The 60,948-nt window shown below is 35.2% G+C and overlaps 1 protein-coding gene across 1 annotated transcript; it reads left to right on the top strand.

Moving 5' to 3' along the window:
* Window positions 1-25,505: 25,505 nt before the first annotated feature.
* On the top strand, window positions 25,506-53,584 carry AGGF1 (angiogenic factor with G-patch and FHA domains 1). The gene is made up of 15 exons (XM_039874882.1): window positions 25,506-25,620; window positions 25,805-26,078; window positions 27,891-27,993; window positions 31,961-32,163; window positions 32,972-33,136; window positions 35,529-35,717; window positions 38,716-39,046; window positions 39,880-39,991; window positions 40,827-40,878; window positions 44,453-44,554; window positions 45,444-45,609; window positions 46,792-46,874; window positions 49,629-49,756; window positions 51,211-51,310; window positions 52,526-53,584. The coding sequence occupies exons 2-15, from the start codon at window positions 25,875-25,877 to the stop codon at window positions 52,724-52,726; spliced, it is 2,139 nt and encodes a 712-aa protein (XP_039730816.1). The 5' UTR covers window positions 25,506-25,620; window positions 25,805-25,874; the 3' UTR covers window positions 52,727-53,584.
* The last annotated feature ends 7,364 nt before the right edge of the window (window positions 53,585-60,948 follow it).

The following is a 60,948-nucleotide window of genomic DNA, read 5'->3' on the forward strand; positions in this document are numbered from 1 at the left end:
ATGGTCTGAGGTAAGGAGGCAAGCATTTTACTGTGGAAGTTAGAACGACTTGCTTTTATTCCTAAGGGACATTTTGCAAACTACTTAGCCTTTCTGCTCTAAAATGGGTGGGACTGTTTTCTTCTAACCTTGACATTCCAAGATCATTCATTTGTGACATATTTTATTTCAAAGCTTGTTATTGCGTAATAGTGTAAATTCTTTGAGAGGGTGGCCACTCCAGAGAACTGTCCATGACTTATTTTTTTGGAGATCCACGACTTGGTCTTCATTCCAAAAGGAAGGGGCAGCTTTCTGGAAACAGAATGGTAGATGAGATCTCTGGGAGAGAGTTAAAGCATGTGTCTTCAGTGGCACCTCTATTAATTGAGTAAAATGTTATATAAAAATTTGGGCAAATTTGACTTCCTAAGAAAGGTAGTATCCATAGTGATTGAAGTAATTGACTCTGGAGCCAGAACTTTTTGAACTTCAGCTCTACCACTTACTTGACCAAGACACTGATAAGTGTTTGTTGCTTGTTTTTAATTTGAAAAATTGAGGTAATAAAGGCACATCCTTTAAATAAAGATTTTTTAAGTTTAAATGTTAAATATATTTAAAGCCCAAGAAACATGTCCTGCACATACCAGCTGTTATTTTTATTCTTCTTTGTTTCTTTTTTTATTATTTCTTACTTGTTAGCAAATTTGCCACTCCAAGCCTTCTATACTCTTAGTAGGGCATCTGCTCTGTGCTCTGATAGTTTGTACTGATTCGATTGTCCTGTTTCATCCCGGGACATTTGTAAGGAAGCTAGCGTTAGTTAGGGTTGTTGTCTGTGACTGAGAAGCAGAGTAAGGTTACTGGGAACATTTGAGGGTGGATCATGTTAGGCCTTATCAGGTTCTCATGTGCCTCTCCTCACAGCTGACCCTTATCTGTAGGCTCTGCACTACTCCAGGATTAATTCTGGCCTTGGACAGGAGGAATTTGAACAGCTCTTGTCCAACATTCTGGTCATAAAGAAGTCACCACGCAAATAGTCTGTCTTGACTCTTTACTCTGAACCCTCCATAATCTTCCTAGCTTTTGGTTATCTCACCTTAGCTCCTGCCTGACCCTACTCTATCCTCCACACCTAATCCTACATTTTCCTAAATACTGATTAGGTTACTTTGGCTCTATTACTAATCACTGAATTTCCAAATTCTTCTTGCCTTCATGCCTGAAAGTCTGAGCACTCTTGCTCATAGGTTTTAGGTCGCCATGTTCCTCCCACTCTCTGGATGCCTTTCTGCCTCCTATAAGCCTGCCCCTTCTAGCCTATTGTCTATGGAATACATTGGTCTGCTTATGACATTGGACTTTCTCTCAGTATCTAAAACAGTATGTCTTCTTCACCCCAACTTATTCTTGGTACTGTTGCTTTATTTAAGAGGATAGGGCAGAAAGCTGTGTGTTCACCAAAAGCCATTTCTTCTACCTCCTGAGAATGTAGTGAGACTACATGTTTCAACCTTTTTTACAGTTAGCTTTGATCATGTGACTGAATTTTGATTGAAGGAATGTGGCTAGAAATGATATCCAACCCTCATGTAATTTTCCATGCCTTCTCTTTCTTCCCTTATCTACCGGAAAGATATTGAGGTTCTAACAGAGGACTTCTAGGCCATACAAGAAGACAGAACCATAGGCTACAAGGAGCCTAGATCTCTGAATGAATACAAAGAAGGCTGCCCTTTGATTAGGAATTAAACTTTGTGTGAATAAGAAGTAATCTTTTGTTAAGCTACTGAGATGATGATGATGATATAAGTTAACATCATCCATACAATGGGTCTATCTAAATCAAATTCTCAGCTATTGTTTAATTTCCCTGACTGGTTTTGCGGCAACTATCCACAGAGGTCCAATCTGATTGTTTTCCAGAGAAAAATACCCCTAATGCATGTCTTTGATCTCGTGAACACCAGGTTTTGACTGATATCATTGTTCCTTTAAGAATCTTCTAAGAATAGCGATTCTTAGATTGGACTCCTTTGAAAATCTGACAAACTGTAGATCATCTCCCCACCCCCAAAAGCCCATATATACAAGAATGCCCTAAATTTTCTGAGAATTCACAAATTCCTAAAACTCACCCAAGATTTCAGGATAAGAATCCCTGCTTTAGGAGTAAATAATGAATAAAAGTAAGTTTTATACTAGTCTTCTCAAACTGGGCTGCTTTCCCTTCAGTGTTAATTTAAAACATTCACTGGTTAATTTGGCTGCAAAATAAGTCCATAATAGCAACTCAATGTTTATGCTTTTATATTTTACTATTTAATTTTGACTTTAACTATGTGTTTTCTTTTTTCTGACCTGCTATATAGTTTTTCCTCAGGGAGGAAATACATTTGACACAGGACAAATTGGGTGGGCAAAGATTCTTCCAGATCTCTCCCAACTTTGAAATTTTCTTTTTTGCTATTTTAATAGGGAGGCAAAATTGCCAGAGTTGGCCTGCAAAGTAGAAACTGCATGAAAGTAAAATAAAGATTTGATGGACAGGACTTACTTGGAGGCAGTTTGTTTATGTGCTTAACAAGACCTGATAAAGAGTTATGTATAGGAGCTTAGATCAGAGTAATCACATGAAATTATATCTGAATACACTCTTATCTGTGCAGTGAGTATTGCAGAAAAGAGAAGCACCTATGTATGTTCAAATAAGCAGATTCAATGGTCTCAGTTTTAATGGATCATTTGTAATGATTACCATCCATTTTTTTCTCTTTGCATCGAAAAGTTTTTTCTTCTTGTGTTAAGACAAACTTTACACAGAGAGAAGAAGCAGAGACATGAGAGAAGAAATATGGGTAATAGAAAGAAGGCTTCATTAGAAACATTATGAAAATCAACGTCTCCAAATTAGACTCTGGGAACTTTAGTATACCCAGTCCCTGTGCAGCTGAAAAATTGAAAATGAGAAGTGTTTTGCTGCTTTAAGACCATGTCACTACTAACACATACAGCTGGATGAGTTAGAACTATGATCTTTGTAACTAGATACTTTGGCAGATATTGAGGTTTACTAGTAAGAAGATGGGCTTCTCCCCTCCAGGTTTCTAAAGTATAAAAAAATGTGTTCTGTGCTGTTAATGTTTCAGATGTAATCAAGCCATCCAAATGCATAAGCAAAATAGATGGCTACCTAAGTGGTATGATTTGAGGAATAGCAAAGAACCCACCTGACTGAAAACACCAAAATTTGTATATAATCCTTTTCTTTTTGTTCTTTAAGATGTATTATTAGTTAAGTAAGTAATTCATGGGTACTTTATTGTTTTAAAAGATTCAAACCATACAGAGGTAACTCATTAATGAAGCAACTCATAAACTAGTCATTAATTTGACCATGTAAGGGATTGCTACTCATTATAAGGTGACATAGAATTGGCAGGTAAGTTTTGAGTAAGGGAGAGTGTGGTGGGTGAAATTAAGAGTATGAGATGCTGAGAAGACAGACTCAGATGAATGTCTCATTAAGGCTAATGGAAAAACTAGCAAGGAACTGATGAACTCACTAACTGGCTGAAAGTTTGTAGAGGTAAGCAAAAACAAAGCTTTCCAAGGAGTTGGGGGTATTGTTAAAGACAAATTTTGTGCATTTCCTTTGTCTTGCCTAGGACCAGCTTTGAATGCAATCTTGCTTGCGCAGTGTAGATGAGACCAATAATACAGCTTTAGAAACAAAATCTAGTTCTGTGAGTACAAGCATCGCAATGGAGGGAGAGGAAGCCAGACTTTGGAACAAGAAGTGGGGTGAGTTCTGATTCAACCATTAACTACCTATGTGTCCTTGAGCAGGTTGCCACACTTCTCTGAGCATCAGCTTCCTCATATGTAAAATATAAACAAGAGCACCTACCTCTTTAGTGCACTAACTTTTGCGAAGTGCCAAGCACCATTCTAAGCACATGACAGATGATATAAATATGAGTGTCCCTTTCCTGGAAAAGTTGTTTACCAGTCCAGGCTTTGGTAATACAATTTTATCTCAAATGCTATACAGAAGTGTGTAATTTAAAGAAAATAAGACATGGCTCTTCGATAAGAATTTATTTGGTAAAGAGAAAATAGTGATTGTTTTTGTAACATAAAATTGTTATATTTTTTTTTCTTAGAATAGCCTCAATGCTATAGTATTTACTCATCAGTTTATTAAAATGGGGCAGTCCATTTGCAGGATTTGTAAAATGGTAGCTCCATATTGCCATCTGCTCAGTGAAAGACAATCTTCCACTTATGTCTGGGCTTAGTAACAGGAGCCTCTACAGTTCTTCCTTCTCCTGGCCTTCCTAGTGAGAAACATAGATTGAGCGCCCCTTAAGGGACACTGAAATGCCAACCCCAGGGTAAAGGTAGGAAAGGGGTATGGCTGGTATAACTTTCTGTTTGGCTACAGGTTTAAAAACGAAACAAATAAACCTAAAAACTTATCTCTGAGATGTATTGACATTAAGAAAATGTTTGGTTTTATTCTTAATTTAGGTGGTGATAAAAGCTAATATTTATTGAATACTTAATATGTTCCTTAACTGTTCTACAGACTTCTCATGAGTTGAACATTTAAACCTATCTCCATTTTATAGATGGAGAAACTGAAACAGAGAGAAATAAAAGTAAGTTGCTTCAAATTACACGAAAAACAGTAGAACCAGGAATCAGATTCCAGTGTTCTGAGCTTGCCCACTTTATTACTGCACTGCCCTGCTGGAGATTGTTACTAGAATAAAGTGTAAAGCACTGCTTTCACAGAGGGTTTATGCCACCATAGCAGTGACCTTGAAAGCTTTCTAGTCCTTATTCCTTTATCAAAACACTCTATTTAAAGTGATTTTAAGGCATTTGTCTGAGGATATTTTAACAAAGCAATCCCAAATCCAACTTTCAGAATGGCAAAATGCAATGGTTAATTTTATGTGTCAGCTTGTTCAGGTCACAGTACTGAGATATTTGGTCAAACAGTTGTCAGGAAGTAGCTCTGAAGGTATTTTCTAGATAAGATTAACAATAATAGACTGAGTAAAGCAGATTATGCTCCATAATGTGGGTGGGCCACACTCAATCAGTTGAAGGTCTTAAGAGAAAAAGACAGAGGTCCCTGAGGAAGAGGAAACATCCTAGTACCACCTTTTTTTTTTCTAGAAAACTCTGACTAACACATTAACTATTACTAACTTTTTTTTTTTTCTGAAACTCTTTCCCCTATATTCAGCCATAATAAGCTGTAACTAAGCCGTTGCCAAAACCCTTTTAACCATTGAAGGATCTGAGGTGATTATGTCTTTTCTTTCTCCACATAGACCTGTGTGACCTCCTAGTCACAATCATACTGATTTTCATATACGGGAGCACAAAAAGGCAAAGGAATGGACACAGACAGATTAATTAGCACCTTCCCATATCACCTCTGTCCATTTACCTGAGAACCAGGTGTTGCAGAAGGTAAGAGCCAAAATAAACCCCAGTTCTTCTCCAAAGAAACTATCTCTAAAAGAAAGTCTAAAATAAAAAATGACTGTGAGATGTCATTGTCCCATTTGTAGGAGGAACTGTAGAAATAACAGCCAGCAATCACACAGAATCTTAAGATTGTTCTTCATAAACTCCAAGCAATATTCTATTTATAACCCATGCTAATTAAATGTAATCACTTAACATTCATGATTAACAAAGGTCTTCTTGCTATTGTCAAATCTCAAGTGAAAGGCTTTCAGTTTTCTTCATTTCTTTTCAACAAAACCAATTTGGATGTCTCTTTCAAAGCAATATCTTTAATTGGAAAGTACTCATGTGTGAATGAATAACATGTTTCCTCAGGCCATTGATAAAATGTGCTGTTATCTAGGATTGCAGAAATATTTGGAATTTAACTGTGTAAAAAGACAAGAGCAGGACATCATGGGGGAGGGGGAATTCAGAAGATTCATTTTTTAAAAAATGTAGTAAGAAATGAAGGAAAGATCCAGTAAAATATAAAGCTCAATGGATAGGTTCAACAGGAAAATAGACACACCGAGAAAATCAATTCCGAAAGAAGTGAGGCAGTATGGAGGATAGAATAAAACGCACCGACATGCATATGAGAGGGCCACTGGATAGTAGTCTTTTGTTTCTCCTCCTAAAAGATGAATATTTACAGATTTTTAAAATAGTTCTCTTGAAAATTACTGTCTCAAAAATGGTATCCATAAAGATGCTGTAAAAACTGATCATTTCTGTTAATTAAATGAATGTAAGTTAAAAAAAAATTAGTAATTTGGGATAACCCCTCTTCTATGGATCGAATGTTTGTGTCCCCCCACAAATTCATATATCAAAATCCTAATTTCCAATGTGATGGTACTTTGAAGTGGGGCCTTCAGGAGGTGATTCGGATTAGTGTCCCCATAAAGAGGCCCACGAGAGCTCCCATAACCCTTCTGCCATGTGAGGTTACAGAGAAAAGACAGCCATCTAGGAAGTGGGACCTCACCAGACATTGAATCTGCCAGCACCATAATCTTGGACTTCTCAGCCTATAGAACTGTGAGAAAAAAATGTTTTTTGTTTATAAGTCACCCAGTTTTTTGGCATTTTGGTACAGTGGCCCGAAGAGACTAAAACATTCTCTCAGGCCAGATCTACCTGCTAATTCCCTTATAGTCATTTTGTTGTTGTTGTTCTTAAATAATCTGGAAAAGCACCTCGATTCCTCATTTTACTCTTTGTATGTAGATTTTAATTTAATTGATTCTCAAATTTTTGGACCAACGCATTCTTTTAGTCCTAGAATTAACCTCATTTTTATATAATAATAAATATAAGATTTCTTCAGTGTTAATGATATACTAAACATTGTAAAATGGTTCACATATTTTATATCACTAAATCTTACAACAATCAAAATAAATAACTGGTATGATTATTCTCATTTTGCGAATTAAGGAACTGAAGAAGAAAGAGGTTAAGACACTTACCCAAGGTCATACAGCTACTCATCCATAATGGAAAACAATTCACATTCCTTTGTCAAGATTAGTTTATGGCAACAATGAGCCATCTCATTTGTAATTATCGATCATTCTTTTATACCACCTATTTTACAGTCCTGTCTCTCTTCTTCCATTACAATCCATCCAGTTCCATCCTCTCTCTCTCCAAATAAAAAAAGTCCAAAGCCTGAGAAAAAATACCTAGATAACTCAATGGGTTTGCTTTTATTCTTTGCTTCTTAATGGAAGTATTTGGGTCATTTCCTTAATTTTTCATTTTATTATAATTGTAAGACCTGGCTTGCGGTATTTCATATATCTGCGAGGAATGAAGGAAAATCCTTTAAACTTGGTGTTTTGGCTAGCAAAACATTTTCGTATGTTCCTTAGGTCAAGGTTTAGACGAGAAATTTATTGCTGTGACAAGTAAGGAGCAACTGTGTGGCCCTGTGACCTGGCTAGAAGAGACAAATCTTGCTTTTTGAGCTTTTGTTTGGCAAAGTTTCCAAGCAGTGTTTCTAGAACAAAAGCCACCTCTGTTTGGTCCTTGAACATGGTGCCTGATTCAGACTGGAGTCTCTGAGCTGACTAGATGAGCTAGTTTAGGTTTCTTAAACTAGACCGGGCACAAGAAAAGCCTGGAGACTGAATAAATACCTAGCACAGCCTGGAAACATTTTCTTATAATAAACTTAGACTAAATTGCCAAGCCTTCCTCTTATTGCAGAAAACAATGACCACTTTCCGCTTTCCACTTATCAGGCCACCAAGGCTAAGGAAAAAAAGTGGTGCTTCAGAAGAGAAACCCCTTATCAGCCGCTGCTGGTGGTGGTATTATTTAAAACAAAGTCCATATTTGGCACTGTTTCTTAAACTTTAATGTGAATCTCCCGGGAATCTTGGTAAAGGTCAGATTCTGATTCTGGGGTGGAAATTGAGATTCTGCATTTCTAAGAGTTCCTCAGCAATGCTGATGCTACTGGTCCATGAACACGAAGGTATATAGACCTGTATGGAGGAAGGAGATTACTTTTAAATGTAGAAAGCCAATGGTTGGTTTCTTTGTGTTTGCTTTTCTCGAAGGCTTGTGCTAAATAATAAAATCTACTGCACTTTCTTCCCACCTTGCTGCTTGTGTTTGGAGAAACACAATGCAAGGAGCAAGCTGTAACTTGTGAACAGCAGACACATTAATAAAAGACAATTCCAGAGGGAGAACCCAAGACCGGCCCGTTGCCATGACGCCAGGTTAATGATACTGTGCTCGAAGAGTGATGCTCCCTGGAGTAGGTATCAAGTGACACCATCTTAATTACCCATAGAAAAAACTGCCCTATTTCCAGCAAACAATTATTTCCTGATCGATACTCCTGTCTTGTTAAGTACACTTTCTGGCCATTTATAACCAAATATCTGATATACCTTCCCTGAGGAGAACCACATTCTCAGTTATCACTACTTATCAGCTGCCTCAACACATACCACACACAAAAGTCTTCTACATTTAGCTATCCTAAATGTTTTAAACTTCTCATTATTTGTTATGCTTCAGTGAACTATAGATGGAGAAATGAAAAGGGCACATGATTTTCCTTCTAGCAATTTGTTTTATGCTTGTGGATAAGAGCTTGACTTGTGGGAAGGGAGTGGGGTTGTCTCAAGACCTCTCTGAGGAGACAAAGAAGGACCCAGCAATTCTACTTCTGAGTATTTATCTGAAGAAACTCAAAATATTAACTCGAAAAGACATATGTATCTCTTTATTCATTGAAGCATAATTTACAATAGTCAAGGTATGGAAGCAACTTAAGTGTCCATCAATAGATGAATGGATAAAAAAGAAGTGGCACATATATACAATGAAATATTAATCAGTCATAAAAAAGGATGAAATCTTGCCATCTGCAACAACATGGATGGATCTAGAGGGTACTATGCTGAGTGAAATAAGTCAGACAGAGAAAGACAAATACCACATGACTTCACTTATATGTAGAATCTAAAAAGCAAAATAAATGAACAAACAAAACAGAAATAAACTCATAGATACAGAGAATTTTGTATGGTTGCCGGATGGGAGGGAGTTGGGGGAATGAGTGAAAAAGAGGAAGGGATTAAGAAGTGCAAGTTGGTAGTTACATAATAGTTATGTGAATGTAAAAAATAGCATAGAGAATACAGTCAATAATATTGTAATACCTATGTATGGCATCATATGGGTACTAGATTTAGCAGAGTGATCACTTTGTAAGTTGTGTAAATGTCTAATCACTATATCATATACCTGAAAATAACATAATATTGTATGTCAACTGTAATTGAAAAAAATTATTAAAAAACAAAAACAACCACCACAACAGAAAAAGACCATTCTGAGGTATTTTCTTAACCTCAGTTGCCTGCCATTCTCCACTCCTCACAGGCCCTGCTCACTTCACTTTTGGTTGTAGCCTAGAGAACTCATAGATTGCTGTCCATCTGACACTCGATGAAATCTGGGTTAGGAGAACAGTGCAGCTCTCACTTCCCCTCTCGATTCTCTCTTTTACTTCCCTCCATAATACCACCACAATGAGCTGAAATTTTTCTCACGAGTGCAATGAGTTGAGTAGTATCTCCTCAGAACCTGCTCAGAATGGGACCTTATTTGGAAACAGAATCTTTGCAGATGTAGTTTGTTAAGATGAGGTCACACTTGGTTAGGATGAGGCCTAAATCCAATTATTGGTGTCCTCATAAGAGAAAAAGGCACACAGATACTAAGAGAAGACACGCAGAGAAGGTCTTGTGACAATGGAGGCAGAGATTGGAGTGATGCAGTTACAAGCCGAGGAATGCCAAAGACTGCTGGCAACCACCAGGAGGTAGGAAAAGACAAGGACAAATTCTGCCATAGAGCCTCCTCTTCCACTACCAGCTGCCTGACTACCCAATATTATTGACAATCCTTAAGGGTTCTTCTAAGAAGTAGAGTATTTTTATTTAGCTAAAACATCATCTTGCTTGGGAGATTAACACACTGGTTACCTAGTTCCTTGCTATTCATAGTGGTATTCTGGACCAGCAGACCCTCAGGCCCAAACCCAGACCTAGCGAATCAGATTCTGTATTGAAGTCGAATTTCCGGGTGAGTCATAGGCACATTAAAGTTTGAGAAAGACAAATCTACAGAGAATTGTCCACCAGGATGCAAGTTCCCTGGAGGCAGGGACTTTATCTTGTCACTGCTATGCTATCACAGGAAAGATTTGCAGTAATCTACTGAATGATGGATTTGGTTCTCAAAAGCAGTTAAATACGTTATATAATATGAGTCATATAAAATGGGTCAACAGGGCTTTCTATGGGTGCCACGGAGATAGGCAGAATCATGTTGCGGTTATATTTTGTTTAACATAGCATGATTTTTATATTTGCTGTGTTAGTATGACTTAGGTTGCTTGGCATATGCTATGCTCTATTAGATATAGTGATTTATTACTACTATTTGTATTTCTTTTAATACTTCACAAAGGACTTTCATGTGTCTTACTTCATTTAATCTTTACAGTATGCAAGGACTCAACTCTGTGAACATAGGTATCTTTACTTAATACACAGGCGAACTCAAAATTGAAAGATTTATAGAAAGATTGATAGTGAGTTAATAGCAAACAAGAATGTGCACGCAGAACACCCAAGTCTAGACCACTGGCCAACTATCTACCACTGAAGCCTCATACTTAGAACTTAGGATTGTATAATGCTAATGATGTTCAAATTTCTGCAGATGAACATGACAAAAAATATAACATTATGATTAATAAAAAATTTTCATTTAAAGGCATTGCTCTTAGTTTTATATACTAACACTTTTGTTTTTGAGTTACTAATTAATGTCTGCTGTAAACCCTCCAAATGAATATTGACAATATAGACCTGTAAAGATTTCATAAAAGAAAATTTAAAGTAAAATCATACTGGGTATTCATCAGAGAGCTAATACAAAATTGTCTGCCTTTTACAGTTCTATATCCTTGTGAGTTTGAAAGAGAACACGTTCTATTTTATGGAAATGTCACTATTTTTCTATCAGAAAATAAACCTTCATTTCTTTTTGATGACACCCAGAATAATCTCTGATCATGTAATTTACTTCTCAGTTCACCAGAAGATATTTGTAGCAAAGTGAACCTCAGAGATGTATTTTTAGGATGTTATGACGTTAGACGAGAAGTAGATAACAGGCATTTGGTAGGAATTCACGACAATGTGATACTCTTTTATAAATGATTCCTTCCTCATGTATTTTTATATATGAATGTCATTAGATGCATTCAACTATCTTGTTCAATGGACTTTATTGTTTAAATCCAAGAATGAGAACTATTTCTTGGTTGTCTTAATGTCCCTCAGAATTTTGTACACTGCCTTGCATTAGCTATGAGTTTCATAAATATTTGTTTAATTGAATTACTCAACTGTATTGTGAGACCCCATGTTTATATTCTCTAGATGAAGACTCTCCCCTAAAACCTAAAGTAATAATGATGAACACTCAACTCAAGATTCTTTTTTTTTTTTTTTTTTTAACACTGGAAGTTTTATTTTATTTTATTTTTTTTATTTTTTATTTTTAACATTTTATTTTTTTAATTTTCCCCCTCCCTTCTCCCCTCTCCCATCTGGTTCAATCAAGATTCTTAAAACAATCTTTAAATAAATTAAAATGGGGGTCTTGTTAAACTGTATTACCTTCTACAAAGTCCGCCCTTAGAGTGAACACCTTGCAAGGCATCCCAGCACCATTTTCTCTCTGGAGCTTTCCTTATCCGTCCATTCTTGGTCAAAGTAGAAAGAATAAATTTGAACCTGGTAAGTGAATCATGTACCACAGATCTGGAAGTGCGTTATTCAAGATACGAGTGACAAATGTAAGCAAAGTTTTACCTGAAGAGACCTGGAGAAAAAATAAAACAATATCTATATACTGAGAACCTGTATCAGGTACTGTCCTGAATTCTTTATAAATAGCAAACTTCACTATTACTGCCTTCTATTTACAGATAAGAACATACGGGGAAACTGAAACAAAGAACTATTGAGTAACTCTCCCAAACTAGTTAGTGGCAAGGCTGGGACTTGAACTCAGGCTCTCTGGCTCCAGAGGAATTACTTCCTATGGACATCTGCATTGGTAAGGCTCCGTGTTCAATCTGGGAACGTTTTTACTCTTAGGACCAAGTGGCCTAGGAATACGGATTTTTTAAAAAATGGTCTACATTATCCTAAGTCTACGTTAAAACGCAAAACACCAATTCACCACAGCAGATGGAGGCTGAGATTCCTCTTGGTTTCTTCTGCTGAAGCGATTGCATATCAGCTGCCTCCCCACAGAGACATTACATTATCGCCCTGTCCTATCTTCTGCCTTGTGTCTTTGTCTTTCTGCTGCTAAACAGAGCTGACCATAATAGAATGTGCAGAGAATAAATAACCCTCTAGACTTCCCAGCTGAAGAGTAGTGGTCAGTGGTGCAATGAAAAGAAAACAGTCAATGGCAACTGCTGCTGAGAGACACTGGCTAATTTTAACAATTGTGGAACCTTCTGCTACAGTGATGCTCTTAACTGCTCCTGTTTTGTCAAATACTGCAATGTTGTGCTTGGAATCTGTGATCTTGCTGGTCAGACCAGCAAACCGGAGACTGGCTTCTTAAGCACAGCTGAACTTGAAAGAAAACTGCTAGGGACTGATTATTTCACAGTACGTATAATGAATAGAGAGTATAAAGTTATTCTGTAAATTATTGTCCTTCATTTTCCTGAATATACTGTCTTCCAGGCATCTGGACTGTCTTCTGCCCCTCAGTCTCCGAGGTGGTGGCTGAGCTGATTCACTGCAGCCATCACCCCATGTAAGTTTGACTCCCTGTGGGGCTTCATCATCATCTCCATGCTGCCTTCCTAGTCAAGCTGGGAGCCTGTCTAGCTTTGCCAGGGAGAGATCTTCTCAAAGTGCTCTCCAATAGTGGTGCCTACCTAATCTTAAGATCTAGAAATTAAGCACCCAAAAACTTTTTTACTTGCCCCTACCCACACCCTAGGGCAGACAGGGAGGTTGGGCATGGGAAAGTTCTCTTCCTTTTAACAACTAAGGAGCGATGCAACTACTCAAGGGCCTACAGGATATAACTCAATGGAGGAAATTATAACACTTTCCTTCCATGCGTCTCTCTTTGGATCTGTCTGCTATTACCCAGGGCAATAAGCGGCACCATATTCCTTTTATCTCTACTTACATTCATCATCTTGTGTCTCATTCCTTAGGACCCTCCTTCCGTGAGATAACAGTGGGTTGTGGGTCTTAGGTGGATCACCTGTGAATTTATAATGAGAGTGGGTGTCAGCAAAACAGCCAAAAGATCTGTACTTTATTATTCTGATTATTGTTGAGTAAGATTCTGAGAGGTAGACCACCCCGCAGTGGATCAGAGGTGCCAAGCGCATTCCCGAAGAAGCTATTTATTAAGCAGTCTGAAAGAATCTTGTAAGAGATTCTTGTAAGAGCTGTAAGGACAGCCTGGACGTTTGTTTTTGAGGAAAAGAAACATCTGATAAATTCAGGGAATAAGGGAAGTTTGTCTCTCTAACATCATGCATTTGGAAATAGAAATCATTTAAGCCAGTTTCCCAGTCGTCCCTAAAGGTAGAGTCTGAGGCTTCCGCATAGAATATTTTGATTCAGTAAGTCTGAAGTGGGACCAGGGAGTACACATTTTTTTCACAAGCTTCGCACCTCCCTTCCTTTCCTCTGCTCCATGTGATTGTTACCATCAGAGAAGTGGAGAAAACGTTGATTTAAACCAGTGGTTCTCTATAGCTTGCCTCAGAATGAGCTGGAGGGCTTCTTAAGCAACCCCCCCACCAGAATTTCTGATTTGGTAGGTCCATGTGGGGCCTGAGAATTTGCATTTCTATCAAGTTCCCAGGTGGTGTTGATGGTGCTGGTACAGGGACCCCACTTTGAGGATGAGTTGGACTGTTTTGGAAGAGGGGATTCAGGAATTGTACTGTATTCCAAAGATGCAGTTGGCTTGCCACAGCTTTCTTCCCCGAAGACTTTGAACCAAGCCAGGCCTGCTTATAGGTTTCTAGAGCCAGGGCAGGAGTAGGATCATAGCTGCGGTGGCAGCCTGAGCATTTTCTGCCTGTGTATTTCCTTTGTTCTGCTGACCTCTTTAGAGGTCACTCTTTGCCTACCTGTTACCAACCTCATCATACTTATGTCGCTCACAGCTGTTTGCTGTTCTCAGCAGCATCTCATTTGTAATACGAGAAAGATAGTTTAATAATAGCTTTTAATGAGTCCTGGCTTGCTGAAACCACTGTGGCATTCTAAAACCGCTGTGGCATTGATAAATCCATCTTGAAATCACAGCAGCAAATACATTTTAAAATTCTAAATGTCTAAAAACTCCCGTTACATTCGAGAATCTTTTAAACATTGGTTGCTGAGGGAAGAGGACCTCTTTAGCTAAGGTGGGAAAGAAGTTTTTTCACATATGCTCCTTTTTACTCTTTGAATTTTGAACTTGAATGTAAGCTTAAGAAAATAAACTCATCTCAAAAAACGACAAAAACAAAAAAACTCCCTCTAACGTTGCACCATAGCACTGACTGGCATAGACAACATGAATCCAGCTTTTTGTTTTTCTTTGGATTTTTCATTTATTTTAAAGTATGGAATACATTTATATTGTTCAAAAAATTTTTTTAATATATAAAAACATACAGTAAAAAAGTGTCCCTCCCACTCTTATCTCTCTTTTGACTGAATTCCTATCCTCCATCCTCATGGCTAACCACTCATTACTTTCTAGTATATCATTATAGGATTTTTTATGGAAATATAAATATGCTTTCAGTTTTTTCCTTTTTACATTTAATAATATGTCATAGGGCTCTTTCCATATCAGCATTAGATAACTTCCTAAATATTTTTGTAACTGCAAAGCATTCCATTTTGATGAGTGTTTTATATGTTATTTAGGTATAACAGTGGACATTTAGGTTGTTTCTAAACTTTTGTAGTTATCTGTTCCATTTTGAAACATTTTTAAAATGTTGTATTAAGTTGTGTCAGTCTAATTCATTTTCTGTCAAACGTCATGAAGTTTTTATGTGCCAGCCGTCTTTCTGGGTGTTTTATGTGTATTTAAAACACATATGAATAGTTGCAAAAATTACAGTGTTGGTTCTCCCAGAAATGGACTCTTAAACCAGTCACTCAGGAATCAGCTGATCAGTACTACTTAGGCAGTCAGCCATCCCTCAGGGAAAGTAAACTTGCAATAACCAATACACTTTTTTGGGCGGGGCGGGGGGGAGGCTGGCGTAATGTCATTGTTCCTGCTCCCTTCCGCTTATAAAAGTCTTTCATTTTATACAGCCCCTCAGAACTCCTTTATATCTGTTAGATCGGAGCTGCCTGATTCATAAATCATTGAATAAAGCCAATAAATCTTTAAAATTTACTCAGTTGAATTTTTTTAAGCAGTGCTTTAAGTGGTCTCTATAAAATTGATGAATAGGACAGATTAAAGTGGAGGAGAAACTCCTCCAAGAAGTTATTTATCCAGTTATTTGTCTCTCAAGTAAGGGTATCAGACCCTAGATGAAAACCATGGGAATGGAAAAGGTAAGAAAGGGCTTAGAAAAAAATTTGGTACCTTATGTGGCAAAAGAGATTTTGCAGATTTAATTAAGGTTAAGGACCTTGACGTAGGAGAGTATTCTGGGTTCTTCAGGTGAGCCCAGAGTAATCAATGAGATGCTTAAAAACAGATGCTTTCCTGGTTGTGGAGAGAGGAAGATGTAGCTATGGAAGAAAGGTCAGAAAGATGCAATATTACTGGCTTTGAAGATAAAGGAAAGGAGCTACAAGCAAAGGAATGTGGAAAGTCCCTAGAAGCTGGAAAAGGCTAGTAAACAGATTGTACCCTTGAGTCTCCAGAAAGGAACACAGCCTGTCGACACCTTGATTTTAGTCCAATGAGACCCATGTTGGATTTCTAACCTGCAGAATTGTAAGATAGTACATTTGTGTCGTTTTAAGCCATTAAGTTTGTGTTAATTTGTTATAGCAGCAATAGAAAACTAATATATGGAGTAAATCACTGCATACATTATAAAATATTTCTATTTTTCAAACAGTCCTCCCACCTCTATATAAGTCAGGTTCAGTAGTGGCTCCAGATATGTTACCAGGCTAGCCCACTGCCTAAAATGCCTTCCCCACTCCTTTTCATTTATTTAAATATTCTCTGTCATTCGAGTCCAGCTGGAGACCTATTTCTTTCGGATTATTCTAATCCCTTTTAAAGTATTGTCTGCACTTAATCAGTACTTTCCCATCTTGTTTATCAATTGTTTAAAGTCTCTATGTCTTGCTTCTATAATTAGATTTGGGGCTCTTGGAGAAGGGACCATATTGTTTTGTGTTTTTCCGATAATGAGAAAACTGCATATACTAACTTTTAAGTGTGCTGCAGTTTAACTTTCAAGCACTATAGTAAACGAGTTTATTTACATATTTTCAGGCGATATTGGAACCTAGAAACGTTCTATGAGTAACGGGAATCACAATTTTATCTGAAGACTATATATGTTGAAGGGAAGTCAATACTGCATGGGCTCCAGATTGAAATCATACTCTCACTTGCTGAATGACCTAAGCCAGGTTACTTAACCTCTTCAAGCCTCAGTTTCCTCGTGAGCAAAATGGGGATAATTATAGTATTGGCCTTAAAGGGTTTTTATTTTAATCTTTTTAAAAAAATAATTGAATCACAAGAATTTGCAAGAATAGTATAGTGAGGTCGCATGACTGCATCACCTAGCTTACCTCAATGGTGACACCTTATGTAACTATAGCATATTATCAAAATCGGAATATTGATTAGCACCATATAATTAGTTTACAGTTCTTAGTCAAATTTCACCTATTGTTGCATGCATTCATTTTTTTTTTGGGGGGAGGAGGGGCTTTGCATATAATTCTATGACATTTTATCACATGTACAAATTTTATAACCACTACTACAGTGAAGATACAAATATGTGGGTTATATACATATTTAAAGTGTTATATATATATTTAAAGGGTTATATACATATTTAAAGGGTTATATATATATTTAAGCATTTAAAGTGCTTAGCACAGGAGATAGCATACAGAATAAACTAATTGTTATCTATGATTATTAGTTAGGTGAAATCAGATGATCTTGCTTATTCAATGCTTTCTAATTTCATGAGGTACTTGGTTGGTTGACATAAATGGTATTTTGGAAGCTAGAAGCAAGGCACTTTGTATTAATGATGTTTAAAATTTTTTCTATATTTTATGATGCTTTGACATCTTGGAACCTTGCAGACCTAGAGAGGGGCTGTTCCTTCCAGAGTTGGCTAATTCCTAGAAATAGTAAACAACTTGCCTGTGAGAATGCCTTTGATATGCAAACCATACCCCCATTTGCCTCCTTTCCCCAAGCTCTTGAAGTAATTTTCCATACATGCCCTGACTTGAATGCCCTGGCTATACATCCCTACTTTTCTTTTAAATCCCCACTTATTCTTATGCTAAGAGTTGAGTCCAATCTCTCTCTTCTGTTGCAATAGTCTTGATAGCTACACCTATCAAAATGATCCTGAATAAAGTTTTCTTCACTGCGTTAACAAGTGTCAAATCACTTTTTATTTAACAAAACCCAGACCCAGTCTATTCTAGATAGCAATTAATGTGTGCTTCCCAAAATTAAGGGAGCCTTGACAGGGCCTTTCTCCCTTGGTTGCTTGCGGTAGAGTGGTGAGGGGACCAAATGAAATGGTACATCAATTTCTCTCAATATTATTTCTGCTGTTTCTTAGATGAAGAGCAAAGAGAAGAAATCCATTCTTAGATGCAGTAAAATTGGTACATGGAAAAACTTCATTAAAGAGTTAAAGTAATATGACCACAATATGCCAGTAATCATTCCATTCATTCAATAAAGTTAACTTAAATAGGGCTTCTAGGTTGGGGGCATACTTTTCAGATAAATGACTGCTTCCAGACCCCTGTGCTTTTCTGCTGGCAGCACTTATCACACTACGTCCCCATCACCTTTCGTCTGAGTTTGGGCTCCTCAGGGACAGGGACAAGGTGAGGGTGGGGAGTTGGCTAATCAGAACCTCTAGACAGTATTTTGGCTCCTTGGGTATATACCTACCAGAAGTTAGTTCTTGGGCAGGAACCTTTTGGAAACATTAATGCTTTGTTGCCACCTTCTGGTCAAAATGTGTTTTGTGTTACACATTTCTGCCATTTGATTTCAGCAAAAAGGATTTGCTAGTTTAAGTCTCTTATCAGATCAGCAATCCCACTTCCCAAGTGGCAGCAAATGTGGACAGCATTTTATAACTCTTGAGAAATTTTCCAAGGATGTGCATACATATTTATATATGTCTATTTACATGACACATACAAATGAATAATCTGAAAATGTTAGCGTATAAAAGGCAAATAATTATAACTTATATTTCTACATGGCTTTTTTAGTTTATAAAGTGCTTTCACATTTGGTCATTCTATTGACTTGAGAGGCAAATAGGGATGATTAATAGAATAATTTTTATAGCAATCCCATAATGAAGACAGGAAATTATTAATTAACCCTTAAATTTTCTTATAGATATTTCATCCTATTAATCTTTTTAACCTTTCTAGAATTATTACATATATACTTTTTCATTAACAATTTCTATTTTGCACTTATAAATTTTTATAAAAGTGACATACAGATTTCGTGAAAACATCTACTGCGTGTAGAAAAAAACTTTAATAATAAGTCAACTAACAATTATATATGCATTAATGCCCTGTGAATGACTTTCCATTTATGGCTCAAGACAATGATGATGGTGATGATGGTAATGACGCTAACATGTGGAGGGCAGATGGCATATGGTTAAGAGCACTGCCTCTGGAAGCAGGTTGCTGAATTTGAAGCCCAGCTCTCTTACTGGCTATGTTATCTTAAGCAAGTTATTTAATCTCTGAGCTTCAATTTCCTCATCTGTAAAATGGGGATGATGATGATAGTAATAGTACCTATCACCTAAGATTGCAAGGAGAATTAAAGGAGTTAATATCTGCACAGTGTTTAAAATAGTGCCTAGCACATAAATTATTTTCATAATGTAATAAGGATGATGCCTGGTACACAGCAAGCACTATGCAAGCTTTTATTAAATAAAATAACAATAATAACCATTATCACTACAAACTTACCATGTGCCAGGTTCTAAATTTAGCATTTGACACACATTATTGCTGTTTATCTTCCCACCATCCTATGTGAAGGGTACTATTATTTAATTTCCATTTTATAGATGAAGAAACTGAGACACAGAGTGCTTAAGGAACTTGCCCAAAGTCACACAGCTAGTACAGCAGGTCCTTGAATAATGTCCTTTCATTCAATGTTGTTTTAACGTTGATGAAGGAAAAAAAATCAATTCCTAGCCAGTTTTAACATTCTCTTCACATCTTTGGGTTTTCTCCAGGGACTTCAGTTTCTTCCCACATCCCAAAGGTGTGCACATGAAGTGAACTGGTGTCTCAATTGTCCCAGTCTGGGGGTGTGAGGGAGCCCTGCAGTGGAAGGGCATCCTGTCCTGGGCAGCTTCCCACCTCGTGCCCTGAGCTGCAAGGAGAGGCTCTGCCTATCTGTTACCCTGAACTGGGATAAGCAGTTTGGAAAATCATTATCTTACTTGTTTATATTAATATTTCTTAAATGTAAGTATAGCTCACCTTTATTTCAATGTTTAATTTTAGAAGTGTTTTGGGTCTTTATTCAGAAGTTTGATCATGTTTTTGTGACCAGAAATGTGCCATAGGAATGTAACTCTTGTTTATATCAATTAGCCTAGGGTAATTATGAATGACATTAATTGACATTAATGACATTAATGTCATTAATTGAGGACTTACTGTATGCAGCAGCACTGAGATTTAGTTAACCCATCTCTATCTAAATTTGTTATTTTACTATACATATCTCAGTTTCATTTAAACCATTTCACTAATTTATCAAGTTAATTCTATACTATTTGATGTGCTCCGGAACCTTAATAAGGTATATAAATGTTCAACTTTGTCTTTCTCTTCTAGGTTTTGGGCACATATTCAGATAAACCTTAATTCGTTTATAATTATTTTATATAGATACATTTAATTAAATATTCATTCATCACAATCTCACAGTAAATCTTCAGGACAAAGTGAGGTGAGAAGTAGATATATTGAAATAAACAATAGGATCATGTCCAGCCAGGCCCTTCCTTGAAACAACAAGAAGGTAAATATGTATTCTTGGTATTCTAATGTTTCCTTTGGTTAATTTTAATTTACTAATATTCCTAGGTAGTTTTAATTATTACAAGAGAACTGTCAATAACTGTTGCTCTATTTTGGAGAGAAAATGTGAGAGAGGGAAGGAGAAGCCTTCTCTAGCATCAAGATGGATTCATTCAGCAACCCTCACTCCAAATACAGATATGAGGTGTTCCCCACACCCACTCCACTGGCGGGGGCGGGGGTCCTATGAACTCCTATAGGTTCATAGGAGTACTGTATGCTTTGGGCAACAAAATGGAAGAGAGAGGATGGTCTGCACGTTGTCCTAGGCAATCAGTAGGGGAGGGTCCTGGAGGAATGAAGTCCTCACGGACCCCAAGGGAGGGCAGTTGTCAGAGTGCCATGGCGCAGGTAGTAGAGACATTCCCCTGAATGAAAGGATAAGCTAAAGGTGATGACTCCGTTTCCAAGCAGTTCTTGGGCCCTGTATAAACAGCCCTCTTGGTGGTTCTTTCTCAGATCTACCTGCCCAGCTTTTCTAGTGCAATGTATGCTCTCTCTTCTTGAACATTTTCTAGCTCCCAATCCAGCCCCCACCTCTCTGCTTCCTTTTTCCTCCATCTTCTTGTTTCCTTCTGGCCTTAGATAAAACCTGTCTTTAGCTTCTTGCCTTCCCTAGGGATATTTCTTTCCCTTTGCAAACACAGTGGTCCTGTTCCGTCAGGATAGACTGCCCACCCCAGATGGGGAGCATGGGAAAATTTATAATAACATAATAATTTTTTAATCATTATACAATCATAAACTAAAGGTGCAAAATGTAAATATTCAGTTGAGGGTAGAGAAGAGGGACCTGCATAGTTTCTTTTGGCTTCCTTCCTTTACCGTCACTCTGGTGTTTTAGTGTTATACCCACCTATTCTTTCTTTGGGCCTCTAGGGGGCAAAAACAGGTAATGGCCAATTGATCAAAAGTAATACGGCACAATAAATCAGAACTATTGAAATGGTATGGCTCCCCAGATATTCTTGGATGACATCAAACAGCAGGACCAGATCAGAGAGAGTTGGCTACCCATTGCATCCAGCATAAATTACGATAGGTGAATATTCATTAAATATAGAATTGATGATACTCTAAAAGAAATTTGATGTAAATCAAGTTTTATTTATTTGTCAATATTCCTCTGTTATGTAATACGGTAATATATGAGGTACTTAGACTCCAGCTTGCTGAATCTCACAGACTCCTGGAATGGTTCCAGATCAGGTTGAGTATCCATTAGTTATTGCTACATACGAAATACTCCCAAACAAAGTGGCTTCCAACAAACATCATTATTTCTCTCTATCCTGGGGTGAGGTGCAGGGGCTGGCTGATCTTCACCGGGCATTGCTGTCTGAGGGTTTCCTGGGGCCTCCGCTCTAGGTTGGCTTATCTGGAATATCTTGCCTGGAACAGGTAACATGTGTTCCATGGAACATGTGTTCCATGTGTCAGTTATCCTCCTGAGACAAGCAGACATGCTTGAGTATGTCTTTCTCATGGAAATAGAAGGCATCCAAGAAAGCAAGCATAAATACTAAAGTCTTTTGAGACCTAAGCTAAGAACTGGTCCACTATTCTGGCAATTATTTCACTTAACTGGCGAAAGCAAATCACATGGTCAAACTCAAATTCAAAGGTGGAGGGGAGATTCTGCCCCTTTAGTGAAGGGAACCACAAAGTCACATGACAAAGGATGTGGATACAGGATGGATAAAGGACTGGGGCCATTAATGTGATTTCTACAGCATCTAATAGATATAATGATCAAAGGACTAAACATTAGATTACTACGTTTACTATAATTAGATTACTAAACATTAGATTACTATGTTTACTAAAATTACTATGTTATTATAAATTTTCCCATGCCATAGGATTTAGTCGATTCATTGCCTGGAAGAAAACAGCTCTATTATTGAAAGAAATTATATATACATATATATGTATATGTATGTGTATGTATATATATGTATATATACATATGTCATATGTATGTGTGTATATATGTGTGTGTATGTGTGTGTATATATATATATATATGTATATATATAGAGAGAGAAAGAGAGAGAGAGAGACTGAGAGAGAGAGAGAGAGAGAGAGAGAGAGAGATACTCTTACAACCGAAATCATAAAATCAAGAGAGAAGAAAAGAAAAAAACAAGAACACAAAGAAAGGGCAAAGAGGAGCAAAGACAGCAGTGGCAGTGATGGTAAAGATGAGAAGACATTAGCAGGACCTGAAGACCTGAAGCATACATGTACAGTAACGAGAATATACTGATGATGTCACAGAAATTCTTTTTTTCTTTTAAGTGTACAATTCAACAGTACGTCTTATATATATTCACCTCCCAAAGTTACATTTCCTTCTGTCACCGAATATCTGCCCCCTTCTACCCTTATCTACCTTCCCCTTCACTCACTTCCCTCTGATAACCATTAATCCACAGTCTGTTTTATATCCCACATATGAGTGAAATGGTTTCCAACTCCTGTCAGCTTAAGAAATTATCTTTCTAATTTGAACCATTGTTTTTAAACAGTGAGATGTCACATAAAAGTCTCAATTTCCGGCTTTTCTTGAAAAATCAGAAGCTCTCCAACACTGGGTCCACCTTCCACAAGGCTCCACAGTTCTCCAGTACTCAGTAGTGGCTGCTCACTGCTCTGTCCATTCATTTACTTTATCTCTTTAGTCCTTGGGGCCATTTGTGTTTACTTTACATGCAAATAATTCTACTAGTTTCTGTTTCCTTAGTTTCAGATAGGCTTCTGGAATGCTCATTACTTATAAATTTCACATCTGTAATGGATGCATTGTAGGCACTTCAAACTAAACATTACAACAAAATCACAAATAAAACATCTCACCCTCCCCAATCCACATACTCTTCTCCTCCAGTAGTCTTTACTTCCTTTGTCCGAGCTAGAAACTTATCCATCACTTCAGTGACTTTCTCTGTCAAATATATTAGAAACTATTACTTCATTCACAATAAAACTATGGAGTGCCTAGGAAATAATCTTAGAAAGAATGCTCAAGACCTTTATCAGAGGAAATATTAAAGCTCTAGTAAAGTATTAAATAGAATGGTTAATGGAGCAAAAAAAAGAATGTATGTGGATCTGATATCTCAACATAGTAAAGCTTTATGTTAATTCTTCCTAAATTTTTTTTTTTTTTTTTAGGCGAGGCAGTCCTTGACCTCACAGATTGCAAGGACCTTGTCAGCTTACAATCCCTTATTTTTTATTTTTTTTGCCTACAGCACCTGGTCTTCCTAGGTGGTCTCCCATTCAAGTACTAACCAGGCCCGTCCCTGCTTAGATGGGATCAGGCTTGTTCAGGGTAGCATGGCTGTAGACACAAAGCAATCTTAATAAGAATTTCATTGGATTTTTGGAGGAACTCAATAAACTCATTCTAACATTTATATGGAAAAATAGAGGTTCATGAATGTCAATTTTGAAAAATAAGAGCAGAGTGGGAACTTGCTCTGCTAGATATTAAGACATACTACAAAACCAAAGTGATGAAAATAGGATGGTTCTGCATAGGAACAGACTAATATACAAACAGAACAGAATAGAGCACTCAGAAATAGACTGACATGTATACACATATGGGAACTTGACAGATGATAAAGATGGTACTTCAAAGCAATGTAAAGAGAAGGTCTCAAGAAAACAAGGTCATTATGTGGAAAAATACATCTGAATCTCTCCAGTTGGAATAGAGAATTAAATGTGAAAGTTAATATTATAAAGTTATAGAAAAAATAAGACTCAGGGTGGAAAAACACTTCATGAATAAGACTCAAAATCCCAAATCATAAAACATATAAAATAAAATGAAGTTAAATAAGATTGTTTTGACTACATAAAAATTAAGGATTTCTGTTCAATAAGACACCATAGATGAAATTAACAGATATATGACAGACTGGGAGATGTCTCCAATATCTAAAACTGATAAAAGGATTGATATCTAGATTGTAGAAAGAACTGCAAAAGAATAAGAAATAGGTAAAAAGATATGACTTGGTGGGTCAAAGAAGAACAAGTCCAAATAGCCATTTCAACAAATACATGAAATCCTCTGGTAATTGTAAAAGTGAAAATTAAAACAATTATGAAATACTTCATTATATTAATAAAAATTGCCAAAAAAAATACAAGTGTTTAATATTATGTATTAGAGAGGACGTGGAGGACACAGAACTGTGTAGTTGGTGAGGGTGTAAAGTTGTGCAGCCATTCTGTAAAGCAATCCAGAGGAACATAGTGAAATTAAATGTTTGTCCTGTGACCCAGAGATCGCATGCCTACATAACCTAAAGAAATGAATGCAAAGGTCAATAAAGTGGCATGAACAAGGATCTTCATTGTGCTGTAGATTGTGTTAACGGACGTGTAGAACACTAAGATGTTGAAGACTAGGGGAATAGATAAGTAAAACGCAGTATACATATACCTTGGAATACTACGTTGCACTTAGATGTATATATAGCAATATATATGAATTTTAAAAACACTTTTTAACCAAATAATATTTATTTAAAAGAAATATACATGAAACATATAAGTATAGATTTATATTTAAGGACATACATCAGACACGTGAGGGTAGGTGCCAATATTGACAGGAGATAATGCGACTGAGGAATTGGGATATAGAGCCATAATAAAACCCAACTACCCCCACCTCCCCCCCAAAAACCACTCCCCTCCCTAAAAACGAAAAAGAGCCTTCCATGAGCAAGTGTTTACGATGTGTTGTGAACTAAGGAGTGTGATTACAATCTGAGGTCCAAACTAATAACTAAGAAAAAAAAATTATAAAAAATTAATTGTGAAGGATGTCAAGCAGTATCCTCCGTAAGGACACAAGCTTGAGACCAGAGAGTGTCTCAAGCACTCCGGGGCTTCTCTAGCACTCCGGGACTTCGGTAGCCACTTTCCCACACCCTTACGCCGAGGTCCGTTCCCCGACAGCCGGCGGGAAGTGCGCATGTGCACTACGAGGCCTTTCCCGCTTCCCGTAGCTTCCCTTTCCGTCTCAGCCCCGCCCACCGCCGGCGCCATCGTTTCCGGTTCAGCCCGAGAGCTGCCCTGACGCTTTGGCCTTTGCTTCCTTGGCCCTCCCACTTCTCCAAAGCTGCGGTTGTCTAGGTCGCTGGGGAAGGTAGTTATAAATAAAGTTTTCCTGTTTCAAAGCTGGGCGGATTGGGCTGGGCGCCTTCCCCTTGCTTGTCCACAGTTCCTCTCGGCTCCTGGCAGCGAGCTTAAGGGCGTCATGGCCAGGGGCCGGCGCGGCCGGGCTGGAATGAGTCCGCCTTTCTCTACCCGCGCGCTCCCGTGGCTTCTAGGCCCGCCGGCGTCCGCCTCAGTCTGAGTTACAGCCCTTTCGCGCCCACGGGCTGCCTCGCGCCGGACCCCATGGCCTCCGAGGCGCCTTCGTTGTCACCATCGCCACCCACCTCCCCCGAGCCTGAGCTGGCCCAGTTGAGGCGGAAGGTAGAGAAGTTGGAACGCGAGCTGCGGAGCTGCAAGCGGCAGGTGCGGGAGATTGAGAAGCTGCTGCATCACACGGAGCGTCTGTACCAGAGCGCCGAAAGCAACAACCAGGAGCTCCGCAGCCAGGTGCGCGGTTCGCGTCCAGCCCTTTGCCCCATCCAGCTTGGAAGCTTTTAATAGTCTCAAAAGGGCTTCCTGGCAGGGGCCCAGAACTACTTTATAGAGTACTTAAATAAAAATTTAGTGCGATTGTAGTTCCACGTATATTTGGCACAACTTTAGAGTTGGGGTTACTCGATTTAAATAAACGCATAAGCAAAAAAGTAGAAGTTAGGTTGGCGTGAGTTGAACTTCAGTACTTTGTCTTCATTATCACTCGTAACGTCCCATTGGCAGTAGGCACGTTAACAATATTTATTGTAGATTACTTTTGAGTTTGTTAAAGCACTGGACTTGATCAGAATCCCATCCGTCACTTATTAGATATGTAAACTGAGCCTCGGTTGCCCATAAAATGAGAATGCTAGCACTACACAAGTGAAGGTTAAATCAAATTAAGCGTGAACAAACTTAACACAGTTTTACAAACGAACATTTATGTGTAAGGTTGTTATGGGCGTTTATCATCTTGAGTTTTCCAGTGAAAGTAGGAAGGATATAATTGTTAGACACAAGAAGCAGCTAACTTCATTTCTACGAAACCCAGTAAGGACAAATATTTAAACTTTACTTTTTTTTTTTTTTAAATGTTAAACAGAAGCATTGTACTTTTTTTCCAACTTGATTTGTTGGGCAGTTACCCTCTCCTGACGTTATTTCCACATAATTATTAAACTGTTGTCCTTTGTCTCTTCAGATTTCTCACATGTAAAATGGGGATTAATGCAACTAATTCGTAAGGCAGTTGTAAGAATTAATAAGATGTCATCCAAAGTACCAAGTATAATACCTAGCAGGTAGCAGATACTAAGTAAATAATCTGATTCACAGTAATAATGGTTAGTAGCGGAGTCAGGACTAGGGCAAGTCGATCAATAGTCTAAGGTGAGAAATTTAGAGGGCACTAATTCTCAGGTATAGACCCTACACTTGCAAGAGGCTGAGACTGAGTGCCTCCTGAAATTTCCTTCCTGGGTGCCTTGCTTGCTTCACCCTAGTTGTACCGGCAGATCTGATAACTTGTGAAGTGCCTAGATAATATAATATAATCAGTCTTACCACCTTTCTCTTTTTAAGCTCTATGTATCATTTAAGAAATATTTAGATGCTTATTTTTAAGTAAGTCTAACACTGGGATCCTGTCCCACTGAGTCGTATTGACAAGGCTGCTCCTCATTTACTTTTGGGTATTTCCACACTGTCGCTCTGGCTTTGGCATTCATTGAGGCAAAGGGAGGATAGATGCCCCTCTGAGAGAGCAATCACCTGTTTATTCTGCTGCAGTTGTTTAGTTATGACTGCTATTTAGAGGGGAAAAAACATACATTAAAGTATGTGAGTGCCATTAATATATTTAAGTGAATAGTTAATTTCAGGTGTAAGACAATGATACTGAATGATTCATGGTTTAACAAATGGAAGTTATTTTTCTAATTCTTTAGGGAGAACTGCTGACGAATTAAAATATTAGTATAAAAACGTTCTTATTTATTAGAAATAAAGGATCCTGTTCGTAAACTATTAATTTAGTAAATCTGATTTTTGAAGAGGATATTTTAAGGTGTAGGAAGAGAGTACAAGGATAAAAGCATCTCCCTCTGCAAATATAAAAGTTGAAAGTCAATTATAGGACTTAGTTTTTTTGAAAAGGAAACTAGCTGCTGTAGGTACTTCTCTAAAACTTTTAGCAAAAAAAGTTACTGTAATTTCAGAGGAATGGTGTGCATACTATTAGATTGCTATATGATTTATTTTTCCTAAAGCCTTGTTTCCTTTCAGGTAGAAGAGCTCAGTAAAATACTCCATTGTGGGAGAAACGAAGATAATAAAAAATCTGATGTAGAAGTACAAACAGAGAACCACCCTCCTTGGTCAATCTCAGGTATTCACTTGATAATGGAGATATCCTGACACTATCACATTCAAATTTTGCTAATGTGGAGTTTTCTTTAAATTTAAAATAGACAAACATCTAGATAAATGCGAACCATTATAGTGTCTTCTCTCCATATGATTAGGTATTTTCAGAGAATCTATTTGCTCTTCTGATGGGAAAGTAGAAATTGCTACTATGTTTTCAGTGGCACATTCACTAAGTAATTTTTGCCATGCTGTTAGCCATCTATTCATATTTGGTCTTCCTTTTTTTTTTCCCTTGAAATGGTCTATTCTTTAAAAAAGTAATGTTTTGTTTTTCAATTACAGTTGTCATACAATGTTCTATTAGTTTCCAATGTATGATATAGTGATTACACATTTATATAACTGAGTGATCACCTTGATTATCTAGTACCCATCTGACACCATACATAGTTATTACAGTATTTTTGATTATAATCCCTGTGTTATATTTTACATGGCTGTAACTATTTAGTAACTACCAATTTGTTCTTAATCCCCTTTACCCATCTCCCAAACCCCCTTTCATCTGGCAGCCATACAAAATTCTCTATGAGTTTGTTTCTGTTTGTTCACATATTTTGTTTTTTAGGTTCCACTTATAAGTGAATTTGTCTTTGTCTGACTTATATCACTTAGCATAATACCCTCTAGATCCATCCATGTTGTTGCAGATGGCAAGATTCATTCTTTTTTTTTTTTTATGGCTAATATTCCATTGTACATATGTACTACTTCTTCCTTATCCAGGACCTATTGATAGACATTTATTTAGGTTGCTTCCATATCTTGTCTATTGTAAATAATGCTGCAGTGAACGTATGAATGCGTATGTTTTTTCAAATTAGTGTTTTGGGTTTCTTCAGATAACTATACGTAAGTGGGATTACTGGGTCCTTTTTTTTTCTTGTTATAGCCTTTGTATTAAGGTCTGATTTGTCTGGTAAAAGTTTGCTACACCAGCATTTTTTTCTTTTTGAGGAATATCTTTCCCATACCTTTACTTTCAGTCTGTGCGAGTCTTCGATCTAAAATGAGTCTCTTGTAGGCAGCATTTGTGTGGGTCTTGTTTTCTTACCTATTCAGCCTCCTGTCTTTTGATTGGAACATTTAGTCCATTTACATTTAAAGTAATTGTTGATAGATTTGTAGTTATTGCCATTTTATAATTAATATTTTTGATCTTTTTTCTTCTTAAAGAAGTTCCTCCAACATTTCTTGCACAACTGGTTTGGCGATGATGAACTCCTTTAGTTTTTTCTTGTCTGGAAAGCTCTTTATCTGTCCTTTGATTCTGAATGATAGCTTTGCTGGCTAGAGTAATCTTGGTTGTAGGTCCTTACTTTTCATTTCATCACTTTGAGTATTTCCTGCCAATGCCTCTGGCCTGCAAAGTTTCTGTTGAGAAATTAGCTGCCAGTCTTATGGGATCTGCTTTGTGTGTAACTAACTGCTTTTCTCTTGCTGCTTTTAAGATTCTCTCTTTGTCTTTAACCTTTGGAATTTTAATTATGATATGTTTTGGTGTGGACCTCTTTGGGTTCATCTTGTTTGGGACTCTGCTCTTCCTTGGTTTATTTGTCTATTTCCTTTGCCACGTTAGGGGAGTTTTCAGTAATTATTTGTTCAGATAGGTTTTCAATTCATTGCTCGCTCTCTCTTCTCCTTCTGGTACCCCTATGATGTGAATGTTGGTATTTGATGCCCCAGAGACCTCTTAAACTATCCTCATTTTTTTTTTTTTTTTGATTCTTTTTTTGTTTCTTGCTATTCTGATTGGGTGTTTTTTGCTTCCTTATCTTCCAAATACTGATTCGATCTTGTGATCTAATCTGTCAATACCTTGTAATGTAGTCTTCATTTCAAATATTATACTCTTTATTTCTGACTAGTTCTTTTTTATGTTTTTTATCTCCATTTTTATGTTTCCTGTTTCTTTGTTGAAGTTCTCACTGAGATCATTGAGCATCCTTATAATCAATGTTTTGAACTCTGTGGTAAATTGCCTGTCTCCATTTTGTTCACTTCTTTTTCTGGAGTTTTATTCTGTTCTTTCATTTGTGACATGTTTGTCCCATCATTTTGGCTGCCTGTGTTTGTTTCTATGTATTAGGTAGAGCTGCTGTGTCTCCCAGTCTTAGTAGAGGGCCTTATGTCGTAGGTGTGCTGTGGGGCTCAGTGGCGCAGTCTCTCTGGTCACCTGAGCTGGGTGCCCCAGGGGTATCCCTTGTGTGGGTTGTGTGTTCTCTCGTAGTTGAGTCTTGATTGCTGTTGGCATGTCAGTGAGAGGGATTGACCCTCAGGCTGATTGGTCGTGAAGACTGGCCATGACTATAGTGGAGGAGCTGTTGTGTAGGGGCTGATTCATGGAGAAGGATTCACTTTAGTGAGGCTCTGGTGCCTGCCAAGTCCCCTTTGGGTGTGTGGTTTGTGGAGTTGGTTGGGTAGTGCTCTGGTCTGGTCTGAAGCTGGCCGCTTGGTGTGGGTTCCAGGGCCTCCTGGGTGGGATTCTGTTGCAGGCCATTGTCTGCTGCTGCCTATGCTCTGCCCAGGGCCACTTGGTATGAACTACAAAGTGATCCGCAGATGGTTGCCACTTTTGCTGGGCTTGGAAGTGCTTGGGAGAGGCTAAGCTGTGACCCAAGGCCGGCTGCTACTAGTGCCAGGCTTGGGGCTGCTTAGCAAGAGGAGCATGCTGAGGCTAGATGCTGTTTGTTTGGGGTTCGTGAACCTTTGAGAGATTTTAGGAAAGTGCAGCATGAGCCAAGACAGGCTGTTTGTATGGAAAAGCCACTGGAAAGAACTTGGATGGGCCCACAAATTGGGTGGGGCAAGATCTCAGGGAATCACCAGGCCTGGACAAGGAGTATTAGTCAGGAGACTCAGATATGGTGCTGTTTGGCTGCGTGGCGAGGTGTACTCAACAAAGGAACAAAGGCTTCAGCACTTACATCTGGGAGAAAGCTGCCTCTCCAGCCCTTACCCCGAAGTCAGACAATTCAGTTCCTCCCTGGCACTTTTCAAGCTGCTGCCCCAGCTCTGGAGCTCAGAGTGAGTGAGTTCATCAGAGAATAAGTCTTCGCTTGGGCCCTTTAAAAGAAATGCTTGGGCCTCCAGCAGCCCTACTTCTTGCTCAGCCAGAGTTTTCCCACTTCTGATTTTCCTAGCCCGAAGTTATGGAGACTTCTCTTCCCAGCACTGGAATCCTGGGCTGGGGAGCCTGGTCTGGGGCTGGGACCCCTTGTTCCTCAGGGGGAATCTCTGCAGCAGAGGCTGCTGTATCACAGGCTGGGTTGTGGGACCAGCATGGTCCACAACTCCGTCTCCCCTGCTGGTCTTGACGTGGCTTCTTCTGTATGCCATTAATTACACGACTTCTGTTCAGCGAGAATTCAAGTGGTTTTCAATGATGGTTGTTCTGTAGTTTAGTTTGTAGTGTTGATGTGATCTGGGGCATGCGTTTTCCTGTTGATGTATTCCACTTAGCATTGTGTTCAGTACCAGTTTCTTAGGCCTTTGCATCAGCATTATAAGATAAATTTGACAAAAAAAAATCAGCTCTTGAAGTGTTGTCTTGATTCATTGTCATTTGATATGCAATGATATTAAGGTATGTGGTTAGAAATTGTTACGGTTGCCTAATTTTTTTGACAGAACGTAACCTATCTACTTGTTTTCTTTTTTTAACTCTTGCTAGGAAAAATCTCAATCCGATTACTGTTTTTTTCCCTTTTTAGCTTGACAGCTAAGGTACTGAATGGGACATTAGAATCAAAGATATATGCATCTGCAGAGTTATCTGCACCATTAATCTTAATCTGTTAAAATGTATATAATTGTAAAATGATTTGTTCGTAATGTGTGCTGTTTTGTGTTCAGCGCCAATGTTTTGGAATTAAGTCCATTTTATATACACTCTGCTAATATGATATCATTTGCTTTTGCTGCAGATTATTATTATCAGACATACTATAAGGATGTTAGTCTTCCAGATAAAGTGACTGAGCTCTTAGTTCAGCATGATCAGGATATTGAAGCTTCTACTTATGATTCTAAAGACCAGTCACAAATAGAAAGTGATGCTTATGCTGGTACTGATGTAACAGAAAAGATTGAATGTGGACAAGAGGACCATTTTGCCTCAGATTCACAGGTAGTAAAATGCTTAACATGAAGTTGTTGATGTCTAAGAATTTTCCTTCATTATTGTAATTATGTAGACAAATTGACTTCTTTCGTCTATCACAATATATACAAAGGTTGTAAATATTCTGTGTATAATTAATTATACAGTGAATTTTTTTTGAGAAATAAATATTAGAACTTGTTGATATATGTGATTGTTTCCCACTCTGTTGTGTTTAAAAACTTAATAATGTGAATAAACTAAAACAGAGAAAATTTGTCAGTATATTTTGACTCAATCAAAAAAAATATGCAATCACCGCAAATAACTATGTTCACACCAGAAAATTTTTAATGCTTACTTATGTCATGTATCCTGCCACTGTTAAATTTCCCTGAATGTTTTATAAATTTGCTTCTATAGTCTGTTTGAATTAGGATCCTGGTAAGGTTCATCTATCTAGTGCAACTGCTTGATATTTTAACATATCTCACATAATCTATACTTTCTCCTCCAATTCTCTTCTAAAACTTTTTTCCCTTTGGAAAAAAATCTAGATCGTTTGCCTTAAAGAATACTTCAGAGTCTGTATGTTATGGGTTGCTTTCCTGTGGTATCAGGCATTTATTTTTGAGTAATGGTCACTCACTTTTCATATCTTCAAAACTGGGTCAAAATTAACTGCTAACACTAGTCAATATTTTTTAAAGTGAGTCAAATTGTAATTGATAGCCATCCATTTCATTGCAGAAATTGAAGTCTTATCATTTAAAATAGCTTTTAAGTCTATTGTTTCAAATTTTTGTCTTATTTGACATTAATATATCTTATCCAGGAGCCAGCATCTGCATTAGCAACAGAAGATACATCCTTAGAAGGGTCATCACTAGCTGAAAGTTTGAGAGCTGCAGCAGAGGCTGCTGTATCACAGACTGGATTTAGTTATGATGAGAATACTGGACTGTATTTTGACCACAGTACTGGTTTTTATTATGATTCTGTAAGTATGTCAGATATTTTAATACTGTCTGGTTGTATATTTAGTTACTCGATACCAAATATTAAACCGTAAACTGAATTAAGAAAAGCAAGGAGCTGCATTTAAAAATGATGTTTGCTTCAAAGCTATTTGATAAGAGTAAAGAGTTATAAAATAGCTCATGATGCTAAACTTCTAGGTTTTTAATTAAATAAGTTACTTGTGATTATTATAGATTAATATTTTATAGAGGTCTAATAACTTTTTATATATAAAGTAACATACAAAAAAGAGTATTTATTAATAAAAGCAAGCAATTAACTACATTGTTGTAAAATGTTTAAGAACCTAAATAACATTTTCTCATTGCTTTTATAAGAAAGTGATATTGTTAATTCTAGGCCTCCTAAGATTTTTTTTTTCCAAATACTTTTATCTTTATGAATCTGTTCGATGCCACAGAAGGAGTCTTTTTCTTGAATTCCCAACAGAATATTTATTTTTAGTCAGTGTTTTCTATTCTGTGACTTTTACACATTTCACTTTTTAAAACTCAATTTGTTAACAGAACTAGAGAATTAGTGTGGAATTAGAAATGTAATGGACCACTGACTAGGACAGAACCAGAAAATTAAGTTCTTGATTTATAATACAGTGTTTTAGTTGTTGAAGTCTAGTATTTAATTGGATTTTATTCAGGATTTGATGACAAACGATGACAGCTCACCCACATACCTCAACCCTAATGGTTTAGGCATGTGATCTGGTCCTCAGGAATTACAGAATATAGTGTGGAAAAGTGGAGCAGATGTTCACCATTCCAGCTACTGGAACTATTGTTAACTAATCTAGGGAACATAATGATAATGCTTAATATCTTAGTTAGATAAGGGATTTCATTAGCTTGTCATTTTGCACTTGGTATACATACTTTGTAAATCCTTTGTAAAGGGAGCATTTTCTTTCATAGGAGTATGCTGACAATGCTAGTTAATATTCAGAAAATTAATGTTGAAACTCTTATTACCAAATTATTACTTATTTTCTAGGAAAATACAGAATTTCCAAGTATTTGACATTATCTTTGTCATTCTTCTTCCTTTTTGTATCTTTCCTCCTGACTACTATTTTGTAAACGGTTAGTTACATTCTGTAGGTTAAATATCTCGGTAAATTAGGGACTGCATTGTTTTACCATTTTTATTGTGCTAGCTTCCATTTTAATTAAATAAAAATTAAAAAATATGTTTGAAACTGTCTAATTTGGACTGAAAGACATAGCAGATTAAAAAAAAATGATTTACTAGAAAGTATAGATGTCAAATTATAATGTATACCTGAAAATTACATAATTGTATTAACCAGTATTACCCCAATAAACTTAATTAAAAAAAAAATGTGAGTTATAAAAGTTCTGTCGTCAGTAGAAAAAAGATTAGAATGCTTCCATTGAGTTTTTTAGTTAAGGGGAAGAAAGATAGAATTCAAAGTATTTTTGTAAGAGATCTGCAGAAATGAATTAAAGATAATATATTGCAGTAGTATCAACAGTTAGAAAAATGAATTATTCTTTTACAGTAGGTTTTAGTTGCTTAATTCAGTACATCTAAGATGTTTCCAGGTCTGATCTGCATGGATTTATCATGAAAAGAAAATATAAACTTTCAATTAAATTTTAGTTGTAGAGAATTGCCAGTATCCAATAAATGAAGATGGTTACATAATTTTGTCTTATAGTTTTTTATCCATAATTTGCCAAAATTTATTTTTCGCGTGGTTGCTTTACTCATAAACCTTTAATTACTGTCTTTAATTAGTAAAGACAATTTTTTATTGGTTTCTTTATATACAATGTTATGTTGTATTTATGAAGTTAACTTTATTTTCAAACTTTTCTGTAGAACTTTAGTCATGAACATTAAAAGGCAAGTCTTTGTTTTATGACATTGAGATAAGGGTTTGGGGGTTTATACTGCCACACCATTATTTTGTAATAGGAATGAGTCTGGAATTGCTTTTATATGCTCAGCCTTTTCTGATGCATACCTTAGTTTTCATACATAAAAGGTTTTCTGTTATCATTTTTCCTTAATGTATTAAGTTGAACCATACAAAATTGCTGTTTCTGTAAGTTAAAAACTGGTCAGATGTTGGCAATTTCATGATTCAATTTAATATTTAAATATACTCATTTTTCACACTAGGAAAATTAGCAAATGTTGAATGGTAAAGTATTTTGGAAAATTACAGGCATCTTTCTGATATTTTTATTCATTATCTTCAAAAATACTTTAGTTCTTGAAAGAAACAAACTTTTACTATATTTGAATATATTTGATATTTTATTACATTTATTTCTCTATTTTATTTCATCTTACATAAATAGAACTTATTGTTTTCTTGACTTTGAAAGGAAAATCAACTGTATTACGACCCTTCCACTGGAATTTATTACTATTGTGATGTGGAAAGTGGTCGATATCAATTTCATTCTCGAGTAGATTTGCAACCTTATCAGACTTCTGGCACAAAACAAAGTAAAGATAAAAAGTTAAAGAAGAAGAGAAAGGATCCAGATTCTTCTACAACAAATGAGGAAAAGGTATTGTCTTCATAATTTTTTAAATTTACATAACAGTGATATCATAATTAAGCCAAAATTTTTGATGAAACTGAAAATTATTCATTAACTCTGTATTTCAAATATATCCATTAAGATAAGATACCAGAGTCTATTTACCAAGAAGCGTTCTCATGGGGCAAACATGGACTTTTTCAGAAATTCTCAGTTACTAGAAGTAGAAGGGATTTCTTATAATTTTGAAGGAGATGGATTTAGAATAGATAAAATACTCTTGTGTTACATAATTTGGAAGAACTTTCAGACACTCAGTTGATAAGCTGATGTCAGTGCGCAGTTCACAAAAGAAAAACAGTTTGTAAGTAGGCATAGATAAAAGTTCTTGGTTATATTGAGCGATTTCTTATGTTAGCAAATGTTAAAAAAAATCCATTTCTGGCAAATATAGAGTAGATACATATTAGGTGTCTAAATTTGTATCTTTTTGGAAAATAGATTGGCTATTTGTATTGATAACTATAAAAATGTTGATATTTTTAAATTGGAAACCTTGTTCCTGGTAATTTATTACTTTTTAAATCCAAAGAAAGAAAAATGCCTTTGTGTAATTACATAGCAATATTTATAAGAACAGAAAAAAAATTAAATGTTCAAATGGCTCACCAGTATTGGTTCAAAAATGATAGTACATTTAATTGAAAAAGCATTATTTAGGCCTTCAAATAGTAGTTATATAGACTGAAAAGAATTTTTAAAATGCTTATAATACAATGTTGAAGTGGAAAGATATAAAAAATGTTATTAATGCTCTTTTTATACTCTGTAGATAAGGTTGGAGGCTTATTTGTTGTATTGGCATTTTATGAATTGTGGCAACTGTTTGATACTTTACTCTTAAAATTTATCTAATGGTTTTCTACTTAACCAAGAAAAAAACTTTTAAATGTAGAATACTAAAGTTCAAATATGGAATTGAGATTCTGTTGAATTTATTTTGTATTCTCTTATTTGATTTGTATTTATTTCTGTTATTTTCACTGACAATACTGAAGAAGAGTATGTGACTAAAATACTAAAAATGACACTTCTGTTTGCTTTCAAGAACTCATTTAGTAACTCTTACCTTTACTAGTGGTTGAACTGTTTGAAAGGATAAGTTGTGAAAGTACACCTTCCTAACAAAGAGAAAAGAATGTAGGGGTCATCAAATGGCCTTTCCTGACAAACTAGAGAATGAAATTTGAAAGTGTTCTTGTGAGGTTTTGGTTCAGTTTAGCTCCCATAATTGCTTATCTTTACTGTCCTTCAAAGATATGTGAACTCCAAGCACAGAAACTTAAAAAGTCCTGATGGAATTTTGAGAATTCTTCAAGGGTTCTAAAAGGTAGCAGCTGTGAAGCATGGGAGACCAGTTAAGACATCTTCACTTTTTCTTTATTTTTTAAGCTACTCTTGAGCCCCACTCTTTGTAGGTGGTGGGATGTAGAAGGAAGGGAGTAGGGTGAGGATATGGGAGTAAATAACTTGAAATAAGCCTCAATGCCCACAGGTAGGCCTCTTTTCTCATCTTTTAATGAATAACATTCTAGACTGGCAAATAATTTTTAAAAAGGAGCACTTATGGCAATTTAATTTTTCTCTTGCATATGTTGTCTTATAAGCAGTAATAATAATAAAATATACAAAATTCGAAACTGCTTTTTTTTTTTAAGTATATATAGATAGGGAAATTTTTTTGCCATAATTCACAGTGGCCTTTAAAGCTCATAGTTGTTCAGTTCCTTGCCCTTGTTCTTGTCCTTGGTGAGTTTATATTGCTGGAAGTGTATATAGTTTATCACGCTGTGAGTGTTTAGCCAGTCTCCAAACTGAATTTATGTTGCTATTAAACATATGTGTTTAAGATGCTCTCATATTTTATAAAATAACAACATATGAATTCACTTTATCATGTAGCTCTAAGGTAGGAAAAAATTTTAGTGTGTTACAAACCAAAGGAAAAAGAGAAAGATTACTTTCTGCTTCTAAGGTTAAAACAATAGATTTGTTTATTTGTTGTAAGTCATGTGCAATATAATTGTATAATGAATAATAAAAGACTTAAGCCAGGTAAGTTGGAATTTTGGAATAAAAGATGTAACTGACTTACTGGTACTTTAAACTGTTATTATCAAAGCAACTATAAAGTACTATAAATTATTAGCAAAACCACTCTTTATTACATTAGGTAGTTTGGATTTTTAAATCCCTCCTGTAATGAAAGTCAGTTCTGTACTTTATGTGTTGACATGATAATTGGTTAAAAGCTCAAAAAGAAAGTTTAGAGTAGATGTATTCTCTAGGCCTGCACTGTCCAATAAGGTAGCCACTAGCTACATGTGGCTGTTGAACACTAGAAATGCAGCTGGTCCGAACTAAGGTGTGTTTTAAGTGTAAACTACTCTCAATTTTGAAAATAATACAGAAAATCCATGTAAAATATTTCATTGGCAATTTTTATATTGATTAAATATTAATATAAAATGATATGTTATAAATAGTGGGTTAGATAAAATAATAAAATGAATTTCATGTGCTTTTTAAAACCTTTTTAATGTGGCTATTAGAAAATTTTTAATTACAAATATGGCTTGCATTTTATTTTTATTGGATAGCTTTGGTCTAGATTGTCACCTGGTCTAAGCAATATGTGATAAGGGCCTAGACTGGGACAGTTAGGACATTGAGAATAGATAAGAAGAGAGGATAAATTATAAAGTCTGTAGCGCTTGGTAATTGATTTTATGTAGTGGTTAAGGAGATATCAAAGATAACCATAAGAGTTTTGATTTGAATGGTGAGTGAATGGTATTGTCATTAACCAAGAAAGGGAACACGAGCAGAAGAGGAGGTAAAATAATAGCTGTTCTTGTTTCACTGTACATATATCTTCACTAATTCATTGAAACACTTAGCATTAAAGATGGTCATGTTTAAGATTATTTTCTCCTTTTCCTTTTCCCCACCTACCTCTCTTCAGGATTTGAATTCAGAAGATCAAAAAGCATCCATTGTTGAGCATATAAGCTGCAGTGAGGGAGAAGATTTTACAAGTGTGAAAAAGAAGGCCAAAGTAGACCTTCATCACAAAAATAGTTCCTCCAAATTCACTGTTTCAGTTAGTGGAAAGACTATAGAATCTCCTCTTAATGAAAACATCTATAATTCCACTTCATTTAAAGATGAGAAAATCATAGAGACTGATAGTGAGCCAGAAGAAGGTGAAATTACAGATTCTCAGACTGAGGACAGTTATGATGAAGACATTACCAGTGAAGATAATGTCACTGCAGAAGATAGTGAGGATGAAGGTGAGTAGTGTAGTCATTGTAAAAGAGCAACACAGTTAAAAATGTTAGTGACTCATACCATATATCTGCCCAAAAGTAAACTGATTGTTTTAAACTGATTATTTGAATGATATTCTTAAAAATTTTGTGGGCTACTGCTTTTTTTTTTTTTTTTTTTTTTTAGAGAGTAAGTTGTGAATCAATGGCTAATATTTGAACCTTAAAGTTTCATTGCATTGCATGGCCTAGTCAGTAGAACACAAAACCAAGTTACCTATGTTCTAATCCTAAAGTATGTATTAAGTCTTATTTTAGTGGGTAAATATTTATCATTCACTTTTACAATTGAGAGAATAGCAAATTGCCATTAAAAAGTATAGTCCATGAATTTAGCTACATAGATATGGTAAATCTAATATTTTTTTTACTGAAGGGTAAAAGGCATACTTTTAAAACCCAGTATTTCATATTAGGGTACATGAGCTTATTTTGTTCCTAACAGAATTTCTTACTTTTTTTAAAAAAAGTGTAAATTCAGATTTTCTAACTTAATTTAAAAAGCCTTGTTTGCGATATTCTCAAATTCCAAGACCTTAAAAAAGAGAGAGATGATTATAATTATGATAGATGCTGAATTAGCTGAATACCTTTAGGTTGGTTCACTTTAAACTGGTAACAATATTAAGCCTTACTTATCATGTATGTGATATAGCAGGATTTAAGAAGGTTTTAAACAAGATTAAGATTTTTGATCAATACATTTTTATTTTACAGATGCATCCTGCTATCCATAGGCATTTCTTATTTTTTTCCATAGCATTTGAATTAATATTATCCACTTGTTTCTTTGACAGATGAAGAAAAAATTTGGCCCCCATGTATTAGAGTAATTGTTATAAGATCACCAGTGTTGCAGACAGGATCACTTTTTATCATTACAGCTGTAAATCCTGCTACAATTGGAAGGTAAAATGTTTAATATTATTGTATTGGTATATTTGTCTTATGCTAGTGGATTGTACATTTCTTGAGCAGTTACCATGAAATGTGCACGGTATTTGTTGAATAGGCAAAAAAAAGAATGGCATTCATGTCCCTTTTTCTCCCATTCAAAAAATATTATTGACACTTAATGTTTTGTCACTTGCTTTTGGAAATCAGTCGAGGATATGACTTCATAGTCCCAAAAGGGGACTGCCTATGTAAAGAAATAAAATCTTGATGATACCATCTACAGAGATTTTGTCATTTTCTTACCTTTGTACTGCCTTTTTTGAGTTTAAATTATTTACCTAAACCCAGTATTGGCCTCCTTTCCTGCCTCGTTTCCTTTACCCCTTTGTAGTTCATAAGCAGCTTGCTAGAGAGGTTTGTTTTAATCATGAGTAAGATAATTTCTTCCTAATAGGAGGGATAATCTATCCTTAATTTAGATTCTATGCAATACCTTAATTTTAAATTCTTGGAGAACAGTATGCTCTTTTTATATGTAGGAATAGAAATGAGAACATAGTCAGCAGATCTAGAATAAGTAATTGATGTTAACACAAAGGGTATTTTGATTCACTGGATATTTATTAGCCTGGGATAGATGTACCAAAGAATAAAAGTAATTCTGGAAACTCCTCTTAAATAGGAAATTTAGAGTAGATTAAGAAAATTGGACTTAGTGTGATAGAGAAACTTGCATTTTAACACCTTTTTAACATTTTTTAAAACAAAAAAATTCTTTCCATGTCACTGAGTGCTACATTTATCTGTGCTTCCAAAGTTGTTAAAGACATTTTCCTTAACTCTGCAGAGAAAAAGATATGGAGCATACTCTCCGAATCCCTGAAGTTGGTGTCAGTAAGGTAAACTCTTTGATTTTATTAATATAGCCCCCTGATGTAATTTTGTAAATCATCATTATGGCAGAAAGCTTATGGTTCCTCCTATTTAATAGAAAAGTTAACAGTCAATGTAGTAACAGTAATGAAAGTAATGCAGATTTGTTTATTCCACTGCTTGAGAAAATGAAAATTCTTTATCACAATTTGGATTAACTAAATTGTGTTTAATTTTTAACAATCTGGAACAGGAGTAGAGAATGTGGATTAATTTAAGTATTAAAGTAATACTTGTTGAACACATATTTATTGAGTGACATAAATAGGCTAGATACTATGGTAGTTAAAAAATGAACCAGACCTGGATTTAGGCTATTTTAGTAGGTAGTTCCTTTGAGTCGAGTGTCTTACAACCCAAGAGCAATCTGTGCTCTCGCATTTATAGCTTTTCTTAGTTGAACCTGTAATGGTTTCAGGAAAAAACTGTTGGGGTTTCGAAACTAACAACAAGGACAGAGTTGCAAACTAGATTATAAGTTAAAAAAAAACTTATAAGGTTTAGCTACTGGGACTTTATACTTCATATTTATCTTTACTATGTTTTCTCCCTCCCTTTTATGGTTATCTTTTTTTCCTCCTCTATTTTTTGACCTTTTATTATATCCATATTGTTTCTATTTGATGAACTATAATATGGATCTAAAGTATATATTTTATGTGATTTTTGTCTTTTTGGAATGAAATGTCTCATTATTAGTTTGAAAGTCTAGTTATTTTTACTGTATTTGGACTCATTTAAGAGAGGAGTAAATCCTCATAATCTTAACTCTGACCAGATTATCTTGCTTTTTTACTTTCTAATGATTCTTATTCTTTTGCTCCCGAAGAAAACCTAATCTGTAATTTAAATGGCAAAGTCCTTCCTCTACTTCAATCTAAAATATAGGTAGTTCTCTGGTAGCATTTCTGCTTTTTCTTTATCTCTTTTAAACTAAAATGTCCACTTGTGGGGTGGATAATTAGCTGTGTGAAATCAGTTTGACAATATATATCTCACATATTGAGGTATATGAAAAAAATGGAAAAAAAATCAGAGGACAAAATAATTTTGAATAATTTAAGTTTGAAATTCTTTATATGTTAAGAAACACATTTAAAAGACTGACAAAACAAATTTAAAAGCTTACATTTTAAAAGCTTATACGAATTAAAAGCTTACATTTTAAAAGCTTCTACGAATTTACTTTTTCAAACCCAACTGCAACACCAATAGGTAAATGAGTAAGGAACATAAATAGGCAGTTTACAATAGAGAACATATCATGATTAACATGTGAAAATCATTCAATCTTCTTAGTTATTTAAGAAATAGAAATGAAGCCAAGATGTCAGTTTTCATTCATCGTATTATATTAAATATCACTCCTATGGGATCATAATTTAGAACAGCTCTTTGGAATAAGGTTTCAAGTGTTTTGAAAATAAAATATGGCAGTATATGAGCCTTATATAGTTATTATTCTAAACAATCCAATTGAATAAAATGTACAAAGGACAGGAAGAGAAAATTTTCAAAAGAGAAAACAAATGGCTAATAAATATAAGAAGAGGTTTTCAACCTCAGGAGTAATCAGGGAAATGCAAATTAAAATCACAATGATGAGATTCAGCTTCACACCTGTTATACTTGAAAAAACTAAAAATTTTGACAATACCAAGGGTTAGTTAAGGCTGTATAGAGCATTAAGAATTCTTATAGACTGCTGTTGGGAATATAAATTTGTATAACCACTTTGGAAAACGATTGGCAGTATGTAATGAAGTTTAAGATTTGTACAGCCTATAGTTTAGCAATTTCATTCCTAAGTATGTATCTCAGAGAAGCACTTGCATGTGCATAAGAAGGTTGCATGTACAAGAACGTTCATAGAAACATTTGAAAAAATAGTAAAATCTTGGAAAAAACCTGGATATCCATCATCAAAAGAATATTTAGATTGTGGTACATCTGTTCATACAATGTATTACCATTTAGCAAAATGGCACAACTGCACAACAACTGGATTACTTCATAACAGAATATTAGGCCAAAAAAGCAAAATAAAAGAAATATATAAAGTTGCATACATTTGTTAGAACTCATCGAACTATACATTTAAGATTTGTGAATTTCCTATATATAAATTATATCTCAATAAGAAAATTCATACAGTATGATTTCTATTTATATCAAGTTCCAAAACCGGCAGAATACACATATTTATGGGTATATATGTGGTAAAAATATAAAGAGATGTATCATGATTAAATATCAGACCTTTGAAAAGGAAGGGTGGGGGATGGATAGAGTGAAGTACACATCAAAGGATAATTTATTTTAAATATCTGAAGCAAATACGGCAAAATTTATTAAGGCTAGGTCATAGGTAGACAGGTTCAGTATGTTTTTTTGTGTGCTTGAAACATTTTATAATTTGTTTATGAAATTTTTAAGGAACAATGTAATTGATAGTCCACATATCATATACAATTTACCCATCGAAAGCATATAATTCAAAGGATTTTAGTATGTTTGTGGAGTTGTGCAACCATCACCACATTAATTTTGGAACATTTTCATCACCATAAAAAGAAACATACTCAGTAACTCCTCATTTCCTTCCAGCTACCAGTTTTTCTGTCTCTGGATTTGCCTATTCTGCACATTTCATATAAATGGAATCATAGAACATATAATCTTTTGTAGTTAGCTCTTTCACTTAGCATGTCTTTAAGATTCATCCATGTTGTAGCATATGTCAGTACTTCATTCCTTTTTATTGCCAAATAATATTTCATTTACTGTATTTTGTTTATTCATTAATAGATGGATATTTGAATTATTTCCACTTTTTGGCTATTAAAAGTAATGCTGCTATGTGTACAAGTTTTTGTTTGGATGTATGTTTTCATTTTTCCTGGTATATACCTAGGAGTAGAAAGCTGCTGCACCATTTTACATTCCTACCATAGTGTATCGTATATGAAATTTTAAGTTAAATACCTCTGCAACTCTTTATCCAATTAAATAGATGTGTTTTGAGTACATGTCCAGTATATGTGAGGCACTATATTATGTACTGAGAGGTAAGCAAAAGAGTAAACTAATGTAAGCAGTACAATGATATTTACATATGCAGTAACTTCGATAATGTGTTGTAATGTGGATCAAGGAGAGGGTGATTAGTCTTGAGTACCAAAAAACTGGAAGACTAAGTTGACCTTGAATGTTTCAAATATTAATAAGATTTTTTTAATGATATAGACAAATATTTAGGTAAAAAAATAATTTCAAATTGTATAGTATGTCTCAATTATGTTACAGAAATGGAAAAGGTAGGATACACACTAAATTATTAGTGGTAGTTATAGGTAGAATTATAGGTGACTTTTTCTTCTGTGTCCACATTTCTACCAAAAGTATTATAATACTTTTGTATTCAGAAAAATAAAAGTTAAATTATTAGAGACTAAAGTCTGTTGTATTCTATCATAGAGAGATTGTTATCTATGGTTAAAAAATTATACTGCCTTATAATTACCTGGTTTCTTTTTTAAGTTTCATGCAGAAATTTATTTTGACCATGACTTACAAAGTTATGTCCTTGTGGATCAAGGCAGTCAAAATGGTACAGTTGTTAATGGAAAACAGATTCTTCAGGTGCGTATATGTATTAATTACTTGCATATTATTTTTAAAAACTCAACTGAAAGTTTTTATTCCTAAAGGTCATAGTAATATATATCATTTGGTTTCGATCAGTGTTCAAGTCCAAATGTATTATGTGGAAGGGAATTCCCAGAAAGTGCTGAAAAAAGTGTGTAACTGGATACTTGACTGTTGAGGTTTAACTTCTAATTATTATCTATGCCTTCTTTTTAAAAATAAATGCATTTTAAAGCCATTCAGAGTAAATATTCTTACAGCAACTTTACGGACTCTTCCTTTTTTGTATTTAAAAAAAATTGTTTTAATGAAAATATTGCTTAACTGGAAACTCCTTGAAGGCAGGGGCCATGTCTGTCCAGTTAATAACTCTTCTATCTCCAACACATAGCAAAGTACTTGGCCCTGGAAAGGAGAGAGGGAGGCCTTATTCTTTGTCTATAAGAATTGCAAATGAAGTAAACAAGGAGAAGGGAAAATATGATATACTTTTTAAACACTTCATCTTTTCCCCCAAATACCAACTGTACTATTGCATATTTTTGTATTCTGATATTAGATTATGGCACTTTACACAATAACATGAATATTGGGTTTGGATTCATTTTGATAATAGATTGTTTGAAATTTGGGTTGGGTATTTCTCTGATAGGATTGGGTATGGAGATAAGGAGATTGTGGATTTTGATAATATAAAATCAGTTTAGATAACTCTTCTCCACTAGTAGAACATTATGGATCATCCTCAAATTGTAGAAATGTGTTCATGTGTCTATCTCATTGAGAACCATCTCAAACACTTTTTTTTTAATAATCAGACATTACTTAGAAGATAATCATGTAAAACTCTCTTGGATTTCTATTTTGCAATTTTTCTCCTCAGCCTAAAACGAAATGTGACCCTTATGTACTTGAACATGGAGATGAAGTGAAAATTGGAGAGACGGTATTGTCCTTTCATATTCACCCTGGCAGTGACACCTGTGATGGCTGCGAACCGGGGCAGGTTAGAGCTCACCTTCGTCTTGATAAGAAAGATGAATCTTTTGGTATGTGAAACATACTGTTATATGTGGCAAATGTACAGTTATATGTGGGCATGGTAGCTTCAATTCACAGGAATGTTCTACAAAAGAATTAGTTGGCTACCATCTTCATATCTAAATGATATAATGCTGTATTGAGATACATTTATATTTCAGCGAATATTATCACATGAGACTAAGAAATGACATGTATTTGAAATTTGAGACCTAGACTAGTAGATTATGATTATAGTTGATTTTTCTATAATAATTTAGCTTTGTTATTTATAGCATTAGCTTATTTTCTGACCAGGAGATAATCATTAGCTCTGTTTTTGCTAATCCAGTTTAGTGGGCTTTTGAAGCACCACTGCATTGGTAGCTAAATGTCCTTCAAAAGAATAATTATGACATAATTATAATAAAGGTTGGTTTCCTTTTAACATCTATTTACTGATATGAAGAAGTCATCTACAGTTTTAACTCCATCACATAATAGTAGCATAGAAAATAATAGGCCAAGGTATTAAGAATTATTGGTTGATATGTATACTTTTCTACTTATAGTTTATGTTGCTATATCATCTGTATATATACCATTATTTTCTGTAGTTAATAATGCTGTAGAAGTTTGCTTTCTTGCTTTAAGCCCACTTATCTAAGGCTTTTAAATTTAAATGAATACTTTGATTTAGTAAGAACAGACTTTTTTTCACATCAGTTTTTTCCCCCAAATACCAACTCTACTATTGTATATTTTTGTTTTCTGATATTAGATTATGAAAATAAGTATGGCACATCACACAATAACATGAATGTTGGATTTGGGTTATGTGATTTTTAAATTTTCTTTGCACATGGGTATGTTCCTTTGAAAATACACAATATCCCCTCATTTGGGTCTATTATAATTATATAAAAAATTAAGATGTTTGATATTTCTTTTGGTATCTATACTGTGACGTTCCTATAATCTTTGAGTTTTGGTTTACTTTCCAAGTAGATTTATTTATTAAAATGTTGAAAGGACATCATCACAAGTCAGGATTCTTTTATGTAAATATTTGAACTTTTGATTAACCTACAGATGGGATACTAATAGTATTAATTAGTTGTTTATTATTAAATAAGAGTATTAATTTTATATAATATCTGTCAGATTTAGTGAGTTTTTCTTTTTAAACTAAACTCACTTTTTCCTTTTAGTTGTTCCAACACTAAGCAAGGAGGAAAAAGAGTTGGAAAGGAGAAAAGAATTAAAGAAAATACGAGTAAAATATGGTTTGCAGGTAAGGATGTTAAATATTGTTACATATGTTAAATCATGCACCTGGTTTCAAGTAAAAATGCCTTTAGATATGCATAGTCCATTTTATTTATAAAAAGTTATTTAGAATGATTTTGAGATTGATATAATTTCTTTTAGTTTATTGTTACCTCGACAACTGTTGAGGTTGGAGTAGAAAAATGATAATACCCTACATTTGAACAGCCATTTCTCATTTTTAAAAACTTTGCATTAAAATGGTGCCATCGAAGAACATAGTTGGAGGATTAATACTGCTTGATTTTAAAACTTATTATAAACTACAGTAATTAAGACAGTATAGTATCGGCATAAAGATAAATAGGTCGATGGAACAGAATGAGTACAGAAATAGACCCATATAGATAGGTCTGTGTGTGTGTGAGTGAGTGAGTGTGTGAGAGAGTGTATGTGATTTCAACAAGAGAGTGTATGTGATTTCAACAAAAGTGTGATGGCAGTTTGGTGGAGAGAAGATGGTCTTTTTCAACAAACAATGCTAGACCACTTAGATTGCCATACCTTAAAACTTATATAAAATGAACTCAAAATGGATCATAGATATGAATTTAAATACTAAAACTATAAAACTTTCAGAAGCAAACCTTTTTTAAAAAAAGTTAGACAAAGATTTTTTTGATATCTTAACACCAAAAGCACAATCCATAAAAGAAAAAATTAATAAATTACACTTCCTCCAGAATTTCTGTTCTTCCAAGACACTGTTAAGAGAATGAAAAGATAAATCACAGACTGGGAAAAATATTTACAAATCATATATCTGATAAAAATTATATATCTATAATATATAATGAACTCTCAAAACTCAACTCAGTTAAAAAACGAGCAAAAGATTTGAATAGACACTTCATGCAGATGTACAATTGGTAAATAAAGACATTAAAAGATGTTCAGTATCAGTAGTCATTAGGGAAATGCAAATTAAAACCAAAGGAAAAGAATGACCATACCAAGTGTTGGTGGGCATGTGGAGAACTGGAACTCTCACACACTGCTGGTGAGAATATAAAATGGTTTGATTGTTTCGAAAAACATTTTAGTAGTTTCTTTAAAAGTTAAATATACATCTACTATATGATTCATTGTTCTACTCCAAGAAAAATGAAACAAAATGTTCATACAAAGACTAGTAAACAAATGTTCATAGCAGCTTCTTTTTTCTAATAGCCAAAACTGGGAAAAATTCATGTGTTCATCACTAATGGATAAGCAAACTATGATATATCAATATGGTCAAATACTATTTAGCAATAAAAAAGCTTGAGCTATTGATACAGGCTACAATGTGGATGAATTCAGTTATGCTGAGTGAAAGAAGCCAGACAAAAAGAATACATAGTGTATACTTCTACTTACATAAAATTCTAGGAAAGCAAACTAGCATGTAACAGAAAGATCAGTGTGGCCTGGATACAGGAGAGGAAGGATGCACAGGGAGGATATAGAGGGATGGAGTATAATAAATGACAGGATACTTTGTGGTAGATGGATATATTTATTATCTAGATTCTGATGATAGTTTCATAGATGTATACACATCTCAAAAGTGTCTAATTGTACACTTTTACATAATTTATTGTATGTTAATATACCACAATAAGGCTGTAAATAAAGTTACCATTTAATCATGTAAGTAAACCAGGAAGGTAATTAATATTTTCAGTTTACATTTGAGAAACTAAAGCATAAAGGTCACCTAGCTACTAAATGACAGAACTATATATAGAATCTAGGTCTTAAGCATATTTGTCCAGTGCTTCTCACACTTCACGAAGATATGAGAAAAGATGCTGCCAAATCTGCAGAATTATATTTTTGTTGTTACTGTTTCATTAAGGGAGAAAAATCATAAATCATAATCAAAAAATCAAAAATCATAAATATCAAGGGGATAATTTGGGAGGACAATAGAAGATACATAAGGAGAGAATCAAAAGTGTTTTCTTAAAAATTTTAACTAAATTTCTGTATCATCTTCTGGGGAGAAAACCCCATGAGGATTAGTGATTCTATGTTTTTCTTCTCTGATTAAAAGCAAAATTAAGTAAAAACTTATGTGGTTCTTTCCTTGAATTGCTCTAGCAGCCCCTAGCATCTCTGTGGATGAATGTCATACTTTTAGTATAAAGATCAGCAAGTAATAACAAAGGGTGGAAAGAAGCCTACTCTGAAGCCCCAAGCTGAATTGACTACCTCCTCTTTTGTGCCACTGCCACATCTTATGTATACTTTTATTGTTGAACCAGTCATGCCAAAGATTATGTGTATTTGCCCTCTGGGATTATAAATTTCTTTGTATTCATTGCATCACCTAGCATGGAACTTAACATACTCTTTACTCAGTAACTATTTGTTGAGTGACTGATAATCACATAAATGGAGCTGTTGAAGCATAAAGCTTTTTATCCATTTTTTGAAGACTTTCTTCATTTTCCTTTCCAAGGAACAGTAACCAAACTATTTTAGGTCCTTTGGTTCTTTCGGTTCCTTAGAGAAAAGGAGAAATAGATAGTCTTTCCAACCCCATTGGTTCTACATGGTTTTTTTTTGAATACTGGTAGGTCATATGAAAATATGAGTACACAGCATTAAGTTTTAATTCATTGTTTAATAGAGAACACATTGAACCATATTTGCCAAGTAGGGCAAATATACAGACATTACATTTTTATTTACCAGCTTTGTTTTTTTTAATGAATATTTCTCGTTTATAAAGAATACAGATTATGAGGATGAAAAGGCATTGAAGAATCCAAAATATAAAGATAGAGCTGGAAAACGTAGGGAACAGATCGGAAGTGAAGGAACTTTTCAAAGAGATGATGCTCCTGCATCTGTTCATTCGTAAGTATTAACTTTAATTGCTTTTAGTACTCTTTGTACCATATCACATTCATAGGGTAATGGCTTTGGTACAGGGCTTTATATGTTGATAGGTATGTTTTAAAGGAATAGTTCAGAATAAGATCAGAATATTACATCTATTTACATTTTCCTCTAAAATTAGAATTCCATTATTTCCTAGAAAAGTTCTGAGCATATATGTGAGTACACATACTTAAACACACATATATGCACACATATATGCATATCTAGCCACCCAATTGAGTGAGTATACTTTTATATACAATGTATTTAGAAGGCTCAAAATGTAATTTTGAGGTCTACAATATGACCATATTTCTGCGTTTAGTCATATGTTAGCTACATTTTTTTCCTCAATATAAATTCTGGATTTAGTTAAAATTTAAATCTTTCATGTGGAACTGACAACTCGATATAAAATTTTGATTAAATATTATTTTATTGATTCTAAGGTATACTACTTGGATAGAGTTTTACAGTTATATATACAAGCAAACTTTTTAATGTGGCATAAGATAACAGCACATCTTAAAATTTGTGGCGTCAGATTTGATGAAATATATAGTATTATGAATTAGATATACTAAGCAACGTGGCAAATATTTTTTAAAGCCTAATATTTTTTAAAATAATTGCTGGAGAATATGAAGATTACATTAGAGTTAAAAGGCAGAAATAAAAAGTGAAACATTCGTATGACATTGCTTAATTGTTATTGAAGAGCTAATTTAACGTTTTGTAGAACCGAAATGACAATGTGGTAGAACATAAAATTAAAATACCCTTAAATTAGCAGGAGGACATAAAATCAGAACAAAATGCAAATAGCGAATAAGAGATTTTTTATTTTAACTTTTTCATTGATGTATAACATATACAGAAAAATGCACAAATGTAAGCATCAATATTAATGATATACAATTAACACATTGTAAAGTAAACGTTTCTTGGTCAAGAAATAGAAAATTTTCAGTAACCCCAGAAACCTACCCTCCTTATGCCCCCTCTTAATCACTATTGTTCTCTCTTCTCCAAAGGTAATCACTCTGCAGATTTCCAGTAGCAACAGATTAATTTCACTTATTTTTGAATTTTAAATTGAATAATTCAGTATTTTGTGTCTGTATTTTTTCCACAACATTATTTTGTTAGGTACATTTTATTTGCATTGCTGTATAATATTCTCTTGTGTGAATATGCCACAATTTTTGATCTTGGACATCTGGGTTATTTCTTTAATGTCTTGGTGTACCATGCACCTGCTTTTCTGTTAAATGGTATATATAGGATTGGAATTTACGTATCTTCAACTTTGTTAGATAATGCCAGTTTTCTAAAGTAATTTTACCCATTATTTTAAATTCATGAGTATATTATAAATGTGACCTAAATGGTCTTGTAGAAATCAACTGTCATCTTAATTTTCTTTAAAGCGAAATTACTGATAGCAACAAAGGTCGGAAGATGTTGGAGAAAATGGGTTGGAAGAAAGGAGAGGGCCTAGGGAAAGATGGTGGAGGAATGAAAACTCCGGTAAGACTTGTGTGTTCTTTCATTCTTTATTCTTACAGCAGACATATTTACTGTATATCTCATATGTGCCAGGTATTGCCTTAAGTGCTAGGAGACATTATTACTGCGTTTGTGGCCATTCATGGTCACCAAATATACATATGTGTATTGTTTTTATTTTGTTTTTAATGTTTTTCAGAAGCCTCTTGAAGTTTTTTTCCTCAGTGAAGCTAGAATAGTAAATGTTATTTCCTGAGCCAAAGGTTTTTCTGTGTCTTTTAGTTGCATTTAATTACTTCCTTACTTTTCCTGGTACTAAGAATTGCAGGACCAGTTACAGTGTCACTTTATAAATAGGAAGATTCTATATTAGCTGGAAAATCTGTTTTGGGTTCAAGAGTTAGAGCATATAACAAGCAATGGAGAGAATAATGTTTGAAAAACTACAGTGATTTAATTCTGCAGTCCCATGGTTCATCAGAGTTTGGATTATCTTTTGCAAAAACCTTACAAAGTAAAATGACTAAAGAACTCTCTTGATAATTACTTGGTACCTAAAGAAATAATAAATGGATCACTGTGAGTTTAATGTAAATTTTTTCATTTCATAGAGATACAATGGGAAGAACATTAGTTTTATAGTCAGACCTAGATTAGAATATGTGCTCTGTCATATTGGGACTTAGGTCAAGTTTGGAGTTCAGTTTTTGTATGTTAAAATAGGGATAATAAAACCTTTTTCAAGTATGCCATGAATATAAAGCCCCTAGCATGGTGCCTAACATATATTATACATTTAATGATTCTCAAAATAATGAGAAGTCCTCCTTTCCATTTATGCAATTAAGTTTATGTATGACTTTTAATGTTTAATCTATCTGTTCACTTAAGTGAGGCTAGGACAGTAGGTATAAATACATCTTTTACCTTTACTTTTGGTTAGAGTGAGATGACAGACTGCAGCATTTCAGTGAAATTTGGTGATTGCTATTTAAGGAGCACTTTTTTTTTGTGGAGTCAGCTGTACTTATTGACAAGCACAACAATGTAGAAAAATGAGTTTAAGTTCCAAATATAATCATGTATGTATTCCTGTATGGTATTTGATGCATTTGACAGATTTTCTTTTGTGTCATTTCTAAGTCAGAGAATTATAGTTAAAGTACTAAGTTGGACACAGCAGATTTCAGTGTGCTTTGACTGTACAATAAGTCTCTGCTCAACTTTTGGTAACAGATCCAGCTTCAGCTTCGGCGAACGCATGCTGGCTTGGGGACAGGCAAACCATCCTCAATTGAAGATGTTCACGTTCTCCAAAATAAGAGTAAAAAGAACTGGGAGAAAGCACGAGAGAGGTTTGCTGAAAACTTCCCAGAAACTAAACCTCAAAAAGATGTACCAGGGGCCATGCCCTGGGTCAAAGGGACTGTAGAGTGAAGGTCAGTCATAGAACACAATTCAAACTTTTGAAAGAGTCTGGAAACTCTTATTTTATTGCAGAACTTTTTTCTCCAAAAGAGCCAGTAGCATGAGGGAACTGTATCACAATTTATCCCCTCATGATTCAGAAATGTATAATAAAGTGTGGTTTGCAGCTTTTAAAAAAACATTTTCTAAAACTAATAAATAGTGACTGAATCAAGTTATTTGGTGAGTGGATTAAAGTTCACAGGGCATGGATGAGCTTATGAACCTTTGTTATTTTATCTTGTCATTTAGAAGACCCATATAAGTAGCCATATAGGCAAAATTCATATATCCACTAATGACTTAAATGTACATTTGTCGTTGTCTCCATATATTTGTTATTGTAAGGTGTGCAACAAAAAAAATCAAAAGTTTATAAAAACAGTTCTGACTGTATACATCCTTGTTTATGCCCTTCAGAACTTAGATAAAAAAATGTTGAGAAAACATGGGTAGTGGTGCATAAATTTTATTATCCTTGAAATAACATAAGTAATATTATTGAAGAACTAATGAACAGGTGACATGTTGTAGAGAATTAGTCTTTCATTGTTTTCTTCTGTGAAGAATGTTGATTTGTACGATATATTAAGCATTTACATTTGGTTTGTTTCATAGCTGAAATATTTAGATATGAACAATTGAATACAGTATTGAAATATTCAATGTGCTGGCATTTGTAGTTTTGATAATTCCCATTGCTGGCAATGGAGTTGTGCCAGAGAAATCTGATTTCTACTGCAAATGGATTACCTAGCCAAGGCCTCAAACTCAAGGTATTTATTGAAAATGTCCTCAAATGCAATAAAAACATTATAACATCAAAAAGAGTGATTCATTGAACCAATGATTTAAACATACTGGTCTGCTTTGAACTCATGACCAGACAGAAATTTTCTTTTTAAATTGGCAGAGTAGTAACAAAAGGATAACCTCAAATACTGGAGAACTGCAGTGCAGCTTTCTGAAAGCAGGTGTCACTGCTCTGCCACTTATAACTGTTTTCTGTTAACTTTTCTCTCAGCTTTTTGCTGGGAAATTAATGCTGGATCTGACCCTTTTCTGGCAGTGAATATAAGCTATTGCTCCCTCATCTACTATAAAGAAGTGTCTTTAAGATTTAGAATAGGAAAGGAAAATTCTGAAATAAATTATACAGTAGGGAAGATAATTCAGAAAGAAAAGCTACCTGTTGGAATTTCTAGTCTAAATGGTACAAGGTAATTAGAAAGAAAAGGGAATGGGGAAAGGAAAATAAATTTATTACTAAAGATGAGACATTTGACCAAATTGTTAAGTCTCTATAGGCCTAAGCTGGGATAATCAGTGGTCCTAGAACTCCAAATCTGGAAAATGTATTTTTTTGTATCCTTCCTGGTCACCTACACACCCTAACACATACATATGTATGTTAGACTTGGAGGCAGGAAGAGTTTCCTGTATTATTTTCTCTAAAATAGAAAAGAATTACTCATCTAATTGTCCTTTTGGTACTGGTGCCCTGTATATAGGTAACAATATACAACATAAGACTCCCAAAGTAGGCTTTGCTTCTGGTAGGTCTCACTCATTGGGTTTGCATACAACTGTCTATATAATATTTTCCATTTTTATTATTAGATTGCATAAAACATTTTTCATTGTTTTCTTTTGCTAAGAAAATGGAAACTTGAAAACAGTGATAAAATTGAAATATGTGTGATATTTACATTATTAAAACCCTTTGCTGATCTAAAGTCTCAGGGCTACACTATATAGTGGTTAAAGCACTGAATAATGTCTCGGTCTCTTTCCAACTGTGAAATAAGAATAATATTTATGTCACATGTCTGTCTTGAATAGAAAATGAGAAAATGTACATATATAAAAGCACTTAGTAAACTGTAAAAGTAGAACAAATGTGAACTTCTGTTTGTTTAGATGCGTAGATGTGAACTGTGTATATTTTGGACTACACATAAAATTGATTTGTGTCTAATATTTTAAATTATAGTGTATTCACACAGTATAAATTTATTAACTTAATAGCCTTTAAGTGTTTAAGCGGAGCTACAAATTCCTGAATTTGCGAAACCTAACATATTTTTGCCAGAACATGAGAAGTTGGCAAAATTGAGAATAGAAGAAACTGTCAACATTAGAATGAAATAACAGAAATTGTTTTCTAGAATTAAATAGGAAGCACTTTTTCTCAAAAAGAGAGGAATTAATTTCTGGTTTTGAACCAATTTTTACTTCTGATGTTTCATTTTTATTATAGTTGTGAACTTAAGTAATGGCTCACCGATATCAACTACCTTCCAACTTCTCATGTAAAAGATTGTTTCTTAATTTGATACATTTTCTAATTGTAGGCAAAAGAAGGTAGAAATCTCAAACAAGAGAAAGCAAGAGGTGTCAGAGATTTTGTACAAAGGCCATCCTGTCAATTTGCAGAACAGAGGGATGTGCTTGGCAGGGAGCCAGAAAAGCATTTCTGGACCCAACATGCAAAAATGTTCTCAGGAATAGTTGAAAATATTTTATTATCTTATCCTAAATATGCTTCTTATTTTTGCAGGGCATCACTTATGTCTCTGCTTGGATTCAAAACATTTCATTTTAGTTTTTCAGACTTTAAAGTTGGAAATACATTTGGATTCTTTAAAAAGAGTTGGTGTTCATGTGCGTGTCTATGTATATCAGCCCAGGCTTTTTCTCTGCCTTTCTGCTTCATTTACTATTCTTAGTGTTGGCTTATGGCTTTGTAGTTGCAAAATGACTTTTGGAACTCCAGTCATCATATTTTATGTCCAAAACAGAAAGAAAGAAGGGCAAGAGAGTAGTATTTGTGTTAGTTCTCTTTTATCAGGAAAGCAAAGGCTTTCTCGTAAGATCTTACAGCAGATTTCTCCTTAAGGTCATTAGCTGGAACCTGATAACATAACTGCCTGTAGCTACAAGGGAAGTAGAAAAGGTGGGCAACAGGATGGCCTCAGTTGACTTTAGCCAATTTTGAACCAACACCTGAGGCTGAACACGTTGCAGCTAGAACAGAATCAGGGTTCAATGAGCAAGGGGGACAGTGAAATTGAATAGGCAGGTAACTGTTTGCCAGATAATTTAACTATCCATCAATAGAGACTGGGAAGTTGGTTAAATTGTGATACAGTCCTACCATATACTTTGTAGTCCTGCAAATAAGATAGAACTGTACCCTGATACAGAAGAATATTCTTACTGTTGCTGATTTTAAAAAACATCGTAGAAAAGTATGTATAGCACAATCCCATTTCTTATTAAAAATATAAGGGTACATAATTGAATTGTTAATACTAACTATCCAAGGAGTGAACAGACTTTCATCTTTTATTCTGTATTTGAACTTTAAAGCAGGTATAATTGTGTAGTTAACTTTGTGTAGTCATACACATTTATAGTAAGTAGGAATGTAACACCAGGAAATGGAGAGGGCTTCAGGGCTCAACCCCAGACATTTTCCTCATTCTTGTATGCCCAGTTTCATTTACCATCTATATAGTCATGACTTCCAGGTTGTTTTAGCCATTATACATACCTGACTCAGTCACTGTAGATGTAACTTATCCATGTTTGAACTCATAGTCTTCTCCAAATCTGGTCTCTTCCAGTTTACTCTCTCAACTGGCAGCACCATGTAGCTAGTTGTGCAAGCCAGAACCTTGGAGTCAGCCTCTATTTCACTACCACCACCTTCTCCTTACCTTTAATTTCCAATATGTAAAATCAGCCACCATTCACTGGGACCATTCCAGTAGCCTTCTTACTGGTCTCCCTGCAGTCGCTCTTCCTTCTAGTCCATCCACAGGTGTCTTCACAACTCCTATTTCTTCGTCTCCTCTTTAAGTCCTCCACTGGCTTCTCATTACTCTGAGGACAGAAAACAAAATCCTAGCCCATGAGACCCTAGCTAGCCACTGCTAACTTTTCAAGGCCTATCTTGGATCTCTCTCTCGATCTCTAGGCTCCAGCATGCTAGCCTCTTTTTCACTTCTTCAAACATGCCATGCCCTTTCATCCCAGGGCTGCTTATATCTGTTATGTCTGGAATCTTCTTCTTCCACCCTAAAATATTCTTTAGATCTGTGCTAGTTGATTCTTCTTCAGGGATGCTCCTTTCCCTAGATTAATTTGCCTTTGATAAATGTTCTTGAAAATCCCTATTTGTTCCTTTTAGACAACTTATTTTGGTTACAGTTATATATATTTTAGTGTGACTAGTGTGATATTTGTCTGGATTCTTAAGTGCCGTTTGGGCAAGACCTTGGTTTTTCTCACTACTGCATTCCTAATGCCTAGCATCAGGCCTGGCCTATGCACTCACAGGCATAGAAGTGAAAGCAAGATGGGTTTGAGGAACTGCAAATGGCTTGATACAGATGTAGTTTTATGTGACTGAGGAAACATGGAAGGAACTCAGCCTACATAAAGCAGTGGCTTTCAACCATTCTGACCATGATCCATGGTAAGAAATACAATTTGTATCACAGCTTCGTATGTGAGTGTCTATGTGTGCATGTGTAATATGTTTTATATACCAGTTCTTAGCTATTAGTTCATGTAATGCCCTCTTAGTTTTTTTTCCTAAGTCACTAATTCCAACTACTAAATTGATTTCATAATCCGCTAATATGTTACATCCTGCAGTTGGAAAAACATTGATCTAAAGCTTGTTTTTCAAATTGGCAGAACCTGTGGCATTGCCTTAGGAGCCACAGCTGTGTATGTATGCATGTGCTTGACGAGGACGAAAAAGGATTAGGATGCCAGACTGGTGACTCCATTTCTCATGCCAGTTCCAGATTGGGTCTTCATTGATCTGATTTTCAATTAAAACTTCCAAATAGATTATATATGAAGAAAGGTTTTCACTGCTTAAAGAAAAGGGGGTGGGATTGGGAGAAGAACTGAGTCACTTACCCACAGCCATTTTCGCATATTTTGTTGAGAAATTTCGATTTCATCTTTTTGACAATGAGGAATTCCCTGAAGGGTTTTAAACAGGGAAAGGCCCTCATTAGATTGCTTAATAGCAGAATAACTAGCTGATTGAAAAGAGGTAGAGTGGAGGCTGACACACCTCCTTGAGGGCTTGTTTCATCAAATGTTTATTGAGCACCCACCAGGTGTTGTGAAGACCTGCGAAAGCAGGGACCTGGTTTGTCTTACTCGTTGCTCTGTCTTCAGTACACACCACAGCATTGGATGCTTAGAAGGTAGGTGCTCAATAAGTGCTTGGTGAGATGGATGGAACACATTTTTGTAGTGTACCAGCCACTGTGCTAGGCACTTAATATATATTCTTTATTCCTGAGAGTATTTTATGAATTAGAAAACTGAGGCTTAGAGAGGTTTTTATTTTGCTCAAGGTCAAAAAGCCTGTGTGACAGTGGCAGAGCTGGAGTTTAAATCTTGATTCTTTTTATCCTAATGGGATGGTTAAGAGCACAGGCTAAAGAATCTGATTAACTAAGATCCACCACTCCAGAGCTGAATGGTGTTTAAAAACTTAAACTTCTGTACTTTAATGTCTTTATGGAGTTGTCGGGAAGCTTAAATGAGATAATAAGGCCTATGTGGCACTGAACAGTGTCTGGCACATAAGTCCTTAAATGTTAGCATTTATTAGTATTGTTATGCCATGCTACCGATACTAAGGGTGCAGTTGTACCAGAATCCTGGAATGGAGATGGTGGTTATTGAAGCCAGGGGAGTTGAGGGATGAGGCGAGTAAGTGGATAGGCCATCTTCATTCCTCGAGGTGATGATAGGAGAAAGGTGTGGACAAGAAGACTGAGTCAAGAACTGGATTTCTTCATGAATACTGGAGAATGGGCAGGGGATTGGTAATGAGAGAGACATTGAGAAAAGGTAGAAGCTATTGCAGGTGACCGTCATCCTCAAAGAAGGGATGGATTCTGTATGAGTTTGGAAAAGGAGCTATCTAGAGAATAATAGGGGGATCTAGCAGGCCCGCCCTGGCTCTCAGTACCCAGTGGGAGCAAGGGAGAACTCCAAGAAGAACTAGATTTCAGATACTTTTATATGAAAATCTTTGACAGCATGCATTCATGCAGCAGCTAACCACAAGGCGCCTTACAGAGACTGGACGTAATTCTGGGCACTTTGGATACAGCAATAAATAAACTGGGTAAGACTCCCTGCATTCTTGGAGCTTACATTTATTTTTTAGGTAGTATTTGGTAGAATGTAAAGGTTAAGTAGCTACATGAAGGCCTTGATAGTTCCCAAAAGAGTATTAATCCAAAGTAGTTTTTGTTCATTTAAAAGTTTTTCAAAAGCCAGAGTTCTGAGGGTGGACGTGGAAGGAGCAGTTTGGTTTTTGTTGTTGTTTTTGTTGTTTTTTTAAATGTTTTTAGATCTGTCTCCAAATCAGACCTTTTTTTTAGGATGATTTTATAGACTGCCTTCAAAAAAAATTGTAGTAATGTTTTCGAGGGTTTTTGATATGTGGACAACACTAAACCTTACTGAGGCTGCAGCCCCCCGTTTAATTATATATTTCCTCTAGTTATCTGAGAATAATATTAACTCTACCTGCTCAGGCTTTTGGGTTTTGTGGTTCTAAATCTGAACAATAGATCATTGAAGTACAAAAAAAACAAAAAAACCAATATGAATCAGGTCACTGAAATTAGAGCTGATCGAGAACATGTAAATCAAAAAGTCCCTGAATGATAGCAGAAATGCTTGTAAAAGTTAACGTGAATGGAGGCAAACAAAGTCTTCTGCCTGCTGAGGAAGACTAACTTTTCAAGAATTCTTCCAGCTGAAAGCTAGCTTTCTTCATCTGTGTTAAAATGTCACGGTATTTCATTGCCTAGAAAGGAAAAGACAGGTAGAAGTTGCTGGAATATTACTAAATGTATTTTAACATGTAACAATGTGTTACTTAGCTTCCAATTACCAGGAGATTTCAGAGGCCAGGAAGGTTGCCAACTCATTCATCTGATCATTACTTATCTTGACCAAAGGCCCAGGAGAATATATGCTGAAATAATAAAGCTTTCATTAACATTTAGTGCTTTTCCTTTAAGCCTTCATTTAATACTATGAAATCAGATTTCAGAGAATGTCATAATTAAGATTTTCATAAAAAGAAACATTTAAAACTATTTAAATATGTAATGACTCCCAGTGCTATATGAATTCATTCACATCATAAACCCACTAAAATAGGCTTTAAGCCATACTACGACCATGCTACCTTTACTTAACTTTAATAGACAACACTATCAAGGCCAATTTATGAGCCACACAAAAATAATTATTGCTTTATTATAATCATGAACCTTATTATCCAGAAAAGTTAATCTGGTTAATCACATTCACCAAACTAGGCTCTGAATAATTGGCAACTCTTACTAAAAAAAAAACAACATTTTTTTCTGGAAAGATGAATATTTGTCAGCTTAAGGATGTTTTAAAGGATGTGCCAGCATCTGTGAGGAGTTCACAATAGGAGTTCCAGAAATGTTTTAAGTATGGAAGCATTTTTTGGAATAACCTATTTCCAAGGTGACTGCTTTGAAGGAACAGTACTTAGATGGATCAGTTTTGATATATTGTAAGATTGGTCAGATTACTTTATAGTCATAAGTCATATTGAGTGTTGACTAGATTAAGCTCACTTGGCAAGTCAGGTCTGAAATTTATGTTTTGATAGACACATCGTTCTATCATTAAGGAGAATGACCTGGCATACCTTTGTGACTTACGTGCAGCTGCTTAGGAATCATCCCAGGAACTTGCCCTTTCTGAGGTCCTTTGGTTTTGAGCTCCCATTCAGATCCTTGCAGAACATATACGGTCCTGTCGAAAATGTCCATGGAGACATTTGGTCCACACTGACCCATCTACTTAACCCCATGTGCTATGTATGACCAGCTAGGCAACCGAGGCAGGGTTATTGGTTATATAGCCCTACACAATTATTGGGTCAATAAAACATAATAGTGTTTTTTATGTATTGTAAACCAAAAGTATAAATAAACATATGGGCTGTTTGAACCCAAGGATGTTTTCTAAGCGTGGACATTTTTGACAAGATCAAATATCAAGAACCATTTGGCATGGACCAAGTATACTCATAGATGTTTTTTGATAGGACTAAATTTCAATGACCTTTTGGTATGGATCAGATGTCTCCATGG

This window comes from Pteropus medius, unplaced genomic scaffold (assembly GCF_902729225.1).
Source record: "Pteropus medius unplaced genomic scaffold, Ma_sr-lr_union100, whole genome shotgun sequence".
NCBI classification, from domain to species: Eukaryota; Metazoa; Chordata; class Mammalia; order Chiroptera; family Pteropodidae; genus Pteropus; species Pteropus medius.

What these genes read in the sequence shown, in the direction of transcription:
- AGGF1 (XM_039874882.1), top strand. Translation starts at nt 25,875, where the DNA reads ATGGCCTCCGAGGCGCCTTCGTTGTCACCATCGCCACCCACCTCCCCC. An exon ending in AATCCTGCTACAATTGGAAG is followed by an intron (nt 39,992 to 40,826) that starts GTAAAATGTTTA and finishes TTAACTCTGCAG; the next exon opens with AGAAAAAGATATGGAGCATA. An exon ending in GTGGAGGAATGAAAACTCCG is followed by an intron (nt 51,311 to 52,525) that starts GTAAGACTTGTG and finishes TTTTGGTAACAG; the next exon opens with ATCCAGCTTCAGCTTCGGCG.